Source organism: Chenopodium album, chromosome 8, assembly GCF_948465745.1.
Source record: "Chenopodium album chromosome 8, dcCheAlbu1.1, whole genome shotgun sequence".
Classification (NCBI taxonomy): Eukaryota; Viridiplantae; Streptophyta; class Magnoliopsida; order Caryophyllales; family Amaranthaceae; genus Chenopodium; species Chenopodium album.
This window is the reverse complement of record NC_137841.1, coordinates 3,339,006-3,410,111: the sequence shown is the minus strand read 5'-3', so window position 1 is coordinate 3,410,111 and position 71,106 is coordinate 3,339,006. Positions and strand designations below refer to the sequence as shown.

The following is a 71,106-nucleotide window of genomic DNA, read 5'->3' as shown; positions in this document are numbered from 1 at the left end:
AAAGAGGGCAAAGTATTGTCATTGTATGAGACAGTTTTACAATAATTCAGGATAAATTATTTGTTAAATTGACATTTTGAAAACTAATTTCAAGGTGTGACATGAGACTTTCTCCAAACATTTTGGAAACAACACAAAAGGTATGCATGCATAATAATATACAGTATTTAATTGATTTTTCTTGCCATCAAAAGAACTACTTGTGTAACACTACATTTATTCATGTATTATATAGAATCATTTATTCAAACTGCATAGAAATCTTCAATCCTTATTCACATACTACCATAAAAAAACTTACTGTATTTAAAATGAACTTCTAGTAAATTTGTGATCCAAAATTGGATTTTATTTCTTTGACAGTGCTTGAATCAACTTGAAAAGTTTGTGTCAAAACATGATCAGGAGTTGAAGGTTGTGAGGCAATAAAGTTGTGGGTAAAACCACTGTCCCTGGATTTTGGCTATTGAAAGATGTTATAATCACTGCCTTCTTTTCCCCCACATTCTTCTGAAAATGGACTAACCCTCTAGGGATCAGATACATCTCCCCGGGAAGCATCACCTTGGAGTAGAAACACGTTCCCTGTAGTCACAAACCCGACTAGAACTTTTCCTTTGATCACTACCCCACCTTCAGTTGCTCGTGGGTGAGAGTGAGGCGGGTTTAATCCATTAGGAGCAAGATCAACCCGATTCATTGACAATCAAAGAAGAAATCTTCGGAGGTGACCTTTTTGGTAGGCTTGCAAGGGAAGCTAGCAAATTAAACAAGGGAGAGGTGTTTAGTTCTGCCACGCAGAAGTCTAATAAAAGATCAGGATCAGCTGCCTGGGAGAGAAAAGGAGCAATCAAGAAAACTGCAATGCAAAGTAGAGCAGTCATGATTATGTATAATTATCCGAAGGGAGAGTTTGTTTTGTACTATATTTGATATCCGAAGACTGTGTTTAAATAGCTCAATAAAATGTGAATTTGTCAAAGGAAGGTAAAATATATAATTATGCAGTTAGATAGCTGAGAATGATGTTTATACATAGAAAATATAACATTGCTGAGAGGAGAAAAACAAAAAAAAAAAAAAAGTAAATTTTTAGCAGTAGCTGTTGTAGAATTGGTCATTAATTAGCTAGACTAATTCACTTGCTGAACATGGAATAAGGTCATATCTTGCTTATAATTAATATGGCAATCGCGCATCAACCTAGAGCAGGTTCCGGGAATGATGTTGATTAAGTTAGTAAATAAATCTTCGATGTCAGAGATGTTAAGCAACTGTGTACAAATGACTGTTATTATTACGGAGTAGTTTGTTCTTATATTGAGCAACAACATTTATCCTAGTGATAGGACAGATTTAGATTGATGTTAAAACTTTAGTGAATTTCAGCTTGAAGTTCACTAAAAGGAGAAAATTCACTTTTACTCAAAAAATAATAAATAAAGAAAAAAAAAACTCACTTTTATTTATTTATTTTTTTGACGTCTTGTAGTGCCCCATGATAATTTAATTTACTCCGCACTAATATACTACTTCCATTTAAACATCTAATCGATGCAAATATTTTAAAGGAAAATTTGTCAAAAAAAACCTTATAAAAGCTTGGTTTTGTCAAAAAAAAAAAAAACCTTATAAAACAATTTTTGCAAAAAAAAAAAAACCATTTTGTGCTAATTTTTGTAAAAAGAAACCAAAATTTCTTAATTATTACAAATATATCCAATTAGTCTTTAATCCTCCTAAATTATCCTCTAAACTAAACACTTAGCCATTTAATAATGAAATTAATTTTAAAAAAAAAACAAAAACAAAAACCCTACCCCCACCACCGGCCCAACAACCCCTCCCCAATCGCCACCCCTTTCGGCCTCCCCCCTCCCCCTCGCCAGCGGCGGCCGGCGACCCCACCCCCCTCCATTTCCCCCTCTCACGTATCCCCACCCCCACCCATTTTCCCTTTTTCGTTTTTCCCCAACCACCACGCTTAAATTGAAACCACCCCTTCCACCCTATTCCCACGGCCGGAAAACGGTCGCCCTCCCCATCCCCCACCTTCAATTGAGCCCCTACCCCGAAACCGACACCTCTTAACCCAAAACCACCACCCTAAATTTACAAGATGAAAACTCTGCCAGATTATACACTCCTAAACCTAAATTTACAAACTACAATCCATGTCAAAAAAAGGTTTTGCTACCAAAAATGAGTCACAAATCAATAACAAGAATAGCAGTCAAATCTTGCAAAACTATCAGAAGCAACAAACAGAGCAAGAATATCAAGAATCAAACCCAGAATCAACACAGCGAGCAGCCCCAACAAAAGCCAAATAGACCACACAACAGCCGGAACAAGGATGAAAAGCCATAGAGCAACCTGGAGTAAAAAAAAATAAAAAATAAATAAAAAATAAATAAAAACCATGAGACAGGTGCCAAGGTTTCTTAGTGAATGACTTAAAAAATACAAATACACAGTGTAAGAATAAATACCGACCAAGCTACTCATATATGAACCTTATTGGTTTTAAGATCCTTCAACTTAATTCATTGTACAAAATCAAGGTTTCTTTGTATTTTTCAGCATATTTGAGCTTACAGCCAGCAGGTTCCCTGACCCAATCCATTCGTTGACTAACAAAATTGTAACAGACCATCCTCTTAACACGATCTCGCATATTAAACTCCGCCCAAGTCAGTATATAGAGTTTCTCATTGTATGCTTCATCAAAGATGACTTTCACACGTGCTGGGTTCCTAACATTATCGTGTAACTCTGTAGTTGTTAGAAAACTGCTAAAAAATTCCCAATAGTAGCCTCTCACTTTAGATTTCCTAACCCACATGACTGTCCTCAATGGGGAAAACCCCAACAGACCTAATTTCCCCCCAAAAGTGAACAAGTGAGGCTGCATTTCATGCACCGGAAGCTCCATTTTATGAAACATTTCATTCACATATTGAAAACATACCACAAAATTCATCCCATTCATCTCCATCAACCAATTCGAGGTTGATTCCTTTTTAAAATAAAGTGGAAAATCTGATTTTAAATTGTCTATAATCACATTCATCTCCAACAAGTGAGGCTTTGGTATAAGGTTCCATACTCTATTTTGTTTGAAAAAATTTCAGCTCTATAATCTGTCCTGTTAGAATTGGTAAGTACTGCCACGACTTTGCATTCATTTGTGGAAGGAACGAATCCAATCGCGAACCTAGATCTTAAGTGCACTAAAGGGCGGACATTATAATCCGAAATTGATGGCAACCTAAGACACATGTTTGTTACCAAGTTGCATATGTGCAGCTGACCTATCCCAAAATTACGAAAAGCCCTGATATCCTCAAAGAGGTGTAATCCACATGCATAATCCTTCATCTTCATACCACCAGTGGTTTCCTGATGACTTGCCTCATTTAAGACCTTATGCCAGCTTAACGAGTAGTTAAGGCATCTGTACTGTACAGGTCCTCCAATATTGTAACTCTCAACGGTAAAAATTTTATGCGCTTTATACACATTGTAATGTAGCTTTGCAAAATCCTCTGCATCTACAATCTTCTTCAGATACGGGCACACTTCTCGACAGATTAAAAGTTCCTCCACACTAAGCCTACAGAGAATTCCTTCCTTTAGTATCATAATTGGAAGAGATAAAAACCTCTTTTCCAGACAGAGCAGACAAAGAGAGAAAGTTACAGAGAGAAAGTGTGAGAGAGAACAGTTGAGAGAATGAGATTGATGATGAAAGAGCAACAGGCAGATAGAGAGACTGAGATAGTAGTAGATGAAAGAATCAGATATAGAGAAGTGAGACAGAACCCAAACCCCACAACCCAATACAACAGCCCGTTTGCCCCACACTCACAACCCAAACCCAAAACCCACACCCACAAACCCACAAACCAAACCCAAAACCCACACCCACAAACCCACAACCCAAACCCAAAACCCACACTCACAACCCAAACCCAAAACCCACACCCACAAACCCACACTCAAAACCCAAACCCAAAACCCACACCCACAAACCCACAACCCAAACCCATAGCCCACAACCCAGACCCACACCTCACAACCCAGAACAACAGCCCGTTTGCCCCACAACCTACAACCCAAACCCAAACACACACTCACAACCCAAACCCAAAACCCACAAACACACAAACCACACTCACAACCCACAAACCACAAATTCAATTCAATTCGCATAATTCAATCAAATTTGCATAAAAATAGAGCATGTAGAAATCAACAAGTTAGAACCCACAAACCCATAAATCCAAACAGTTAAAATATAACTGAATAAAAAAAAAAGAATTTGAAAAAATTGAGCATACTGAGTGGTTGGTGCTGATGTCGGAAATGGTGGTGGAAGACATGAATGTCCACGTATGAATGGAGAGAACCACAAAAAGATAGAGGAGAGAAAGAGAGGAAAAATGGTGGTGATCAGAGAAGGGAGAAAAGAGAGAAAATAACGCCGGAAAATTAAGGTCGGTGTTTGAGTTGAGTTGTGGAGGGAGGAGAAAATACAAGTTTTTGAAGCTGAGATACTTGCATTCCATCTCATGGGGGTACGCTCGTCATTTTGCAACTAATAGTATGGGTAAATAATAAGACATTGTACTCGTTCAGGTTTTACGCCAAATCAAATATCAGCGTTAACAAGGCCGTTAGTTGTTGTTAACTGGTGGAATTTGGCGTTAGTTTGCAAACGGACCCCCGTTTTATCCTTTTTTTTTTACGGACCCCCGTTTTATCCTTTCCTTTCAGAAGAAAAATTCATAAGGGACGAGTGAATTGGGGGAAATTGAACCCTAATTCATAAGGGACGACTGAATTGGGAGAAATTGAACCCTAACTTTCGGCTGGGACGACTGAATTGGGGGAAATTGTAAAGCGAAGACTGAATTGGGGAGAACGGTCTGCTGGGGCAGCTACGAAAGGGAGAAAGTTGTGGTTGTTTGCGACTACGAAAGGAAGGTCTGGTCTGGTCGTTGTTACCGTCTTTTGCTTGTTGTTGTAGTCGCCATAGTACTACTCGTCGACCTTCTGTGTATAAGGTAAATACTATGCTGTTATGCTGGAGTTTTAATTGTAGAATTTGTATTTCAATTCACGAATGTTTCTCTTTGCTTGGGGGATATGAATTAATTAATGGAATTACTTAGTGGAATTGTAACAAATTGCTAGGTAGGGTTTTAGTTGCGTACTCTGTAATTCTGGATTTGTGGAATGTTTATTTCAATTTCATGAATGTTTGTCTTTGTTGGGGGAAGGGGAAGGGGAAGGTCAATTAATGGATTTACTTATTGGAAATGTTATAACATTTTTACAATAATAGTTTTGGAATTGCAACCTAGGGTTCTTAAGCGTATTCTTTAATTATGGAATATGGATACCTGGATTTTGATTTTTTGTAACAGTAATTAAAGACTTAGTACTGGAGTTTGATTTACAGTGAAAAGTAACTGATGATGTAAAAGTTGTGGAATTGTTATATGGGAGGGTATGTTGCAATCAGTCTATGGTTTTAATTTGCAATGTAGGAATAACAATTAAAAAGTTGTGGAATTGTTATCATGCGAGGGGGAAAGGGAGGGGGTGGGGTCGCCAGCTAACGGCGCGCCGGCCGCCGCCGGCGGGGGGAGGAGGGAGGCCGGAAGGGGTGGCGGTTGGGAGGGGGTAGTTGGGCCGGTGGTGAGGGTGGTGGGGATGGGGTTTTTGTTTTTTTTTTTTTTTTGTAATTAATTTGATTATTAAATGGCTAAGTGTTCAATTTAGAGGATAATTTAGGAAGATTAGAGACTAATTGGATATATTTGTAATAATTAAGAAATTTTGGTTTCTTTTTACAAAAATTAGCACAAAAGGGTTTTTTTTTTTTTGCAAAAATTGTTTCATAAGGTTTTTTTTTTTTTTACAAAACCGAGCTTTTTTAAGGTTTTTTTGACAAATTTTCCTATTTTAAAATTGAGGTAGTAAATTTAATACTTGTAAAAGTACTCTGTAATAATTAAAAACACATCTTGTAACAAAAACTTAAATAAATTATAAAACTAACATCAAACAAGATACAATCACATAATTCTGGAATAAAATCAAGACAGCCATTACGATGAGGTAAAAACTTTAAAAATTCCTAATTTACAACTAAAATGCTTTCCATACGATAACTTGTGAATTGTGAACAATGCTCATCAGTTAACCTATCTAGACCCTAATAAGTTGTATTCCTGATACATAGATACCACAATCATTGTTCATCAGTAATTCGGCCTAGACCACAGTAAACTGCTTTCCTGAAAAGAGGGTGCACATTTCCTCTCAGAATCTCTTCGTCTATCTTCTCAACGTGCGGCCAGATCTCAGAGGCATACTGTCTGGTGATTGCCTTGATATATCCTAGTGTAGATAAACCCCATTGGTCCGTTTCACTTAGATTGTAGGCAACACTTCCTTTATCCCCGTTGGACACACCTTTCTCTTGGTCTACATCCATTCCTGCTGGCTCATCGGAATCTAGAGTCAACATGTCAGTCTGACTAGAGAGCAGGCGAGATGTTCCGATTGGAGAGTCCTCAGGGAGGCGATCAAGCAGGACAACAGAGAAGTTCTTATACAAGGAGAGGAACAAGGCCTCATTTTCACTGAGGGCACGAAAGAGAAGTGCTTCTTTTGCTTCCAAGGAGTCACGTAAAGACACCTCTTCCTCTTCTGCCTTCTCAGAAGAAGAAATTAAATATTGTATATTGCCATTGAGCATGATTAAACCTGTCAAATGACCAAACTTAACGTTTGTTTAACGTCATGATTATTGTAGCAATTAATGTAAAATTATAGGGGTACCGCTGATAATGAAAGTTTAATGAAGGATATCATTGATAAAAGTCAAAACGACGAGGGTATCATTGATAATTTCCCATAATTTTATTGTACATCGAACATTTTTGCGAAAAGTGACCCTTTTTCTTTACAAAAGTTACCCTTTTTATTACAAAAGTGACCCATACTTTCACAAAAGTGGCCCTTTTTTCATATAAGTGACCCTTTCTTTTCACAAAAGTGACCTCTTTTTTTTTTTTTTTTTTACCAAACAAAACAGAGAAGTAACATAGGAATTTTCATCAATAACCACTATCATTCGCTTTAAATTCGAGAAGCAAAAAATCCCAAATTCATCGGAACAATCAGCATAAATGTTTGTGGGAAACACCATAATGAAGACTAACACCGTAGCGAAAAGAAACGAAGATTAATTTGCCATACCAAATAGCCATTTTTGTGCCACTTCGATAATGATTTGAGATGAAGCTAATCATCTATTTTTGTGTCTGAAGGTTCATAAATGTTGATAGAAACAATTGATTGAATTTCAATTATATAAATCAAAAACTCAATTTAAACAAAATATTGAGAAAAAATCGTCATTTGAGAAATTGGTTTTACGGTCGAAATTTTTTTATCAACAAAAGATTAATTGTAGGTTGAAAATTTCAGAATAGAGGAAGTGATTTCTTAGGCATGGAAGATTAAGAGAAAATGAAAGATTAAAGTAGGAGAGAGAGGAAAGTAAGAGTAGAGAGAGAAACTGAAAGAAGAGAAAAGATCTAGAAAATGAAAAATAAGGAAGAAGTTGTAAACAGACAGATGATAACTTACTTTATTTGAGCCGATTTACAATAATGCTATTGACACCGGGTGTTTTATAATATTTGTGTTTTCGTAATTCTTTATTACGTATGCATGAGGAGAAACAGTCAATGATTCATGTGATGTTTTGTTGATATATACTTTTCAAATATTAATTTTTATATTTAGTTCTAAAGTAAAATTGGAAATGTTAATGGTAAATAGTGAATCGGCATAAAAATAAGGAAGTGCATCTTTTTTTTTTTTTTTTTTTGAAGAAGTATATTATATTTTAATTGTTCATTTTAAATGGTTTACTACTCGAAACATCAAAATAATTAAGCTTATAAGTAAAATTTAATTTACTATTCATATAAAAATGCATGTCAAAGTCACGCGTAAAATATTGTAATGAAATTTTTTTTCCATTCTTAGCTATCTATGTTATATCATTTTTCTTAATAAAACTATACAATTAGTTTATTGTATATTATGTTAGTTTATTTTTTTAAAATATAAATTTATTCATCAAACAATTACTTACGTGAGGGACGGATTCAATTTCATACGAGAAATTATTTTCCTATTTACGTTAAGTAAATATTTGTAGAGAAGTCAATGAGGGGAGTTTTAGTGGAGATCTACCATGCATTGCCCCATTTAGATGGAAATGAGTGAAGGTTTTGTGGGCGATGAACTAGGATGGAGTAAGCTTTGTACCAGCCATAGGTGGTGGGACAAGTGTGGATTTAATGGTGTGCTTGCCTCATACCTACGGATTTAATTTACAGTAGAAATTATTATAAGGTATTTATAGGGATGTCAATGAGGCGAGTTTTAGTGGAGACCTGCCTCACATTTGTCCCATTTAGATGGAAATGGATGAAGGTTTAATAGGTAGTGAGCTTGGATGGAGTAAAAGGTGTATCCGCCATTGGTGTTGGGACTAGAGCTGTCAAAAACTTACCCGACCTAAGAACTCGACCTAAACTGGCAATGATCTGAACCCAACCTGTTCCCGGACAATGGGGTGAAACTAGTGTCCTGTAACCCGACCTAAACCTGACCATATGTTAACCAACAACCGATTTGATCCAATACTTTTTGACCTGAATCCGAACCTGCTTCCGACCTGAGAGTAACCGCCAACCGATTTAATCCGACCCAACAACAATCTGAACCCGAACTAGTACCCGACCCAATTAGAACATGTACCCGAGTCATGGAAGGTTTAACACTTTTTAAGAAAATTATTGGAATTGAACTTGAACCAAATCCCAACTCAACACTAGCTCGAACCCGAATGTCCCATCTATTAACCCACTCAAACCTGAATCACACACAACTTGAAATTGAATACGATCTGAATTTGGCTTGAATTGAACTCGACATATATCCGAAAAGGTGAACGACCTAGAATAAACTCAACTGAAATTGATCCGACCCGATCTTGAACCTGACGTGAGGCTAAATTGACCCGATATATAACCATATCCTAATTATACCCGAGACACGATTTGACCTAACCCAAATCCGACTTGAATACCCGAATCGATAACTCTACTATAATACACGAAATCGAAGCGATTTAGGAGGTGTCGGGAGATGGTGTTGGAATTTCACATAACACTACGGACGAATCCCCCCATATAATATTGTGTGGACCCATATATCACCATTATCCGGCGACGTAAAGACCCCGGCCCCCAAAACCTCAAAATTTCCTTAAAAAGCGTGGATTATAGCCTTCAATTTTGTAATTTTTTTACCTTTATCGCTTGAAAATAAAAATTGCCGAGATTCTTACCATGGTCCCTAATACCCTCCAAGAGTTCAATTGGGTCGGTGGAACCATCTAATATGCCCTTAAACGGTCATTTTACCTATTCACAACTTGAATTGATTTCGTAAACTGAAGCCTACCACGGACGTTTATGACAACATATAATGATCAAAGGTGGTTTCAAACGGAATTAAATGACCCCGAGATAAATCCCTTAGGGTCTCAAGGCTTTTCGCCACCGAGCCCCGAAACCTCAAAATTTCCTCTAAAACGTGGATTATAGCCTTCAATTTTGTAATTTTTTGACCTTTTTCGCCCGGAACTAAAAATTGCCAAGATGTTTACCATGATCCCTAATACCCACCGGAAGTACAATTGGGTCGGTGGAACCAACCAATATCCCCTTAAACAGTCATTTTACCCGTTCACAACTTGTAGTGATTTCGTAAAATCAAGCCTACCACGGACGTTTATGACAACAGATAATGATCATATATGGTTTCAAACGACATTATATGACCCCGAGATGTATTCCTTAGGGTTTCAAAGCTTTTCGCAACCGGACCCTGAAACCTCAAATTCCTCAAAAAGCGAGGATTATAGCCTTCAATTTTGTAATTTTTTAACTTTTTATCGCCTGAAAATTAAAATTTTTGAGATGTTTACTATGTCCCTAATATCCTCCGGGAGTCAAATTGGGTCGGTGGAACCATTCAATATGCCCTTAAACGGTCATTTTACCCGTTCACAACTTGCACTGGTTTTGTAAACTCAAGCCAACCACGGACGTTTATGACAACATATGATGATTATATATGGTTTCAAACGGCATTATATGACCCCGAGATATATCCGTTTGGGTTTGAAGGCTTTTCGCCACCGGGCCCCGAAACCTCAAAATTTCCTAAAAAAGCATGGATTATATAGCCTTCAATTTTGTAATTTTTTGACCTGTTTTCGCTCGATAATAAAAATTGCCGAGATATTTACCATGGTCCCTTGTATCCTCCTGGAGTCAAATGGGTCAGTGGAAACGTCCAATATGCCCTTAAAAGGTCATTTTACCCGTTCACAACTTGAAGTGATTTCGTAAACTCAATCCTATGACGTAATTTTATGACAACATATAATGATCATATATGGTTTCAAACAACATTACATGACACCGAGATATATTCCCTAGGGTACCAACACTTTTCGCCACCGGACCCCAAAACCTCAAAATTTCCTAAAAAAGCGTGGATAGCCTTCAATATTGTAATTTTTTTGACCTTTTTCACTCGTAAATAAAAATTGCTGAGATCTTTACCAATGGTCCCTAATACCCTCAAAGAGTGCAAATGGGTCGGTGGAACCAACCAATATGCTCTTAAACGGTCATTTTACTCATTCACAACTTGCACCAATTTTGTAAACTCAAGCCTACCACGGACGTTTAAAATGGTATTATATGAGCCCGAGATGTATCCCTCAGGATCTCAATGTTTTTTGCCACAGGCTCTAAAACCTCAAAATTTCCTAAAAAAGCGTGGATTATAGCCTTAATTTTTGTAATTTTTTGACTTTTTTTCGCCCGAAAATAAAACTTACCAAGATGTTTACCATTGTCCCTAATACCTTTGGGAGTCCAATTAGATCGGTGGAACCATCCAATATGCCCTAACACGGCCATTTTAACTATTCACAACTTGCAATGATTTCGTAAACTCAAGCGTACCACAGACGTTTATGACAACATATAATGATCATATGTGGTTTCAAACGACATTATATGATCTCTACAGGTATCCCTTAGGGTTTAAAAGCTTTTTGCCACCGGTCCCCGAAACTACAAAATTCCTCAAAAAGCGTGGATTATAGCCTTCAATTTTTTATTTTTTTGACTTTTTTTCGCCCGGAAATAAAAATTGGCAAGATGTTTACCATGGTCCTCAATACCCTCCGGCAGTCAAATTGGGTCGGTGGAACCGTCCAATATGCCCTTAAACGTTCATTTTATCCGTTCACAACTTGTAGTGATTTCGTAAACTCAAGCCTACCACGGACGTTTATGACAACATATAATGATCATATATGGTTTAAAACGGCATTATATGACACCGAGATGTATCCCCTAGGGTCTCAACACTTTTCGCCACAGGACACCAAAACCTCAAAATTTCCTCAAAAAGCGTGGATAATAGCCTTCGATTTTGTAATTTTTTGACCTTTTTTCGCCCGAAAATAAAATTTCCGAAATGTTTACCATGGTCCCTAATACCCTCCATGAGTCCAATTGGGTCGATGGAACCATCCAATATGTCCTGAAACGGTCATTTACCCTGTTCGCAATTTGTACCGATTTCGTAAACTCAAACCTACCAAGAACATTTGTGACAACACGTAATGATCATATATGGTTTTAAACAACATTATATGACCCCCGAGATGTATCCTTTAGGGTTTCAAAGCTTTTTGCAACCAGTCCCTGAAACCTCAAAATTCCTCTAAAAGTGTGGATTATAGCCTTCAATTTTGTATTTTTTTTTACCTTTTTTCGCCCGGAAATAAAAATTTCCAAGATATTACCATGGTTCTTAATACCCTGCGGGAGTCTAATTGGGTCGGTGGAACCGTCCAATATGTCCTTAAACGGTAATTTTACCCATTTGCAATTTGCACCGATTTCGTACACTCAAACCTACCACACGGACGTTTATCACAACATATAATGATCATATATGGTTTTAAACGGCATTATATGACCCCGAGATGTATCTTTTAGGGTTTCAAAGCTTTTTGCCACCGGGCCCGGAAACCTCAAAATTCCTCAAAAAGCGTGGATTATAGCCTTCAATTTTGTATTTTTTTTTACCTTTTTTCGCCCGGAAATAAAAAATGCCGAGATGTTTACCATGGTCCTTAATTAATATCCTCCGGGAGTCAAATTGGGTCGGTGAAACCGTCCAATATGCCCTTAAACGATCATTTAACCCGTTCACAACTTGTAGTGATTTCGTAAACTCAACCCTACCACAGACGTTTATGACAATATATAATGATCATATATGGTTTCAAACGGCATTATATGACACCGAGATATATCCCCTAGGGTCTCAACACTTTTCGCCACCGGGCCCCGAAACCTCAAAATTTCCTAAAAAAGCGTGGATAATAGCATTCGGTTTTGTAATTTTTTGACCTTTTTTCGCCTGAAAATAAAAATTGTCGAGATGTTTACCATGGTCCCTTATACCCTCCAGGAGTCCAATTGGGTCGGTGGAACCATTCAATATGTCCTGAAACGGTCATTTAACCCGTTCGCAATTTGCACTGATTTCGTAAACTCAAACCTACCACGGACGTTTATGACAACATATAATGATCATATATGGTTTTAAACGACATTATATGACCCCGGAATTTATCCCTTAGGGTTTCAAATCTTTTTGTCACCATCCCCGAAACCTCAAATTACTCAAAAAGCGTGGATTATAGCCTTCATTTTTTTTTTTATTTTTTTTTACCTTTTTTCACCTGGAAATAAAAATTGCTGAGATGTTTACCATGGTTTTTAATAACCTCCGAGAGTCAAATTGGGTCGTTGGAACCGTCCAATATGCCATTAAACGGTCTTTTTACCCGTTCACAACTTATAGTGATTTCGTAAACTCAAGCATACCACGGACGTCTATGACAACATACAATGATCATACATGGTTTCAAACGGCATTATATGACACTGAGATATACCCCCTAGGGGCTCAACATTTTTCGCCACCGGGCCCCGAAACCTCAAAATTTTCTCAGAAAGCATGGATAATAGCCTTCGATTTTGTAATTTTTTGACCTTTTTTTCGTCCAGGAATAAAAATTGCCATGATGTTTACCATGGTCCCTAATACCCTCCAAAAGTCCAATTGGGTCGGTGAAAACATCCAATATGTCTTGAAACGGTCATTTTACCCGTTCACAATTTGCACCGATTTTATAAAATCAAACCTACCACGGACGTTTAAGACACCATATAATGACCACATATGATTTTAAACGGCATTATATGACCCCGAGATGTATCCCTTACGGTTTCAAAGCTTTTTGCCACGGTCCCTGAAACCTCAAAATTCCTCAAAAGCGTGGATTACAGCCTTCGATTTTGTAATTTTTTGACCTTTTTTCACCCGAAAATAAAATTTAATGTTTACCATGGGTGATCGCTATTGTGATGATGTGCATTTACAAAGGAGTATGTAGGAGGAAGGAAGATTGAAGGAATCATGTGCCTCATGTTTAATTGAAATATATACTGGTTGGCTTCTTTACACCTTTCCAGTTGTTGGTATTTTCATTCTTATTACTGTTTGTAAGTTGAGGGTATAATCGATGTGTTGTTACTTATATTGCCATTAAACATGGACTTACTGTCTTTGTATAGCAGGGTTCTCTTTGTATAGACTTGTTTTTTGCCCTTTGATTGATTACAGTTTATGTTAGTTATTGTATATAGGGCTTAGTGCTTTCTTTGCGAGAGAAAGAGTGTGTCCTGTTCTACATAATTTGTCCTGAAAATAAATTTTGCCATTACAGGTTATGGCTAGAGGATCAAATAGAGTCTTTGTTCCTTTCCAGCCTCTTTTGGAAAAGGTGGTTGCTTGGCTGCAGTTTCCATCTCCGGTTTATGGCTTTATAGATGCTGCTAAGAACAATGTTTTTGTACGGGTTAGTAAGCCTAGCTGCCGTACGAATTTCGTTTTCTACGGTGGAGATGCTGCTTCTGTCGAAGAATCTCGTGAGAGAGCAGCTCATAAGGCTGTGAAGAGATTAGTCAGCCGTTTTAATGTTCGCGTGTCTGATTTACCTATGAACGGATTAAGATGTACCGCCTGTGTGTAAAATTATATAAAAAAAATAGATGTGCTGAGTTAGTACAGCACAGAGAAGATTTGAATTCCATACGTGCAGAGTGCAGTACAAGAGAGGATGTATCGTTTCATGATGTTCATGTTGCAATGGATTTTGCACAGTTTTTGGGAGTCTTAGTGAGAAAGACTGGTGTCACTGTGATTGGTATTGAGACCACTAGGTTAGATGGCCATGTCTATATGTCTTGGCTGATGGTTACCTGTGCTCACAATAGTATTGCCATGGAATGCATTTTTAGTGACCCTTGTACTGAACCAGCAATTGCTGAGCAAAGGGTTGCAAAGAAAGCATGCTTCTTTATAGCTTCTGTGTTCAATCTAGAGATAGTTGATGCTATCTATGGTGCTGCAGCAAAGATGAGTGGAGAATGTTCTCTGATAAGGGAGAGGTATTTGGTGCTGAAAGGGCATATTGAATGTTTGGAAAGGAATGTTGTTCAGCCTCAACCTGCTACCTGTTTGGCTAGCGATTCATGTGTGATGCCAACTGACGAGGCAAACCAGATTCCAGTTCTGGCACTTCCGCCAAGTCTACCGGTGAAGCGTAGGATCGAGAGAAATGAGCTGAATGCAAGTGGCGTAGGAGTCCATATTTCTGATCAGATGGTTACTGGTCTAGCTGAGTTATCTGCTGTTTACAAATGTGCTAGGACTGAATAGCTCTGTGTATAAGGTCTAGCTTCTTTTGGAATTTATATAGTTAGGGGTATGTGACCAGTTGTTAGGATTTTACTGCTGTTGTGGTCAGCTTTACTTTGTATTTAACTTTTGCTTAGCACTTATGCTTGTCTGAACTAGCGGTGCTAGCTGGTATGATGTAGCTGAAATTTTGGGCCTGTAATGAAGCCCGTTCATGTATTTCCTATTATGGCTACCTTTTAATGAATGAAATTATTATTTATTTAGTGTTTATCATGTCAGGTTCTGAGTTTTGCCTTATTTAAAGAGTTTTCCTTGTTAGATTTTCCTATGGCTTTGTTTCAGCAGGGGATATTTTTGCTTATTATTGTTTTGATCTGATGCCAGAAGATGTTCTGATGTACTTTCATAGGTCTATATTTTTGCCTGATGCTTTAATTTGCTTTGCACGATTGTTCTTGTGAGTAGGACTCTTCATGCTCTGAAACCCTTTTCTTCACTACTTTGGCAGATCCAAGACTCAAAGTGTGCCATCAACTACGGATTTGATTTGCAGAAGGTTACACGAATTCCTGTTACTTGGCAAAGTATACAACCACTTTTGTGGTCGTACTTATGGGTATTGTTTTAGCTTGATGCATTACCAGTTAAATAAGTTAAAGTGCTGTCCTTGATTTGATTTACTGCTTTGTGTAATTATAATCTGGTTTTTGGTAGATTGTCACTATGGCATACCTCAATTATCTCGAAAGCGATGCAGTAGATTAAATAAGGCTTCCCAAAGGACATCACAGTCAGCATTTGCTAGGTACATACATTTGGCAATGTTGTATTACTTAGGAATGCTAGCAAGGGTTTTCGGGAAAGAAAAAAAATAATCTATAGCTTTAAACGCAGCCCACCTTTACCAGACACCCAGCTTGGTGTTAAAGGTCGTCCACGGACATGTATATCAAAGCGACAGAAATGTATACAAGAACTTTCTATGCCTCAGTATGATAGGTATACCATATTAACTGAATAGCCCCTTTTATTGTCATCTTTTCTGCTGTTTAAATAAAGCCTCCTTTTTCTGTACATAAATGCTAGCATGTTGTTTTTTTCCATGGTAGTGGCTATACTGTGTTACATTGTCTTGGAAAGTTTGTCTTTAGCTGTGATATACCGTGCATGATGAAGCCTCTGATTCATGTAGAGTAGAAGAACCGAAAAAAAATGCTTGTAAAAAAACACAGAAACAAGCTAACCTAGAAGGTAAATGATTCTGTGGTTATATATATTGCTTTCTTTGCTTTGCATACTTATGAGATTTCTCATGTGTTTTTTTTTTTTTTTTCTGCTCTTGATTCTTTGGGTAGATGTTCTTGCTGCTTCTATGGATAGACAGTTACCGGCAGAACCTTTCAGACTTGTTATGCCTTTCTTCTGTGACAAATGCGGTGCAAAAAAATTTATGTTTGAGTCCTTAGATTTTTGCTGTGGGAATGGAGACATTACAATAGCTGAGAATGTCTATCCTCATGAACTTGTGTACTTATTTACTTCTAAAGATGAAGGTGTTGTGCATTTTAGAAAATATGCTAGACTATATAATAACCTGTTTGCATTTAGTTCGCTTGGGGGTCATTACTATGCAAGCACTTACAAAGGGATTTATGTATTCAAATTGCATGGGCAAATGTATCATTTTGTTCCAGATTTATTGCCTGATGAGGGTAATCCAAAATACCTGCAGTTGTACTTTTATGACGGCCAGCATGAGGCAGAACATAGGCTGGGTTGTTTTCCTGAGTTAAGAGAAGATGTGATCAGTATTCTAATGCAGGTATCTCAACAAAATCCTTATGCTGTGTTCTTTCGGACTTTAAGAGATAAAACTATTCATGCAGATACAAGAATTGTGCTAAATCAAGCCCCGGTTCTTGATCAACGCATCTATAATGCTCCTGCTGCTGATGATGTTGATGTCATCTGGCCAGAGAGTGCTTCATCTAGCCAAAGCTTGGGCCCTCATATATTAGTGACTGCAACATCTAATGAGTCTCACCGAATCTACCATAATTATGGTTGCTATGATCCGCTCCAATATCCTTTGTTATTTCCTCGGGGAGAATGTGGCTGGACTCAGGGTCTTAAAAAGAATTCTCATCCAAGTCGGACAGCAACAGATACAATTCCAGATCCTATTATGTCTTGTGCTGTCCATACGGCAGCTGAATTATTAAATCAGGAAGAAACCCGTAAGCATTTCTTAGCCTAAGCTATCTAATTGCATTTTTTTTGTTCTTATATTTTTGGATTTGAAACATTTAGGCTGCCCTTCTCACTGTAGGTTCAAAGAGGAAGAATACTAAAGCAGACAAGTTTATCTCTGCTAGGGAGTATTATGCGTACAGATTGCAGATCAGGCCTAATAATATGCTGCTGCGAGCAGGAAGGTGTTTCCAACAGTACATTGTCGATATGTATGTGAAGATTGAAAATACAAGGCTTGATTACTTTAGAAACAATCAGGACACAATAAGAGCCGATTTGTATAAAGGTATTTTGGATTCACTGGATATCGGGGAGACTCTTGGGGAAAATCTTGGTCGTAGAGTTATTTTGCCTCCTACTTATATTGGTGGTCCTCGTGATATGAAGAAGCGTTATTTAAATGCTATGGCTTTGGTCCAGAGATTTGGCAAGCCAGATCTTTTTTTAACAATTACATGTAATGCTAATTGGCCTGAAATAAAGGCTGAGCTTGGTGCTGGTGAAAATGCACAGGATAGACCCGATTTGGTTGCAAGGATTTTTAGAGCAAAGCTACTTGCACTGAAAAAAGAGATTATGGAGAAAAAAGTATTTGGGGAAGTTGCTGCCATGATCTATGTAATCGAGTTTCAGAAAAGAGGGCTCCCACATGCTCATTTCCTGATTATTCTGAAACCCGAATACAAATCTCCTGCTGACTATGATAGATTTGTCTGTGCTGAAATTCCTGCTGAGACTAATCTCCGGTTGAGAAGAATTGTATTGGCGCATATGATGCATGGCCCTTGTGGTATACCGAATCCAGAGTGTCCTTGCATGCGCAAAAATGGACTTAGGCGTACCTGTAAAAACAAGTATCCTAAGCAGTTCTGCAGCAAAACAACAAATAATAAGGATGGTTATCCTATGTATCGCAGAAGAGAAACTGGAGAAAAGGTTAGTATAAGAAATGCAGAGCTAGACAATCAGTGGGTTATTCCCTACAATCCTTATCTTTCTATGCTGTTTGATTGCCATTTGAATGTCGAGGTATGTTCGACTATTAAAGCAGTCAAGTATTTATACAAGTATGTATACAAAGGTCATGATAGAATTTCATACAATGTTGTGGATTCTAATAGCACTCCTGTTGATGAAATTCACCAGTATCAATCAGGAAGATGGGTATCTCCTTGTGAAGCTGCATAGAGGATATTCAGTTTTGATCTGTTTGACATGTATCCTTCCGTTTTGCCTTTACAAGTGCATTTACCTAACATGCAGACTGTTCGAGTTCATCCTCATGAAAGGTTACAGTCTGTTGTTTCAGATGGTAAACGATCAAGAACTCAGCTAACTGAATTTTTTGCCATGAATGCTGCTTCTAAACATGGCTTAGGATATCTGCATGGTGAATTTTGCGAGCACTACATGTGGCATCATAGTGATAAGATTTGGAAACAAAGAGTTCACAACAGGATTTCAGTTGGGCGGTTAGCGTTTGTCTTTCCTGCAGAAGGTGAAAGGTTCTTCCTTAGATTGCTATTGTTGAATGTAAGGAGCCCTACGTCATTTGAAGATTTACGCACTGTGAATGGTTGTGTGTATCCAACTTTTCAAGAAGCTGCTCTAAAGCGGGGTCTTATTGAAGCTGATGATACAGCTAATTCGACAATGGCTGAAGCATGCGATACTCATATGCCTGTTGCTTTACGTCGCCTTTTTGCAACGGTTCTGATGTTCTGTCAGCCAAGAGATCCTGCTATTCTTTGGAATACCTATTATTCCTTCCTTGCTGAAGATTTCTCTCATAGGTTTCCAAATCAGACAGTGAAGATACAGCAACTCACTGTTAGAGCTGTTGAGCAGCACCTTGAAGGCATGGGAAGATCTCTTGCTTTTTTTGGACTGGAACACTTAACATTAGAAGTTAGTGATGAATTTAGCCGTACAAAAGATATCATAGATGCTCTTGATGCACCGATCCCAGAGGAATGCTTAGGTTGTCGATCAAAGCTAAATGCTGCACAGAATGTAGCCTTTGAATGCATAATGGAACATGTGCTGCAGCAGAAAGGTGGCGCTTTCTTTATTGATGGTCCTGGAGGGACAGGCAAGACTTTCTTGTACAATGCTCTATATGCAGAAATACGGCAGATGAACAAAATTGTATTGCCTACAGCTACATCAGGAATTGCTGCAACAAACATTCCTTCGGGTAGAACTGCACATTCCCGATTTAAGATTCCAGTTGACCATAAGGGGTCATTAGTGTGTGATGTTCTAAAACAGGGTAGTTTACAGCATTGTTGAAGGAAACTACATTGATAATATGGGATGAAGCTTCTATGGCTAGAAAAGAAAATCTAGAGTCTTTAGATCTTTTATTACAGGATATATGTGGGAATAAGGTGGTCTTTGGAGGGAAGGTTGTTGTATTCGGCGGAGATTTCAGGCAGGTTCTGCCAGTCGTTCCTTGGAAGACTATGAAAGAAGCAGTTCAAGCAAGTATCGTTACTTCTTATCTGTGGCCTAAGTTCAGGAAATTTAGACTAACAGAAAACATTAGAGCGAGGGAAGATCCAGTGTATGCTGATTTTTTGCTTCGGTTAGGTAATGGTGAAATACAACAAACAGAAAATGCTTTGGTCAATTTTCCAGAACAGATTGTACAGTGCACTGAAAGCATTCCAGACTTAGTGCCTACTGTTACTGTAACAACATTTCCAGAAATTGGTAATGTCTCCTTTGACAGTGAGGTTTTCACTAAAAAGGCAATCTTGACACCCCTGAATGATGACGAGGATTGTATAAATACATTCATGATTGAGAAGTTTCCTGGACAAGCTGTTACGTACAAGAGTTTTGATGCAATCCTGAACGATACATGCAACATATACCCTACTGAATTTATTAACAAGCTTTGCCCTGGTGGAATGAGTCCACATGAGCTTGTGTTAAAAGAGAACTGCCCTGTTATACTGTTGAGGAACTTGCTGCCCTCATCAGGGTTATGCAATGGTACCAGGTTAATCTGTAAAAAGTTTTATCCGAATGTAATCCAGTGTACGATAGCAGTTGGTCATTACAAGGGCGAAGAAGTATTCATACACAGGATAAATTTAAGACCTTCTAAATCTGTGAACTACCGGTTTATGTTTGAACGGAAACAATTTCCTGTAAAATTAAGCTTTGCAATGACTATTAACAAGTCTCAAGGGCAAACTCTCAACCAAGTATCTATCTATCTTCCACGTTCATGCTTTTCTCATGGGCAGCTTTATGTTGCATTATCAAGAGCCAAGAAATCAAAAGATATTTCTGTTTTTACCACACGTGATACAGATCAGCACTCTGCTAATAGTGTTAAGAATGTCGTGTCATTTGAGCTTCTACTTCTAGCAGGCATTATTCCAGCAGATACAGTATAGTGTGTTTTTTGTATTGTCTTGCCCTGGTGTAAAAGAAGATATCCTTCGGCAGTTACATACAGTGTCCAGCACTATTGACAAGTATAGTCTGCTCAGTGCAGAATTTGACTGTAGAGCCACTGTTAAGGAGGATGGTGTGATCCTAATAAGGTTTGAAGGTGTTAGTGGAAGTCTGATAGTTACCGGAATTTGCATTCACAAAACACCAAAATTGGCAGGTAGATTGCACCAACAACTTATGGGTTATTCCAAATCTGACTTCACAAGGATGCAACTGATCCTGATTTTAGCATATTTACTTCTACTTTGAAATACATTCTCAGGTGAAACATGAAGTATTTAGATGTCAAAATTGTGCAGCTGAAATAGAAGTTCTAGCTCAGGTAATGAATGGGTACACTGCAGTTCTCAATTTCTAATGTTAAGATTTTATTGCTGCTTCTGAATCATATAATGACACTTTACATCAGGAAAAGGACTTGCGACCTAAATCGACAGCTACGTATGAGTAAAAGATAGAAGAATTAAGTAAGCAGTGTCAGCGAAAAACAGATGAATGCTATCGAGCTTGAATGTCATTGACAGCAGCAAACGAGCAGGTGGAAAAGGTTAGAATGGAGCTTGACAACAGAGTGTTCAAGTCTTATTTTCTAGGTAAAAACTTCATAGAACCCTTGTTTATGGAATTATGTTAAGTACAACAGGACACTATAAATTTGTACCTTAATAGATTTTTTCTGCCATCTGATGTCCAATATATGGAAAAGTACTTTGACATCTTCATGTATCTGATTCGTAATTCTTCCGGTGCTATTTTCTTGAATGAAACAAATTGGGAGATTGCTTCTTAGTTTTAAGTCTTTATTTTATGTCAATTCATTGAAAATTTTGATAAATGAGAGTTTTATGTATGAGCCTTCTGCTGATAATTTTCTGTGTGAATTATGAATTGATATTGTGATTATTCAGTCAAGTATATTCTCCAAATATTTTAAATTTAGATACAAAACCATGCTTAAATATTGTATATTACCTCCCTGATATTTTTTCCTTTTTTGTCTATAGACCAGATTGTGGAGAAACAGGCTGAAAATTTAAAGGTCATATCTAGCATCTGTGAGCAGGATAAGAAGTTCTGGATGACAGCAATATCTGGTTTAAAAGAAAAAATGAAGGTATACTATACAAGTGCTTTGCACTCACATTTCTTAGTAATTGAGCTTTATCTGCAATGCCTTTATCAAGCAAATGATGAATTGCAAACTTACACAGAATATAAAGGAAGAACATTCTCAGCTTGCCCATGATGCACATGAAACTGCTGATTCAATTCCCGAGTTATCCAATATGGTTTCAGCAGTTCAGATGCTAGGTAGGAAGACACAGAATTATTCTGCTATCTGTAGATGTTAAGAGATTGCATTCAATTTTTCTGCAGTTTCTCAGTGTGAGGAATTCAAACAGAAGTATATTGAAGAACAGAAGAAGATAAAGAAGCTTTTTAATGAAGTTCAGGAGGCCAAAAGCATGTGTTTTTTATATTGCAGTTTGAAGCTTATTCAGTAATGGAGAAACCCTGATATAACCACCATACAGATTTCCCAAGATAAAAATTTAAAGTGAAGATTCTGATTATCACTCTTATTTTCAGGGAATATCAGGGTCTTCTGTCGTTGCACAGGTTTATATATTGCCAGATATTAAAATTTAAAATGTTTCTGTAACTTGCTGTTTCTCTTTGCACCTAAAAGACTGCTTATTGTTCTGTGCTTTTCTCTCCTGGTGTTCAGGTTAGAGATAAAGCACCTTCTGAAGGCTCGCACCACGTTCCTGGACTTGTTGCACAAAAAGTGGAGAATACAAAACAAATGTGAGAAGTACTGCGGGTTAGGAGTAATGCAAGGGCTGTTGGGTCTAATAATGTGAATGAGCATAGCAGCCATCCTCACTGGTTAGTCAAATTCTGTAAATTGTTTATCCCTTTTGTCTTCGGGTGTTTTGCCTTCAGTTAGGTTTCCTCGTCACAGTGAGCAATGTAGGTTAGTTATTTCACTTACATTGCACAGGTAATTCAGTATAGCTATAACGACCCTTCTGTTATGATTATGCAATGTTTAGTCACCAGAATATACTTGGTTTCGTTTTAAGACTAGAATAGTCCATTATAGCTTAGTAGTACTGCCTTTGCAGTTGCACTACAGATTTTCCTCGGCTTAAATATGCTATACTTGTGATACACTCTTTATAGTAGCTTAGAAGTATCTGTTCGAATACTATACTCGCATATAAGATTTCATTTTTTTTCCATTTAGTATGCATAGAGTAAAATAATTTGTTGCCTAGAATAGATTAAGCAAGTCACAAAAAATGGTAGCAACCGCAAGTAACGTAGCCCGTAGGTTCGGGAGAACTTATGTTACTTAGAGTAGTAATTCTTGTGCCTTTTAAATTTTTAATAAAGTTTGTACTGTATTTTAAACTGAATATGTTTTGGGCTTTATTATTGTAGCCCATACAATTAGAATTACAAACTTTGCATACTAAGTTACTCTTTATAAATGAAATATGAGTACAGCTCATTTGCATAGATACAAGAGAAGAAGTACAAGTCAAAGGCACTATTCATAGTAAACAAGGCTATAAAATATCAGTCTTGTACTTCCTCTTTATTTTAGCCACAAAAAAAAAAAATTCTGACTGCCCATTTAAGTCCCTAGGTGTTTTGTTAGCCATAATAATTACTTAATTTAAACTTATTGTAGAAGGAAAAAAGTACAACTCAGATTATTATGCTTGCTAGCTGTAATTATACTTGAGGAAAAAGAAAGTTAACTGTGACCAAACGGTTACTGTTAAGAAAAGGGTTTTTTTAACTTGCTTACCTACTTTTTCACCCTATAAATACCAAATTAGTTCAGCCCTTTTGAAGCATCAAATTATTCTCTAGGCTTTCTTCCTTAGCTGTGGTATATTCTCCTTTTTCCCTTGGTTTTTTTTTAAGGGTTTTCACTTGAACGAATGAATCCTTACACTGTAGTTCCTGTTCATACAAATACAGCAGAATCTCTATAGATACATATTGCCTTACTAAAGTTGTAGCTAAGATTCTTGTTTATTTAATTTCTATATATAAGCTTTCATTTTAATGTATTATGTTTGTCATGCTTATTGCTGCTTTTTACATAGACCCTTTAAAATTTATCCCTACAAGTCTATGATTTTATGTTCATTTGTACATCCTTTATTTCCCTTTTATTGTTATGATGTTTTGCCATTGAATTGTTTAAAGTAAATCCTAGGTAGAAAAATGAATCAATAAAAATGGTTGATTATCATAGTGCACCTCACACGATTATGCATGTATACATACAGTACACTCTGTACATGCAAATATATACTGCTTTAGGGCTACATTTTTCTTATTAAGATCGAAATTTTACAACCACTTTAGATGTATGCTTCATGCTATAGCTTGCTAATGTATACATGCTTACTATTTTACGTTCCACAAATCACAGACTATGAATACACCACCAAAGATGAAGCTGGAACCTGTATACTTAGATGAGCTAACATCTCAAAGTAAGGACTACAAAGTGAAAGTGACTGTAACTGAAAAGGGAAGAGCTCAGCCTTCACCTAAAAAACCTGGTGTGATCTTTCAAACAATAATTCTACAAGATGAAAAGGTAACTATGGTTTGTGTGATTTAGTTTTACCAGTATATGTTAAACTTATTATGTGCTTTTTATGCATGACCTCTTTTCCCATGGTGGCTTTCTGTTATAAGTGCAGTAGGGGGAAGGAAGAGAAATAAAGGACAGTATAGATAACCATAATTCTGTTATGATTGCCATTTTAAGTTTTTTAAAACACATTTGTATGTACAACAGTATAGATAACCTGTTAAACAACAGAAATAAAGGACAGAATGTTTACCTAAGGGTTTCTTCTTAGTTAGAAATAATCTGCTTATGTGAGTGTTCTTTTGCTTTCTGTATAGAGTAGTAGATTTCTGCAATGTAAGTGTCTAATTACTTCATATGCTGGCTATTTAACCAGAAAAACAGGATGTGATGTGCTCTTTTTGGAGACCAGATCGAAGCATATGAAGATGTTCTCAAACCATCTGGTCAATACGAGATTTCAAAGGCTCCTATATCACCTGTGGATGATCAGTACAAATTCAACCTTGAAGAACTTCCATACCAAATGACAGTTGGCCAACAAACTATTATTCAGCGGTTAAATCCAGAAAGTGGACCAATTGAGCCGAAATATCAACCTCTATCAACTATTCCTAGATCACTTGATCCGAATGCCAGATTTGGTTCGCTTCTTATAAATCTGCTATCATATTTTTCTGCCATAAATTATTTATTCAGGGTCTATATTGCACAAGCACTTTCCATATTATGTAATAGTATCCTGTTTATTGACACAGATATAGTTGGAGTGATTTTGTTTGTTGAAGAAGCACCAAGGCTGATCCCTAACACACGTGGTCATGACAGTCCAGTGCGAGAGATATCTATTACAGACACAAGGTGACAATGCACTGTCAGTGTTTCTTTATTATAGCTCATACATACATTAGTAGTTAGCTAACTTTTTGCCAATGCTTGAATGTAAATCAGCCAAGACCATGCCATGACAATTTCAGCATGGAATGATCTCACTGGAAAACCTTGCGATGCTATGATGAATTGGGCTGAAAAGTTCAATGTTGTCGGATTTACAGCACTGAAAACCCGCCATACAAGAGGTATCATCTACATCTTTGCAACTATAATTGACTGTCAAATAGCTACTGATTTTGCGTTTTCTTTCTAGGATTTCCTCTTAATACTACTATGTCGACAAGAATCATCCTAAATCCTAAAGGAGCACGGGCAGACATGCTTCATGAGTGGTGAGTCATGTATTGCATATATAGTGAATGTACAGTTAGGCCTTCTCAAAATACCAATATAGTTATGTCTACCTCTCTGTTTTAGGGTTCAATTGTATCAGCATGTATTGCTAGATCGCCAGGAGAGGATTTTAAATGTCAGATACCCAGGAACTGAAAAGAAAGTTGTCACAATAGCTGAACTCCGAAACAAGAAGGTCCTCTACACACTATTCTAATTAAGTTTAGAAAACTAACTAGGAAAAAAAAAGGCCATAAATAATGATTCACAGCATTTCCTACAGACATAATTTTCACCTGATATCTGATATATGATTAATGCTACTAATGCACGCAGGCAGCTAATGCAACTCCTGATGAGATAGCTTGGATTAGAGTGACTATACCAGAAGCTGACTTGCAAAGGGTGAATGCCTACATAGGTTGTCTTGGCTGTGGAAAGCGAACACATCTTGCTCTAGGGACTCGTTTTCCTTGCATTTCATGCAAAAAATCCGATGCTACTGTTGTCCACAAGTATAGTCCTGTTATTCAATTTTATTTATGCTTTACAATAAAGTAATTATTACACGTGCCTTGACTAACTTGTATGTTTTTTTCAGAGTAACATTCAAGTTTGAAGCTATTGATGCCAGTGGAACTATGTCATTCACAACCTTTAATGATGACACAGAAAAACTTTTCCGAAAGACAGCAGTTGAAATTTGGGAGATGAAAACCACTGTAAGAATACACACCTTTCTAAATTTGTAAAGACTTTTTTCGAGCATACTTGTTATATATAGATACTTATCTGCACTATAAAAATACATTCAATGGCCATGGTTGACTTGATAGACTACTCATTATTTAAATGACCTTATATTCCAAATTAGAACCTATTTGCTGCAACTTTGCATTTTACATACCTTTTACTGCTGGTGAGTGACATTCGAGTATGTATGCAATGCCTATCATCTACTACCTATTTATGTGCTACTCTAAATATTACAGGGCAATTTTGATGCTTTCAAGGTTGTACAAGAAGTTCTGTCGACCAAGCCTTTTTTCATTCAAGTGACACCAACTTTGGAACTTGCAAGGAACAGTGTTCTCCTTTGGACTCTGAAAACCATTGAAGTGGAGGATGCAGAACCAAGTGCCCAGGTTCTAGGTTCATCATCTTCAAGTCTTAACAAAGAAGAGATTGTTTCTGCAGTTAATCAAGGACAGAAAATACAGAAAATTTCCATGAATGAGGATGCAGTTTCTGAGAGAGCTAAAATGCATGGCAAACAACCATCTTTCTGTAACTCAGAGAGAAATGCTACTGACAGTGAAGACAATACAGAAATGAGTGATGAGCTCCTTGCTGAGATAGCTCAACTCCATGAATTTAGGCTAGCTTCTCAGGCCTTCGACACAGACTGCTTTGATGCACCGTTTCAACCACCAAGTAAAGGAATCACAATCACAGAAGCACAAGCACCAACCACTGAATTGCCTACATGGAGCAGGCTTACTCGTTCCCGCAGCAATGCTAAAAAAAAGAACCAATGCCTTCTGAAAAGATGCAGGAATCAGATGATGAGGAGCATGGCCCTAGAAAGAAGCTCCGGACAGCTCTTTTCAAAAACAATTCTGAGAAAGAAAGTTCTGACACTGAAGACGCGTCTTGAAGCCTCCTTTGTGACTTTTGTTAGAATCCAGGCTAAAATATATATATGTGTGCCACCTTTTGCTGTTAGAATGTGGGTTTAAATCAATTGCCTTTATATGGTAATTTGCTAAATCTGGGATGTCTTTTGCTTGTTTAGAAGGAACATTTTGGACATCTTGTGTTCCCTATAAACATCAAGAATGTATATAGTACTAAACCTCTGTAACAAACGCTGTTCTACAGTTCTCTGTAGGACACTCAACTTAGTATGCCTAAAATCTTATATTATGTATATAGTAATGCAAGGGTAACTATGATGTACTAGCTTGTATCCTTAAATCAGGGTACTTATCTATAATATAAGCTAAGTTATTATACGTTTTTCTGTTCAGTTTTTAATCACAGTTCATTGGCACCCTTTTAAGCACTATAGGCTGTAGCTAATAGTGCAGTTTTCTATTAATCTGATGAAAGGGCAAGACAAATTTCTATCTAATTTATATCTATAAATGTCATTTTCTCTATTAATATCAGTGTGGCTATATTCCTGTCTATGTATACATTCCCTTACTATTTTTCCTTTAAGATAATCAGAATGATCAAACTTACACTTCAGTTTAATCTTGCAGGGTATACAATTCATGGTGCTTTTTGTAACATAGAAAGTCTCGGCCTTCACATAAAAATCAATACAAAAAAGAAATATATATCGAATTATGGAACATAGCTGCTAATGCTTCTACACAGGCTATGGACTCTGGTAACAACTTCTCACTTGCTATTAGTCAGCTTTAGTATACAAATCCATTTTGTAAGAGCAGCCATCTGCCTAGATGTAATTTCAACAACAGTTTGATATTTTTCGGATCCATTTTCCCCTCTGTAGCAAAAAACTAAACTTTTATTGCATGTGTGACTAATGAGGTTGTGCATTTACCTTGTTCGCATATATAGCTATAGGTTCGCTAATGGAATAAACTTTTGATTCGTTTTGTGCAATTTGAATATGTCACTATACAACCATATATTAGCTACTGAAATTGAACTGGTTAGTTGGTTCGAACAATACTGCTGCATAGCAAGTTAATAAGCAAATGAAAGATTTCAGTACTATCTTCGAATTAGATCTGCTATCATATCATAAAATACGTAACCAAGGAACTTACATAGTTCCTGCGCTTATTCTATCTTAGAACAGGAAAAACCTCTACCTATTATACTTAGTCTATTACTCTCAAAACACAACCTCAGAGAAAAAAAGAAAACCACCCAAAAAAAACCAAAAAAAAAAAACAAAAGAAGAAAAAAGAACAAACATTCCTAATCACGTTTAATTTTAGATTGACAAGTGGATCCAAACAGTTACACTAGGACTAGATTGACATCAAAGATTATTAGGTTCCCTTTTCTGAGCTTGATCAAAGCACCTTCCTCTACCTGAACACCGAAGTAATCAATGAATTTGTTAACCCCGTTCTTAATAGAGCAGGTACTAATTATCTTCCCAATCTTAGTAACCTTCAGCTGAGCGCTGAACTTTGTGTTGCCATTCTGGAGAATTACATCTGTAGTGTCAAGGAAATCCTTAAAATGCACCCTAGCAATATCCAATGGAACGTTCTGCAACCAACACAGTAACAAAAAAGCACTGTATTAGTCCATGCACACAGACATAATAGGCATACCAAGCAGTGAATAACATCTTAGAAAACATACTATAACTCCTTGCTGAATATATGCTGCTGAAAATGAAAATAGGAAATATTCTTCCTGACAAGCAGCTGCAAGTTGAGTAAGACAAGCATTGGTCTTAATCATTTTAGATGAAAGTCCTTCAATGGCTGGTTTCCGCCCACGCTTTTTATGAGAACTTCTTGAGGTATCATCATGTCTTTTTTCTATTTTCTTTGCTTCCCTATCAGTCTGAATTTGGACTCTAAATGAGTTGTCCCCTAAATAGGTAAACAGTAGGACATCACCTACATCTAAACCATTATCTCCAACAAAATCACTCCACCCTGCATCAAGATATATTCCCCAATCAGTACCGCATTCTTCGTGCACCAGAGTTACTAACCAAGATCCATGCCCATCACACATAAATAGTTCGATATTTAAAAAACCATCCTCTAGCACGTCTTTGAAACCATCAGGGATACGCTGCACATAAAGCAGTAGTTATACATAAGCAAGACTATGCAAGATAATACATAGACTCAGCAATTGTTAGGACAATGACAAAAATGAAGGCATACATAGACAAACAACAAAATACAGTTTAGATGCAATTGCAACAACAATAAAGCCACTAATAATATACTTGTATACCAGCTTCTTATCATGATCATCATCGCTCCCATATCGTACTGTAAATACTATTGGAAATTCTGCCATTGAATTCCTAAGCTAGACCCCTATTTTCTAATGAACATACACTCCAAGTTATGAAATGAAGAAACAACACCCCAAAAAAAGGCAAATACAGATCGTGGTGTGCTTACTAACCTATAAAAAGTGTTTCTATTTATACATAGAATTAAGAGTTTGTAACTGTTACACTATTTAACATATTAATACAGGGAATTTAAGGCAGTACTACTGTAATTTATTTTGGCAAAAAAAACTGAAGTATAAGATTCCATATCTCTATGTTTTTTACAACTTCTTAGATTCCTTTCTATTTTTCAACAGGCTAATAATTGGACATCAGAAAACTCCCAAATTGTTATTATAAGTTGATAGCCTTATGCAATATATAACCTTGTGCAATATATCGAATATGTTAGGTAGTATGCTATAAAATATGCTAATTAACAGTTTACTACAATAAATATACAACCACGCAAAACACAAATTACATAATCAAATTCAACGATTCTTTATGAGAAAAGCAAGAGCTTAATTTCAGATAATTACAACCTACTAACATCCTTTACTAATTAAACTGATTCTGGACTTCCCAAAAGCTAACTACGTATCTACATCTAACAATTCAACAAGGATACCTAAACAATGAAAATCATGAAAATACATCAGCATAATCTGATATCAAAAACTAACATCCCAAAAAAATTCCTACCAAGCCTTCACTTCATACCCTAGCAGTAGCGCAATTAAACCCCAAAAACACACTTAACCATGAACAGTATAAAATCAATCAACAATCTTCATACGAAACATTGAAGAATCTTCACTTGTCTCTGGATTTCCTTCTTCATTGTTCCCAAAAGAAGAGTCTCCACCACTGCTGTCATCATCATCCTCTTTATAGCTATCACTACTTGATTCCATTTCTTCATCTAAATCAGCAACACCTTCTTTCTGAGATTCAGTTCTTGAATTAGAATTCAGATCACTTTCAGTACTTTCATCAGTCTCTTCGTCTTCCTCACTATCATCTTCTTCTTCAACGTCCTCTTTTTTCCCCTCTGCACCAACACCCTCCTTGTCTTTTTTGTCCGCTTCATTATTGTCTGAATCAATAATAATAACAGGCCATTCCCCACAGCCATTTTTCTCAACGCCTCGTCTTTTCTTATTACTTGTTTCCCCTCTTTCTTTCTTGTTCTTGTCCTTTTCCTTGTTCAAGCAGTTCTATATGACGGTCCATCTTTATCTTCATTTCAATGGTGTACAAGCGAAAGCTTGCAACATTTTCTTTTTTAGATTTCCGATCATTAGGCCTCCAAATTGGTGGTGAGAAAACCTTGCCGGAAGTTGCAGTGCTGTCAGTGCTACCCATCACCACGAAATTAGAATTGTGATTTCACAGAGAAGGGGAAAAAAAGGAGAAGAAAGACAGAGTGCAGGAAGCAAAACGCCACAGACCACGCAATATAAGGACATGAATTGACCAATCAATGTAACCATGACAGATTCTTCTAATATATGACTGTATGACTTCAGCACTAAAGTCGTTCAAATTCTTACACAATCTATTGTTGTACTTGCATTTTATAACAACACAAAAATAGAAAGTTCCTTTTCGTACATATGATTATATGCACAATGTTCATACACACGTGCGTCAACCGCTTCTACTATCTTTAAATTTACATTCCAATTGGTCACGACACATAGCGGTTTTTTGACCAATTTCCTATACATACTCGATTTTATTACTACTATTAACAAACAATATATTTATTAACTCATATTTTAACAACACCACGAATATCACAGCAAGCAAAACACTCAACGAATATTGCTTATCTTGCCGTCGGGGGGCACGCGCAACGCCCCAACGACTAGTATTTGTAAATATAGTGATTTCTATTCCCACCTAGAAGGTGTGGTTTTAGTTTTACATAGATGTATTCATGTATATGTAAATTTCTTTTAGGTCAAAGTATACATTTGGTGATTTTTTAGTACACCGTGAATAATGGGAGAAGTGGAAATAATTGAGAAGCATGATTTTACTTTTTTGGGTTGTTAATTTTATTTTATTAGAACTAAATTAAATAACTTTTTTTTTTGAAAAAAAAAAAACAAGAATTCAAGACTGTGCTCAGTGGATTACATATTCAATAGGATATGGTGATAAACAAATATCGGCTAGCTTAGTTGATAAAATAAGGGGTGTGTTAACTCATAATCACCTTTTTTTTTTTTTTCTTCTTTTAGAAAACTCACCTTATATCAGCTTCAATTTGTGGGATCTATATCTATATACAACTACAAAAATTCTGTACAATAAGGATTCAATTTACTGAGGAATTGGTAGAACAAATCGTCTAAAAAACAAACGTTATTTATTTCCAAGAAACAAAAGTAGCAAGAAATGTCCAGGTACAAATTTACAACATGCTTTAAATCTGAGTATACACTTTGCACTTTGTAATCCACATTTCACTAACATTTACATCAAAAACAAAATCCAAATGAAACCACTCATCATCCGGAAATGACTCAAGTTCTCTTATTCCTTGTAAAAATGGAAGTTGCTCCAAGTTTGCAACAGAAATGATGTTAAATTTACATGGCAGAGTACGACTCCGACATCTTGGGGGTGAAAATGTACATTGCACAATCATGAGACTCTACAGAAGCACCAAATGACGATACTGCATCACTGGCAACTAAGTTGTGCTGCTACCAACAAATTCATTATATTAGTCTAAGATATCTGCTATCAAAACATTATATTAACAACAATGCACACTAATATCATTATATTAACATGCTCTGTTATGTTTTACTTGCTACTCATGCTTTTTTCCTATTGAATGGATTATAGTGTGGAAAATTTGGACACAATGAATGTTTGAATGTAAGCCGACAAAAGCAAGACACTAGATACCAAAAATTTCATCTTAGAATTGTTGCATATTGGCAAATAGAGTAAAAAGAAAGAAGATGTTCAATTACCTTCCACAAGTCTCTAATGGAGACGCTGATTGACGATTGAAGTCCTAGTACATTCCATTCAGCAGTAATCAAAGCAGCACTTGAACATCTATTCCAAAGAGCAACAGCTAGCCTATTTCCAGACAGAGGACCTGCCCAAACCTGGAATGCCAATATACTGCATATTAAACAACAGTCCAACCCCCCCCCCCCCCCCCCCAGAGACAGTCAAACAAGGCGACTGTGATACGTCACTAGCAAAAACAAAGGTCTATCAAAGACAGGAAATAGGGTTCATATGATAAAGGATTACCTGTTGACAACCATCTTTTCCAGAGGCATGAACCTTTCTTCCCTGGACACCAAGAGGATCTACGAAGACAAAAGATTTATATTCTTAGCATATCAAACAAATGATGGCATCAGGAATTTCAAGTAAAAATAAGCTGAAGTAACTAGTAATTTGTCTCCATCTCCCTTCAGGCCTACAATGTATCTCCTCTAATGCAATTAGAAGATCTAGATTGTATATTTATGGAATACCTTGGTTTACGCCAATCACTTCTGTGTTGCTAAGTATTTTTAGTGTCTCAGCAGTCATGTTTCTTATATCACAGCCAATCAATAGAGGAGCCTGAGAATGCAAGTTAATGAATTCAATATGCATATACATATAAGAAGCAACTTAACATTAATAGTACCTCCAGCTGTGGCAAAAAATAATTTGGAAACCAGATAAATTTATAATTTGATCAAACATTAAATCGGAGAGGTAAACATCTGCTGTTGTTGAGTAGATCAATTCACAAGAAATTGAAAGTGCTAATCATACACATTAGAACACTGTCAAATCACTCAATTGTCAGAAAAAAAAATAACATGGAGAATTAATCAATCATAGAGCTAGAGGTGTAAGAAGTCTGAACTTATCAAGAATGATCAATCAATTCCCACAAAATTTTCAGGACTGTCAAATTTGGTAAGAGTTTCAATCAGGACACTTTCATTTACCTGCCCTAGTCGTGCCTATAACGAGTCTAGTGGAGGTCACTGGTGCACCATGGAAAATCAATACAGTGAATAACAATGGAGTGCCAAAAAAAAAGAATGATTTAAAAATAACCTCCTCTTGATTGTTGTGTATTAGTAGACAGTCATTTCATTATAAGGCCAAGAGTATTACCAGTATTTAATTAGGTGTACCAGTATTCCAGTAAATCAACTGTACAAGTGACTGGGGATGATTTAAAAATTAAAAATATGGTGCGTCTAATAGCTAAAAGATTCATGATCATGCTATGGAAATGACCCATTAAACTGCTTATGCTTCTTGATTGTTGTGTAGTCGTAGAAAGTCATTTCATTTCAGGTCAAGGGTCATTAAGAAAATGTCTTTCTCATCACAGAGGCAAGGCTGCATGATGGGAGTCTCTTAAGAGGTATTGGATAATGTTCACGATGAAGTTTATGTAAAAAAAAATTAAGGAAGATAAGCAAGAATGGTTAAGTTACACATCACCTTCATCAAAGCCCAGATGCTAAAATGTGCACGATATTCATTGTAAGTCATCCCACCATTGCCCACCTCCAACATATCTGGATCTGGTCAGAATGAAAATAAAAAGTAAGTGGCTATTCTACCTGAATAAGAATTTCAGTCTGCAATCTTAACCCTTACCATTCCATCCACCAGGGCCAGCATAGGATGCCCACTTGTCATTCAGATCGGCAATAGTAGTCATGCTTCACAATTTAGGAGAAAAGGCTTGTCAGGTTAAGGGACACTTCTAAAGATTGAAACAAGGAACTCGAGTTCTTCCCAAAGCATACTTATTTAGAGATATTGTATATTTGTATGTGCAACTTTCTTTATGAAAGTCAAGATTTTATACAAATATGGTTCTGAGGATTGAAATAACTGGTTTGTCACTTCATTTGTTTCAGGCCAATCATGTCAAGTTTAAATCATTGAGATGATAGAATAATGGTCAGTGCTGTAATCTGGTATATAAGAATGAAAAGTGCACAATCTGACATGACCACGATTAATGGTTATTATGAAGAGAATGTGGTACGGAGTGCTAACCTTGCCCATGAATCATTTATGTCATCAGTTGTTCTCCAGCTATTCCCTACCTCCCCAGCCCACAAAGCAGGGTCATCAACACCCCTGTGTAAAATCAAAATGAGACCGTGGGATTTTCCTAAGATGTAAATTCTACCATTTACCTTATATTCAACATAAGTCTGTGAAGAAACTTAAATTACCATTCACAAAGTGAATAGAAAATTGGACGCTCGGTTGCATTAAGTGCATCACGCATGGGAGGATATCTGCAATCCACAAAATCACATGTTTTGATTAAGGTGCTTAATAGAAATTTAGGGGAAAAAAAAAAAACTCATAATTTGATTTGATTATTATTGACCTCTTTTTTGGCGGGATACCCAAATTGAAGCAGTTGTCATATTTCAAATAATCAACACCCTGTATGTAGCATCCAAACAAGGAGATACACACAATAAGACTAATTGAACATAAGTATTCTCACAAAGTCACAAACACACACATCAAATCAAAGATAAATTAAATAGTTACAAATACTATATTGTACATTCAAGGAGCACTTATATTTAGATTCACTAAGCTTATACGAACTATTACAATAAGGAAAAATAACCAAATTTGATGTGGTATTACAGTACAGTCAGAGCAGGTAGAAGGATGTAGCAGAGATTAGTTCACTTTCGAAATTCCACCCTTTTTCTTAATAGCCAATGCTACGGCAAGTGACCAAAAGTTGTGCAAAAATGCCAAATAACATGGTTGGAGCTTATAAATTTAGTTTTTCACTTGTTCAACAATGTTAAGGTTTACAAGCTACTTAAAAGCTGTAAGACATCAATTCTTGTTAATACGTAGCACTATTCTGTTGGTTACAATTACAGGACTTCACCAAAATAGGAATTTGGTAGTTATTGTTTTCTTATGTTAGGGACTTCAAGAGGGTGTTGGTGAGAGTAGTTCTTTATTCAAAAAGTGATTTTAGTAAAAAAGACATATATTACTTGGAAACTTTTTCCTCAAGTTTTTATTGCCAGGTCTCCACTGTTTCTATCCTATTTTGCTCCTCAGGGATTGGATCAATCCAAACGAAAAAGTATAACAATATAAACTACTCTTGAAAAATCTGTGAAAGTGCACTAGCCAATAGGAAATGGTTGTCAAAGTGTATATTGAGTTTAGGCATGACTAGATAGTAGATACTGACCCAAGAAGCAAAAATCTGGGCATCATCCTTTTCGTGGAAGATTGATCCTGGACGGACTTGACATGTAAAAGCCCTATAAAATATGAAGAAAAAACATGGATGAACCCATAATGATAAAGCATTGGATTAAGTGACTCTTTAACACATACTCAAGGTTACATATAAATAAATCATAGTATCATACCCAGCATCAGAATAGATACCAAGCTTGAGGCCTTTGTCGTGAACATAATCTGCAAGAGCTTTAATTGCAGAGGGGAAAGTCTTTGGGTCAGGTACTAACTGATCCTGCAGATATCAATAATAAGTTAATAACAAATAAGAGAACAATGACATATTTAAGACATTTCAAAGATCTATAGTTGTACAAGAAATTCAAAGTCAAGAAAATAAAGAGCTGTGAATTGTGAACCTCTAAATTTCGTGTTAATCTGGACCAGCAATCATCTGCCACCAAAGAGTTAAATTAGTAACTGAAAAAGAAATGAATTGAAGACAAAGATAATGCGGCTATGTGAAATCAGAGTGAAATAAATCAAATCATAGTTGCATAGTCATTACATATAATCTATAGTGACAGAAAGGAGTGTATGCTCACCTATATTTACAAAAACATAACCTAAATCAGCCAATCCAGTTGAAACTAGTGCATCAGCTGTCAAAGGGAAAAGGCAAATACCATGTTAGTATGCAGTTAAGCCTCAATAAATTTATAATTATATATACATGATGTAACTATGTAAGGTAAGGCTGACCATCATCAACCAGGAAATCAAGAAATAGTATCGAGTACTTCAAAAGAAAGTTCACAAGACATAATGAACTAGGTATTCTAAGTACGTAGTATATAAAAATCAAAAATTAAGTCTTCTAATTAAGAAAGAGATGCAGTTCAGAGTTCAAACTCAACATACCATCACAGCACCAACCCCTAAATGCTTAAACAACTAGTTTCTCATGTCTCAGTAATTCGAGCTAGTCACACTTAGTAAGGATCGAAAAAGTAGAGATTGCAGGCTAGAATACAGTCCTTTTCTTACTGAATAAAGTTGTACCTCTACTTTGTACTAGGGGAGCTACTCTTCGCATCAAAAATTTCAGAAATAAAGCCAAGGCACCCAAAACATCTAAATACTTTCACAGTTATATGACTCCATTTGATCAGAGAGTAACAAGTTCCATTTTTTTTCCTTCAATTGTGCTATGCATAGGGAGCAACTCAGCAACCAAGGGCACTGACGTTGACATGATTAAATCCCGCCTTGAGTACCACCCCCAAGACTTCAATCACCTAAGCTAGTTGGAAGATTATTAATTCTAATCAAGGGGTTCCAAAATCATATTGAAAATATTATGATCAGTTTGAAGATTATTGGTCAACTGCCAAAAATCAGCATATAATAAGGACCTAAGAATTCCAATATACCCATAAATTAAAGGGAGAACAGTTTAATAAACAGCATTTGACAAACACAGAAACAAATTACAAGTTCAAACAATTTATACCTGTTTCCTTGATGACTGTCTCATTTATATTACAAGCAAAATAGTTCCAACTATTCCACCTGTCCATAATCACATAAAATCATATAATTAATCCTAAATAAATCAACTTAGAATATAAATTATCAATATCAAGCTTGCATTTTAATCATCCAAACCCCAAAATTAGCACTTTGACCAAAATGATTCACACCCAGATAACTTTCAGAACTCCTGATTGCATACAATCATAATGAACCACGCAAACTTAACAACACAAATTAAAAAAGTCTTTAATTTTCAAAAATAAAACACGGGTTATTAGATCATACACTCGAGAACATGACGTGTATCATGCTCTCAATAGAACATATAACCAACCATTCAACAATTGGGTAGTTGGGTACTTAGAATATCAAATTAATAACAGAATAACAAAATAAAATCAAGAAAAGGGGTTTAAAAAAATACCCCATTTGAGGAGTTCGAGCCAAGCCATTAAAGAGCTGAAATTGGCCATACTTAGAAGTATCATACAAACTATAAAATCTTGAATTAAAATACAATTTATTGGAATTGAAATTATCGAGAAGAGGGTGAGGTTTAATAGCTTTTGTGAAAGAAATTGATGAACAAAATAGAAATAAAAACAAGATGATTAATTTAGAAGGAGGTCTACTGGTGAAGATTTTGTGTTCCATTTTAATTTTCTCTCTCTTCCCACGTCTTCTGTTTGTGAATTTTGGATAAACCATAAACGTGAAGGATTTGAAGTACTAATAATACTTAGTATAATCTAGAAATGGATAATTATTGTTTATCTAAGCTTTTAGCTTAATTATGCCCCGCATCTTATCTGTCCTAAGCTTAAGTCTTAACGACCTAACATAACAGACCATGATTTGATTTGAGTTTTTTTGTATTGGGTTGGGTCGATTCACCGGTCTGGCTCGATTTTGATTGGGTCGTTTTCGGGTTACGGCCTAATTGCATATAAGGGCAACTTTGAGTATGTCACTATGTCTTACTTGAGTAAACAAACACCAATATGGCAATATCGTACCAAGTATAATATAAACAACTCATGTAATTACAGTAATACAAACAACATAATGGCTTAATAGGGTAAGTAACATGGATGAGATTTGATTTGATTATCCAAAGATGAATTCTCGACACTATTTATAAAAGGATCCCGAGATGTTAAATTGGTGATTGAAACAATCTCGTACAATTCTTCACTAATTTCAAAATAGTCAAATAATTGAGCTAAACTCATTCTCAGGAGATTAATCACCTATTGATAGGCTTGAGATCACCCCATGGGACGATACACACATTCACTTCAATTTTGGGAAAATTCCCCGAAATTGGTCCGAAAGCATGGATTATAGCCTTTAATTTTTGATAACTTTCGACGTTTTCAAACCCATGAAAGAAAGAGGTCATGGTGCTTCATATAGACTTCATGTCTCCTCAAGAGGTCATTTAATTTGGTGGTTGAAACACTAAGCATATATATCATCATCCCATGAGTTTACAACACCTATCTCGAAATCTTCAAAAACACCTCATTTTGTGTATTATAGACTTTAAATTTGGCATCCATAAAACATATATTTGAGTTGAAAAGATTTTGCATTGAGATGCTTCCCGAACTTTCCAAAGAGCTTAAGTAGGCGTATTTAGTGTGCGAAACCATCTCAATCATGCATTTGGGCATCTCATTTTTGCCTTGGGCCACTCTTTGTTAATATGTCTTAAGATGTCTTCCCTAGCCTTATCTTGCCAATATTGCTTTATCTTGACTTATGTTGTCTTGCCTTTCTTGCTTGGGCCACGAGGCAAGCTAAGACGCTATCTTTAATTGCCAAAAATAGGTGTTTTTTTTAGGATGAAATATTTTTATATATTTTTTATCCTTACGTCTGTGTCTTCTGACATGCGTTGAGAGTTTTATTATACGAGTAGATAAATTTAGTATTAGTATGTGGCACCATACTTAATAATATAGTAACATACATAAAAAAAATCTCTTTACAACAACTTAAAAATAAAAGTTGGCCATTCTTTGATAACGATAGTATTCATGCGAGCAACTTTCTACTAGATCTAGATCTCACCCCAAACAAATCAACGATAAACCCTAAAATCAGCACAAAACTATAAAAATAGAAATCTCTCCATTAATGGAATAGACAAACCTTAATGTCTAATGTCTATATATTATTCTTTCCCTCTCGAAATTGAAGAAACTTAACCACCGACTATTCCTACTCTACTCTTCTTCACCCTTCTTTCCCTTTCATTTTCTTTCTCCTTTCTCTCTTTCCTACCTGTCCTTCTATCAATTTGACACCCACCTCTTTCACCTCTTAAATCCCCATTCAACTTTTTCCCATTTTTTTTTTTCTATCTCACTTCACTCAATAATTATAGAAATCTCAAAAACCCCAAATACCCACCTTCTAAATCCCTCAAAAATCTAAAAAAAGTTCCTAAATTCATAATATTTCCATTTATTTCTTCCTCATTTCACTCCAAAATCATACATTTCACAAAACCCACCTTCTAAATCCCTCTAAAAATCTTAAGTAGTTCCAAAGTTTTCTCATTTCACTCATATAAATCTCAAAAAACCCACCTCATAAATCCCTCCAAAAATCTCATTTAGTTCCTAAATTTTCTTAATTCACTCATATAAATCTCAAAAAACCCACAAAAACCCATCTTCTAAAATCCCTCAAAAATTAGTACAAAAAAACAATGAGTTCTAAAATGGTAGCTTCAACACCTTCATTAAGTGAAGGAATCATCAAGAAAATCATCTTAACTTACACATACATATCAATATGGTTGTTTTTTTCATTTAGTGTAATAATCTACAACAAATACATCTTAGACAAAAAGCTCTACAATTGGCCATACCCAATTACACTAACAATGATTCACATGTCATTCTCTTCAATCTTATCATTCCTTCTTGTTCGTGTGTTTCATGTTGTTGAATCTCCACTTCAAATGACGAAATCAATGTATATTTCATCAATTGTACCAATTGGAGTACTCTTTGCTCTGTCTCTTTGGCTATCAAATTCAGCCTACATTTACCTCTCAGTTTCATTTATCCAAATGCTGAAGGCTTTGATGCCTGTAATCGTGTACTCGATTGGAGTTATCTTGAAGAAAGATAGCTTCAAGACGAACACAATGGCTAACATGATATCAATTTCAATTGGGGTTGGGATTGCCGCCTATGGTGAGGCGAAATTCGATGTTTATGGAGTGATTCTGCAATTGGGTGCGTTGATCTTTGAGGCAACAAGATTGGTTTTGATCCAAATCTTGTTAACTTCAAAGGGTATTCAACTAAACCCAATTACTAGTTTATACTATATTGCACCTTGTTGCTTGATTTTCCTGACTATTCCTTGGCTATTCGTCGAATACCCGGTTTTAAGGGCGCAAACTAAAGGATTTGAGTTCGATTTCGTGATCTTCGGCTCAAATTCTTTGATTGCATTTGGGTTGAACTTGGCTGTTTTTCTTCTAGTTGGGAAGACTTCGGCATTGACTATGAATGTTGCTGGTGTTGTTAAGGATTGGTTGTTGATTGCGTTTTCGTGGTCTGTGATTAAAGATACAGTTACTCCGATTAATTTGTTGGGTTATTTGTTGGCGTTTTTGGGTGTTGTTTATTATAATCGAGTTAAATTTCAGAGTTTGAAGGCTTCTGAGGGTCAAGCTCATCAAAAGAAAGATAATGTTGTGGATTATGCTAAGATTAATGATGATGAAGAGAGTGTTAAGAAGTTGTTGGATGATAGAGATAGTAATGGTGCTAAGAAAGATGATTCTTAGCACTAAATGAATGATTATAACTCGATTTTGGATCGATTTATGGGTGTTTGGGTCGTGTTTATGTTTGGTTTTAGCTCGAGTTTGGATTGTTATATTGTATGCGAGTACAATGCAGGATGATTGCATAACATGACTAGAGGATCAAATTAGCTTGTACTTGTACAGGTTGATCGATTTGTGTTGGTGCCAAATTCAAAGTTCGTTGTGTTGTCATGTCGGGTTAGAGATTTAAAACTCTAAAGCTTGGTGTTTTACGGTTAAATCTATCTACATGTACAATGGAGTATATTGGTTATTTGGTATTAGTCTATTAGATGGTTCAAATCTTAAAGCACATTGCAATGTCATTGCAAAATATTTCCATTAATGCTGAGCTCTTTTTTCTTTCATTTAATGTATTAGTTAAACTTTTCAATGAATTGATGGTATAATAGTAAAATAAAAACGAACTCTTCAATGATTTATTGATTTTTGTTTTTCTTTCCAAGTTATTACCAATATTTGCTAGTTTGCTACTCTATTGTTAATGACTTATAGTCAATTACTAATGTACTACAATGGAATAGATAACATTATTCAAGAATTTAGTAATTTTTTTATATAATTATATGACCCTTTTTTTTTCTTTGAAACCTAATTATACGACCTTAAGTAAACTAAAATGATTGTTTATTTTAAAATTAGTGTAATTTTCTATGTCAAAAACAAAGTATTACTCCGTGCTATTTGAAGAAGAATTGTTGAAATGGTAGGACCAAATAATTTAGGCAAATAATTGCATATCAATCTCCCCAACTGTACAAATTTGTTAATTGACACTGATTTTGGTGTTTTACTTGCTCCTTGAAAAGTGTGAACTCATGTCTGACTGTTACACATGCAAGATCTACACAGTTAAAACTTAAAGTTAAATTTAGAATTTTCTTTTTTAAGGAAACAAATTATCCCAACTTTTTTTTTTTTTTTTTTTTTGACATAAATCCCAACTTTTGTATGCTAAACCAAAATATTTTCAACTACACTATACTGAGTACTATTTTTTTTGTTATGTCCAATATGGAACAAATAAAAATGATTATGAAACATATCATTTACTAGTACTACCATTGAGCCTACGAGATTAAGCCAAAATTGAAACGCACCATCTTATACAAGATCATGACTTTATCGAAAATGTTCTCCTAAAACAAATAATGGATGATATTTATGAGCTGAATAGAAAGTTTGATCTATAACTTAAAAGCCTATCAAACTCTATAATTTTTTTGGTATAAAGAGAATTAAAAGAGCACTGGTGTAGACGAAATATGATCTCAAGTATTGAATACCACCTTAAATTTTGAACCAACTAAACTAGTTAACAATTTAACATTCACATTTAAGCTCTTAAAATACAATGTTACATGTCTAAGGGCCTGCTCACATTTACTTATTTTCAGTTCAGTTCAGTTCAGTTCAGCTCCAATTAGTTCAGTTCAATTCAGTTCAGCTCCAATCAATTCAATTCAGTTCAGTTCAGTTCAGTTCCAATCAGTTCAGTTTAGTTCAGTTCAGCTCCTAATTTCCCTCTCTAATAAAATATTCATTTCAGCTCAATTCAGTTCAGTTTAGTTCAATTCAGTTCCAATCAGTTCAGTTCAGTTCAGCTCCAATCAGTTCAGTTCAGTTCAGCTCCAATCAGTTTAGTTCAGTTCAGTTCAGCTCAGTTCAGTAAATGTGAACAGGCCCTAAGACATTCTTGCAACTAAGGAATACTTGTATTATTTTTTCTAATACTTTGAATTTTTTTATACTACTACTATACGTTAAGTTTCTAGTTGCAAAGCATATAATTGCTTTTCATAAAGAGTTGCTAAAATTTGCATGGAAGCATGTGATTTTCTAACTAATTAAATAATTCCCTTTATAGAAAGTTAAAAGTAGGTTGATTGGATCTCTCTTTTTACTCTTAATCCTGACTGGGAGTATGTATTATTGTAGATTATTGCACATTTAGTCCGTATTTGGTGCATATTTTTTCTTGGTTAGGTGAAACTATTTGTCTTTTTTTGCATTGTCTCAGATATTTTATCATGTGACGTTCAAGTAAATTATAAAAAGTACAATATTCCAGCACACTCAAACTACTACAAATCCAGAGTTTTATAGTTTCCTTTTATAGTCAATTATCAAATTAATTATAGAATTCCCTCAATTATTTTATAGAAACTATTTACTAGTGGGCTGGCCTTATCCATGTGTGCATAGAAATTGCTTTGGAGACTAGGCATGCATTGGACTTTAGCATTTCTAGAGATGGCATAGTGGTCTTAAAGTAGCCCATTAAGAGGCCTAATACATACTCAGAATCGTGCATTTCTAGAGATGACTTAGGACCTGTTCTGAAGAACTGAACTGAGCTAAAATGAACTGAATTGAACAAAATTTATTGGAGCTGAACTGAACTGAATATTTTATGAGAGAAGGATTTAAGAACTGAACATAACTGAAATTAACCTGAACATAACAGGCCCTTAGTGGTCTTAAATTAGTGGTATCCAAACAATGTGTATTGAGCCATTGATAGATGTACATACTCATCATTAGACATGGAGTGTAAAAAAGAAATGGTCGAAGTAGTAGATTATAGAAAAAGCACAACATGATACATCAAATCTAACCTGACTAAATTTGCCCTAATTAAAAAATTGATCTGATCTAAATTTTGACTTTGCATGCTACAATGATTTAACGTGGCTCAAACCCGAACTACACTCGACCCAACCATACATGACCAATGACCCGAATTGACACTTCTTCCATCTAGTAGTTTTTTCTTCTAGATAAATCAATGAATTATTGCTTCAAAATGATTAAATAACTTTGATGATATAATTATGTAAATGCCAATGTAAATTCAAAGAGTAGTGCTCCACTAAACATATATAGATTGTATCATTGGACATCATGATTTTGTTTCTCCAGTAAAGTTTGAGAAAGTTACGGGCAGAAGAATTGAATAAACAAGTTTTGCAATAAATTTAAAATATGTGGTTCAATATTGCTAAAAAAGAATACTTCCTGTTTGGGTCCAATTTACTCCAATTGGGCCAGTCCATAAATGATTTAAATATGAGCCCAAGCTCAAGGTTCAACTCAATGATACAAGGAACGAAATTCGATACGAAACGCGGGACGGAAACGGAAACGGGAAACACTACATTGAGTGAATCGGGAACGTTGGGTGTAGTTTAATATATATATATATATATATATATATATATATATATATATATAATAATAATAATAATAATAATAATAATAATAATAATAATAATAATAATCTGAAAAAAAAAACTAAAAATTAATTTGAAATTAAAACATTGATTTTCATTTCATCCAAAAAACATTCATATTTCCCGTAAAAAAATAGTTAAAACATTAATCACTTGCAAGTTGTCCTTTTCAGTTTTCAAGACTTCAAGTTCCCAATAAGCTAGTGTAATGAGTAGGAGACTTAGAGACTAATGACATTAGTAAGTTTAGCATAAAAAAATGACATAGTAAAAACTCAGTAAACTAAAAAAAGGTGTAAATAATAACTTTATATGAATATATATTCCTATTTCCTATATTGAGGGCCCAATATAGTAAGAAGTTCAAAAAGAAGTTTTGTCTCATGCATAATGCCCTCTCAACTTTTTCTTTTTCACTTTATCATCTTCAACAGCTGTATCATCTTCAACCTCGCGAACTCGCCATTATCAAACACTGTAAACCTTCAATTTTTGCCACTATTGACTCAGAAATTCGACCTTGCTAAAGAAGAATTAAAAAGGGAACGCTTCGACTACGAACTGAGTCGCGAACCCTAGCGATTTGGGTCGCGTTCGTTCCGCGATTCGGTACGAACGACTCAGATCGCGATTCGCCTCAACGTCTCGCGTTCCCTGTATCACTGGTTCAACTCTCCAATCCATGCCAAGTCAAGTCAAATAGTCCAGTCAACGTGGCAAGCCCACTTGGCTCGTGGCCCATCTCTCCTATTGTTTTTTGGTGTTTAGAGAGCCACAAGGGCGGGGGTGAGAATCGATCTGATCTCCTGGAATCAGGAGGGAAGCTCTAACTACTTGAGCTATCCCTCACTCTCTCTATTGTGCAAAGGTATAAAAGCCATTAATCTCCTCTCTCTACATTCATTCACTAAGAACCTCAAGCAATTAATACTATTGCATAGCTTTCTCTCTCTAAACACTATACTAACTTTGGCATCGGAGGGGCCTTCCTCGGCACAACCCCCGAGACCAGTTTACGTGTGTTTGCTATGCAGGAAGCCCTCGGCCCAGTCATAACTTGGACCGAGTTCAGTCTTCAGCCCACCAGAAAGGACCAATCCGAAGGTCCCATTGTATTCCGAAACACTCTCCGTTCTTTTTTTATTGCACCATGAGTGATTTCACTTATGTCAATGGATTACTTTGCCTAATAATATCTTTAATTATATTTTAGTAATAATTATAAATTTTGATATTTGAAAGGTAGATTTTAAGATGAATCCAACTAGATCCCAAATAACTATGTTTTTCCTTATGGATAAATCACAAATGAAAAAGTTTTTATGGTGCAATAAAAGAAAAATGGAGGAAATAAAAAAATTTAATCATTCCTTAGCTTGTCTTGCATCATTTTCCACTTGATAGTTTTGTTTAGTTATACCATTCCAAAAAAATAGGATGCCTTAAAGGACAGTACAATTCCTAAGAATCAAGGGAAGGATAGAGAAATTCCCAAACCCGAGATCAGTTTGGAGACTAGGGATGCATTGGACTTTAGGCATTTCTAGAGATGGCTTTGTGGACTTAAATTAGCCCATTAAGAGGGCTAAAATGGGGTCCATTTTGGTACCCAAACAATGTGTATTGAGTCATTGCTAGACAATACATAGTCAGAATCATATGCGAGTGTAAAAAAAAATGGTCGAGGTAGTAGTAGTATAGATTATAGACAAAGCACAACATGATAAATCAATGAATTATTGCTTCTAATTGATTAGATACTTTTGATGATGTAATTATGTAAATGTCAATGCAAATTCAAAGATAGTGCTCCACTAAAATATATAAATTGTATCATTGGACCTCATGCTTTTGTTTCTCCAATAAATTGTATTGCAAGTGTGCACACAGTCTTAGGAAAATTATATGTACTATTATAGTTTGAGAAAGTTTTCGTAATACCCCTAATATTTTAGTATTATATCTATATATTTTACAAAGAAAACTCTGGCTTAATTTTTACTTTCTCTCAAATTTACAAGTAAGTTTTTTTTTTTTATAATTTTAGGGACGAAGCTTGTTTTAAACAAGGTAGATTGTAATACCTGAATATTTTATGATTAATATTATATAGATTCATATAATAAAATAAGTAATTTGTAATTATTATTAACTTTCCTAGTCTACATAGTTTGACTTTTATACTTTGGAAAATATAAAACCTTTATATATATATCTTATAGGACTCTTGTTGTTTACGAAACTATAAATACTCCAATTCCCTAATTAATTTCAGCTTTGCCTCCACTCCAATTGATCTATTGGAAGTGGTTTAATACATGCTGTTATTTGGGCACAATAGATTGGAGCTGGCATATTCACTTCACCTTAAAAAAAATGTTCAATAAAAATAATTTCAATTAAGTAAAATAAGTTTATAAATAAAATAATTTCATTTCAGTAAAAATCAATAACTTTAAAGAAGAAATATATATAACTTAAATCAGTAAAATTAAGAATGGGATTGATTTCACGAACAAATAGAGAATATCGCAGTGCATTATCTTCATTATTTTAGAGAGTAAAAGATAGGTATTTATAGAAATCTTTAAACTTGAAAGTTAGAATACTAAAAAAAAAAAAAAAAAAAAAAAGAAACAGTAAGTGCAAGTATTCAATGTATAAAAATACTTTCCATTATAAACTTATCAGGGAAAATCTTAACAATATTGATCCCAACCCGTTGACCCTGTGTAATACCTTTTTTATAATATTTTTTTATATATAGATTATATATTCTATTTATAAATTAAAACGATTCATTTTATTTAAATGAATTAATTATTTAATTATAAAACAAGTGCTCATAAATTGATATGAGCAATTAATTGACGCAATAAAGTACTTCAAATAGAGTTGACTTGATTTAAAACATTGGACTAACCTGTTGGGAATAAAGAGGATTTTAAAGGCCCAACAAACTAACCCCAAGTTCTTGAAAGGGATTAGGATTAGTATTAACAACTTTGTAGATATTGATTATAAGCATAGCAAAACATGATATATCCGTCCTAACTCGGCTAAATTCGGCCTAATTTAAAAAATGATCTAGATTTTGACTTGCATGTGGACAATGATTTAACGACTCGACCCAATCAAACCCGATCATACCTAACCAATGGCTCGAATTAACACTTCTTCCATCTGGTAGATTTTTCTTCTAGGTAAATCAATGAACTATTGTTTCAAAATGATTAGTTAACTATGATGATGTAATTATACAAATGCCAATGTAAATTTAAAGAGTAATGCTTCACTAAACATATATAAAATGTATCAGTGGACATCATGCTTTTGTTTGTCCAATAAAGTTTGAGAAAGCTACTGCTAGAGATATGATGCAAAAAAAAAAAAAAAAAAAAAAAAAAAAAAAAAAAAAAAAAAATAAATCTAATCATTGCTTGCATCATCAGAAACAAGGATAAAGAAATCCCCAACTCCCAAGATCAGTTAGTTCCTACTGACTACACCAAATAGTAATTGATGACTAATTGATTATGATTCTAAGGTGTTTGGGCCTAGTCCATTGTCCTAAGCCCAGTGACCTGGAATTACGAAAATTCTTCTCCATGATCCAGCCCATTATTAGTCAGAGCAAAGTACGGATTTACCCCTAATCTGTCCAATTAAGTACAACTTCTGCCACTTGAAAGTACATCTATGAATAGCTCTCCAATCATTGATGATGGTAACTTTTTTCTAATTCTCTAACCTTCTCTCTCTACTTTCTCTCTAAAGTAATCTTTCTCTCTCTACTTTCTCTCACTAGAAAGTACGTACGCTGACTTAAGCATCGGAGGGGCTTTCCCGGGTCACACCCCCGGGGCAGTTAACCTTCTTTCTCTTTTGCAGGCCTAGCTCTCGGACAGCAAGACATAGCTGAGGGAAATTCGGACATTCATTGGACATAGTTCTAGGACATCTTGATTACCCTTACTACCCTAAGACTCCCAGGAGCATTCTGTTTCCGGAAACAGGTGGAGCCGTCTGTGGGGACAACAAGCAAAAAGTCATGGTGAACACTAGGCGTCCCTGCAACTCTCATCAAGATGCCATTAGGCAAGCTCCAATTCTCTCGGCTAGGAACCCTCACATAGTCGAGGAGATTTTACCTAGGACTCATAGTGAGCCTGAGAGAGAAGTGAACAGCCCCCAGGTGGTCACTCGCCGAGACTTGGACCAGCTGGCAGCCCAAATCAACAGAAACTTGGAGGAAAGCCTCAGGGCACTTATAAACCAAGGGGTGGGGCAAGGCAGGCAGAGGAGCGCTCCGCAGCCTAATCCTCCGCCTCACGTGTCCCATCTCCATCAAGCCTCCTCTCGGCCTCAGCATCAGACACCTCGCCGCTCTCAGCCCAATCAGTCCCATGACCCCCAGCGGGAGACAAGGCAGCTAAGCAGGCCAAGAGATGTTAGATAGATCATCAATGAACGAAGGCTGAAGGATGGCACTCTAGATGCCCGAGAGATAATCAACTCCAAGAGAGAGAACTCTAGGGAAGATGACAACTCCCCCCAGAGAGGTCGAACTAGAGTTCACTCTCGGCATGGGTCAACAAGGTACCGAGATAGCATGATTCACTCAGCTACCTCCAGACCAAGAAGAGGAACCGATCAGCCCGCTCGTTCAGTAAGTAAAATCCCCGAGCGTTCTTCCTCCCCCAGGCCACGGAGGCTTGGGATTGTCAAGAACATCACCCCCTTCAGCCAGGAGATAATGAATACCCCTACTCCTCCCAAGGTCAAGATCCCTACATTGGACCCTTATGATGGAAAGACAGACCCGACGGACCATCTGAACGCTTACAAAGCACAAATGGGAGTCCAAACCAGGTGTGAGGCCTCATGGTGTAGGTTCTTCCCTACTACTCTCAAGGGCATAGCTCAAACATGGTTCAACAACCTTACCCCCGGGAGCATAAGAACGTTTGACATGTTAGCCACTCAGTTCAAAAAGCACTTCATCGCTGGGAGTAGACAAACAAAGACTAGCGTTCATTTGATGACAGTGAAGCAAGGGGAGAATGAAAGTCTTAAGGACTACATCAAGAGGTTTAACACCGAGTCTCAGCTCATCCCTGACCTCCAAGACAATGTCGCTTTCACAGCCCTTCTCTTCGGGCTCAAGTCTAACAAGCTGAAGTTTGAACTTGTCCATGACAAGGTGAGCACCTTCTCTGAAGCCATGGAGAGAGATGAAAGGATCATTGAAGCTAGTGAGGTGTGCAAGGCACCCGTAGCAAACAACAAGGGGAAGAGGAAGCAAGAAGATAATTACCATGACAACAGGAATAGAAGGCCGAGGAGGGCTGAGAGTGATGATGAAGGACTCAAGTACAATGCTGACAGGCGTGAGATCTACTTGGACATAAAGCAAAAGGCTATTCTTCCTAAGCCTAACCCCATGAACACGCCGATAGAACAGAGGAACAAGAAGCTTTGGTGTGAATACCACAAGGAGTGCGGTCATACCACCCGGAACTGCAGAGAGCTTAAAAGAGCCCTTGACAAGCTAGCTGAAGAGGGAAATCTTAACAGATATCTCAAGTCCCCCCCGAAGGATAAGCAAAGCAAGGCCGCCAAGGAAGTGCAAGAATCCCATAGCCCAGCTGACACTAACCTGAGCATCAATGTCATAGCCGGAGGGTTTGCCTCCGGGGGTTTGTCTAACAGGGCACGCAAAAGCCACTTGCGGTCGCTCGAAGAGCCCATCTATGATATCGGCACTCCCTCATCTGCCCCGAAGGACCCCCTCATGGTATTCGGGGATGACAAAGGAAAAAAGATCCAAAGGCCTCATGATGACCCCTTAGTGATTCATATGAAGGTGGCCAACGCTAAGGTGAAGAAGATCTTAGTAGATAGTGGAAGTTCAGCAGATATCATCACATGGAAATGCATCGAGCAAATGCGTTTTGGAAGAGGTGATCTTACACCCCTGGAGAAACCCTTAGTGGGATTTGGGGGGCATCATGTATACCCCTTAGGAACGATCAAGCTTCCTATTCGTTTGGGGGAAAAGAACAAAGGGAGAAGCTTGGTTCACACGTTCTTGGTTGTGGATACCCCTCTGCCATACAACATGATCCTTGGCCGACCACTTCTCAATAGGGTTAAGGCTGCCATCTCAACCTATCACTTACTCCTCCAATTCGAGACTGATGATGGATCAGTGGGCAAGATATTTGGAGATCAGTTTGAGGGAAGAAAATGCTATGTAGATAGCTTGAAGTCACCTGATAGCTCCGTCAATCAGGAGGACAAGGGGGCCAAGAGGAAAGCCATGGAAATTGATGAACCTCAGCACCCGGTCATGAGCATTTACATGGCTGAGAATCCAAAGCAATACGGTAGGCCTAGGCCTATTGAAGAAGATGAAAGCATACCCTTAGGGAATGATCCCGCTCGGACCGTAAGGGTGGGAAAGAACTTGGACCCCCAGCTCAAGGAAGAAATCATTCAAGTACTTAGAGAGTACAAAGACATCTTCGCTTTTACAGCAGATGAAATTCCGGGCATAGACCCCGAAGTAATGACTCATGAGCTGAACATCAAGGAGGGATACAAGCCCGTCAAGCAAAAACTCCGACATGCTGGGCCGGAGAGAAACAAAGCTGCAGCCGCTGAGGTTAAAAAGCTCTCGAAGCGGGTTTCATTCGAGAATGCCAATACACCGAGTGGTTATCCAATGTAGTGCTGGTTAGGAAGCCCAACGGTTCTTGGCGCATGTGTGTGGATTTTACAGATTTAAACAAGGCATGCTCGAAAGATGATCACCCTCTCCCTAAGATTGATAGGTTGGTGGATTCGACCGCTGGTCACGCCCTCCTAAGCTTCATGGATGCCAATGCTGGGTATCATCAGATCCCCATGTCTGAGAAGGATCAAGCCCACACAGCCTTTATCACTAGCCAAGGGGTGTATTGCTATAATGTGATGCCCTTCGGCCTGAAAAATGCCGGGGCTACCTACCAGCGTCTGATGAACAAAATATTTGAAGGGCAACTAGGTCGGAATGTTGAGGCCTATGTTGATGACATGATAGTAAAAAGCAAGGAAAGTCCGGACCACATAGCTGATCTAAGGGAAACCTTCACGACCCTTAGAAAATATAAAATGAAGCTCAACCCCAGCAAGTGTGTCTTCGGGGTGCAAGGTGGAAAGTATCTGGGCTTCATGGTTGATCAGCGGGGTATTGATGCCAACCCCGATAAGATTCAAGCTATTCTTGACATTGAATCCCCCCGAAATGAGAAGGAAGTGCAACGCCTTACAGGCTGCCTAGCCGCATTGGGGAGATTCCTATCCCGATCAGCGGACAAGAGTCTATCTTTCTTCAAGGCCCTCAAGAGGCCTAAGTTCTTATGGGATGAGGAAGCTGAGAAAGCCTTCCAACAACTGAAGGAACATCTAATGAACACTCCAAAGCTTGTCAGTCCCCTCCCCGGGGAAACATTGTTCGTGTACTTGGCCATATCAGATTATGCCCTGAGTCCGGTTCTTGTTGCGGAAAGAGATGAAGGCCAAGTACCTGTCTATTTTGTTAGCCATGCCCTAAGGGGGGCTGAGACCCGATACACTCTCATAGAGAAGGTGGAGTATGCTTTAGTGATGGCAAGTAGGAAGTTGAAGCCATACTTTCAAGCACACCCGATCAAAGTTCTCACCAGCCAACCAATCAAGAAAGTGTTAGAGAGCAAAAATCATTCATCCCGAATAACGGATTGGTCGGATCAATTAGCTGATTTTGGAATTGAGTTCGAACCCCGGAAGGCCATCAAGGCCCAAGCCTTAGCCGACTTCATAACTGAATGCGCTCATAGGCCTACTCCAACAGACACCTCCGCCCCTTGGGCTCTTTATGTGGATGGGTCGTCTAATAAGGCCGGGAGTGGAGCTAGGCTAGTCATCTTCTCCCCGGAGGGAGATAAGTTTGAATATGCAGTCAAGTTTGCCTTCCATGCATCAAATAATGAAGCCGAGTATGAGGCTCTTATCTTGGGGCTGAACTTATGCAAATTCATGAAGACAAAATCCATTCAAGTATGCTCAGACTCACAACTCATAGTGGGGCAAATGACGAAAGAATTTGAAGTAAAGGAAGAGAACATGAAAGCCTATTTTGAAAAGGCTGAAGGCTTGACAAGATCATTTGACAAATTTGAGATCAGGCACATCCCCCGCTCAGAGAACCAGCAAGCTGATGCTCTTGCCCGATTAGCAAGCTCAGCTGAGGGGATAGCCCCCCGAAACATCATGTGGGAAGTGCTAGAAAAGCCAATTACCCAAAAGCCTACTATCATGGACATTGATAGAGGGGAAACTTGGATGGACCAAATTATTCAATGCTTAAAGGGGGAGCTACCCAAAGACACCCCCGACTTCAAAGTGATCAAAAAGCGGAGTGAGTGGTTCTTACTTCATGATGGGATCCTCTACAAAAAATCCTTTACTCACCCGTCGCTGAAGGGCATAACCCCGGAGGAGGGAAATTATGTACTTAGAGAAATTCATGAGGGGGCATGCGGTAGCCATCAGGGTGGAAGGACTATAGCTGGAAAAGCGCTAAGGGCCGGATTCTATTGGCCAACCCTGAGGGATGATGCTGCCAGAATTGTCAAGAAGTGTGAAAAATGCCAAAGGTTCGCTGACATGCCCCATGTTCCGGCCAATGCACTCACAAGTATTCAATCAGTCCTACCCTTTGATCGTTGGGGCATGGACATCTTAGGGCCATTCCCCGTAGCCTCGGGGCAAAGAAAATTTCTGATAGTAGCGGTGGATTACTTCACCAAATGGGTGAAAGCTGAGCCGGTGGCAACTATAACTGATAAACAAGTCCAGAAGTTCATCTGGAGGAATATCATCACCCGCTTCGGGGTACCCCGCATCTTAATCTCGGACAATGGTCGGCAATTCAACAGTGGGCCAACCATAGAGTATTGTGGGCGTTTTGGAATCAAGACAAGGTTTTCAGTTGTGTGCCGACCCCAGACAAATGGCCAAGCATAGGCGGCAAACAAAACAATATTGAAAGGGTTGAAGACAATGCTGGAAGGCACGAAGGGGTCTTGGGTGGATGACTTGCCCGGGATCTTATGGTCCATTCGTACCACAATAAAAAAAGCTACGGGGCAAACTCCTTTTGCCTTAGTATATGGGAGTGATGCAGTACTCCCTGTGGAAGTTGGGATCCCATCCCCCAGGGTTACCTTCTATGACCCCGAGCGGAATGATCAGCTGAAGCCCTTGACCTTGGACTTACTCCCAGAGATAAGGGGAGATGCTTTGCTTTGCTCTATAGCATACAAGCAAAGGATAACTCGTTATTTCAACAAAAAAAGTCAAGGCAAGGCCCCTGGTTGAAGGTGATTGGGTGCTCCGAAAGTGTGAAGCTGCGGGCAGGCCCCCGGCATTGGGCAAGCTAAGCCCCAATTGGGAAGGCCCCTACAATAAGATTACAGAGGTAGTCCGCCCGGGACCTATCGCTTACAAACCCCTGATGGCAAGGTCCTCCCTCGGCCATGGAATGCAGACAACCTCCGGAGGTTTTATGTTTAATGCATCTTCATCACAATGATGCCCTAGGGGCAATAAGAGCTGATGCTAGGAGATCAACTTCAATATAGCGCATCATTGTAATGACTTTCATATTTTTGTTAATATAATGAAAAACCCTCGGTTGGGATGTTTGCCCCATTTATTTTGCATTTGTTATTTACTTAGTTTATTTTTGAAACTTTTATATCGCTCATTAGCATAGCTAACATTCATTTAATAGCACCACATGCCGGGCATAAGGCATTTTGGTTCGCTAACACTAAAGTTTGTTCCAATGTTTGGGGCAAGATGCTAGCCTATACTCAAGCATTTGAGATAGTGTCCTGGCCGAAAGATCACTCATAACTTGGGGCTCGTTTAGCCCCCATCCTAATTTAAAAGGTTGGAAAAGCATAACTCTTATAACTTGGGGCTTATGTTAGCCCCAAAATCGTTTTCACTTTGTTATAACAAACAGGGATAGCTTAGATCACTCATAACTTGGGGCTCGTTTAGCCCCTGGATGTTCACCCAAATCACGTCCTTACAAAAATAACATAAGGCTCGTTTAGCCCTCGTTTATGCCTAGGTTACTTGAAAAGCCTAGGGGCTTCTTTTTGGCCCCTAGGGGTGAGTGAGCAAGCAAAAAAACAAGTATTAAACAAAGCAAGCTGGAGTAAGAGCACATGAAATCTACTTCAAATAAGAAAAACAAAGGCAAAGGCTAAAGGTGCAAATATACAAACCGAGTTAGAAATTCGAAGAGTTCTAACAAAAATATCACAAGTCTCACAAAAGAAAATACATCCTAGGATAAACCAGTCAAAGTAAGGCAAGGGGCTACTCCTCGGTCATGCCCTCCTCGGCAAGCACCTTCCTCTGCTCCTCCTCATCGGCCTCGCGAACAAGATCCTTAATCTTGCCTTGTACCTTGGGGTACGAATCCTGGAGACCGAAAGAGGTAAAGGCAACCTGCACATGAGTCAGGGCATCCTCAATCCCCGCCTCAAAGGCCATGTATCCAATCTCGGACTGGAAATCAGCACAAGCCAGAGACTTCTTCCATTCAGCAATTACCTCCTCCTGACTTTGCTCCACTTTCCTCTGAGCCTCGGCAAGGTCACTCTTCATCTGGGCCAGCTCGTCCTTCCTCTCCTTCAGCTCTTTGGCGATCAGCTCCTTCCCTTCCTTAGCCTCCTTGAGTTGAGTCTCAAGGGCCTTAATGCGGGATGTCCCGGCCTCCCGGGCATCAGCAAGCTCCTTCTTGGCCGTTTTCACCGACTTCCGAGCCGAGTTAAGCTCCTCCTTGAGGCCATGGATCTCGGTCCTAGCCTTTGAAAGCTCAGCTCGGAGACCCTCAACATCTTGCATGGCCCCCCTCCGGTACTTCTCGGCGAGCACACTCAAAGTCATACCGGCCTACATTTTCAAAAAGACAAGAAGATGATGGTTAGATGCAACCAAAATAAATATAGAGAAATTTGAGGTTGTATAGCAAAGTATACCTTCAAGACGCCAGCAAAGGCCGAGGAGATGGCCTTGTTGGGATCCTTCTCCACCACCTCGATATCCTTAGTCGAAGGGAATCGGACCATGGCTTGCCTTATGGTCTTCTTCCGACCCCTCTTCGTGATGCCGAGGAGAGAATCAGGAAAGTAAGGGGTCATATCCTCGTAACTTTCCCCCCCTCCTCCTCGCTCTCCTCCTCCCGAGGCTGCTTTCCTCGATCCCCAAAGCCCTCGGCCTCCAAAAGCTCGATGTGAGTGGAGCCGGTCGGGGAGACAAGCTGAGACCCCAGATCATCTATCTCCATGTTAGAGGTGGCTTGGGAGGATCCTTCTCCCTTCTCAGCCGTTTTCCTCCTCAGCTTTGAATTCTTCGGGTTCTGAAAGAACAAATCACAAGTGAAGTCAGTAAAAAAGCAACATTTCATAAAACCAACTTCAAAGAAGGGGGCATACCTGGGGAGGGGGAGGAATGCTCATGTTCCCCTTCCTCATGGAGGACTTGACCTTGGCAGCTCGAAAGTTCACCTCCGACATCTTCTTCTGAAATCTCTTTGTCAACTGCTTGAAGGCAACACCTGAAATCATCATTTGCACAAATATGTTAGTGAACAACAAGGCCCAGGAGAAAGCATAGAAGTGGAAAAAACATAAGTAAACAAGAATAAATCCTACCACTATCATAGGTGTGGCTCAAGCCCACGACACTAAAAAATCGCTCTTTCTGAAAGTGTTTATCCTTCAAAATCCACATGGTTGGAAGCTTCACTTTGGACCCTCTTTCCTTATAGGATTGCAACCAAACAGCCGTCACGGCCTCATCAACCTCCATGGCAGGAACATTGTAGTTCAAGCCAACCCTAGGCACTCCGCTATGATCTCGGGGAACCCTCCAACCCCCAGCATGGTAAATGAAGAGAAAGGTATGGCGAAAGCCCTTTTGACTCGTGGGTTTAGTGTTTATAGTGAGATAAAACTCCCTATCATGAAAAGCATACCACCCATGGCTATCCACATTACCCGGGACCTCCTGAAGCCTATGTGTGTTCCTAAAGGCGGTTATGGTGCAAGGCTCCAAGTAAACTAAAAGTGGCTATGTACGCGTTGATCGTCAACCAGGAGTTAGGAACAAGCTGAGTTATACTAAGGTTATACTCGATCAACAACTCCTCAACAAAAGGGTGTAGCGGAAATCTCAACCCGTTGTCCAAGCATTGCCTATATACAGCTATACACCCTGGGGGAGGGTTATCTACAGTGCTATCACCCCCAGGAGGGGAAATGAGAAAAGGCTCCCTAATGTGGTACTTAGTCTGCAAATGTCTAGTACCCTCAGACAAAGACCTAAGCCAAGTAGTGGAGGGATAACACATAGAGGGGCTAACTCTCCTAACAGGGGGTTTAAAAGCCACCGGCGCCCTAAGAGAAGCAGAAGTATCATCCTCACTTGACATTGTCACCACTCCGTCAATAAGCAATATGTTCAAAGAATCTCTAGAAGTCGGTTCACATGCAAGAGAAACTTCCCAAGGGGAAGGAGGCAAAAAATAATCAAAGCCTAAATCATGCTCGGGGGGTGGGGATGGCACACATGGATAAGGCACACCCAAAGGAACAGAAGAATCAATACTACTACCAATTACATTTGTTACAAGCATTCCTCCCGCCCAGATTTCCTTATACAAATCATAAGATGAAGGGCCGGGGAGAGGGTCAAGGTAATCTTGAGTCGCTTGGTCGTTCATGATACATGCATAGCTCAACTCAAGACTACCCCGAGGAATTCTCAATGTACATACAAAAATACAACAAACGTACCTCTAAGCCTAACATCATCACAAGCGCAGCCGAGGAACAAGCAAGCATACAAGGAAAAAGTAGCAAATAAATTACTAAGCATGGAGATATGATACTTAAAGAATAAAAACTAAGTATAGAAGACTCACCAAGTACTCAAAGAGGCCGAAAGAATTATCTTGAAGCTAATCAATCACCCCGGGGAGAAATACTCCTGCAATGTCAACAAAGATTCCAAGTGTTAGAAAAATCTCAAGGAAAAAGCCTAGCTGAGAAACGAATTCGAGTAAGGGGTCAAGATGAAAAAATGAGCAAGTGCCCTCGGCTATGCCTCACACCCCCTCGGCTAGAGGTATGCCCTTTCAGCTCACCCTTCGAGCACTCAAGACCACCCCTTCGGCGCGCCATGCACCCCCTCGGCCGCACCAGCTCAGAGCACTCTCCCTTCATGCTAACCTCACAAAAAACCCGAGAAACCTCTCTTACCTCACTCAAATTTAAAAAAAAAAAAAAAAAAACCCCGAGTTAAACCCCTCAAAAATTCCCAAATTGAAATTCTACTAAGGGCCGAAACCTGGGTATGTTACCCCCATCTTCACTCTTTCCTCAGCCTACTCTCGACTCTCTCGCATCTCACACCTCTCGGCACACCCGCGACCCCCTCGGCTCTCTTGCATCTCACACCTCTCGGCACACCCGCGCCCCCCTCGACATTCTCTATCTCTCCTACTCTCTCAGCATAGAGCGCCTCTCTCAAATATCACTCTTCCCTCGGCCTCCGCACAGCTACCCTCAAGGCAACCCTTCTCTCCTCCCTCGACATTCGGCTTGCACAGCCCCCCCCCCCCCTCGGGCAGCGCGGAGACCCCCTCGGCCTGCACACCAACCCCCTCGGCTTGGCACCCCCTCAGCCAAGACGAGCTTAGCTCTCACTCACACCTTCTCCTATCCCCTCACCCGCATCACCCTCCGCATCAAAGCCGAGAGCTGGGCATGAGACCCCCTCGGAAATCACCTACTCCCTCGGCACATCACAATCAACCTCCCAAAAAAACTGATCCCTCTCCTCGGCCTACCTCAGAAACGTTCATCTCGAAAATAAATAAATAATAAAAATAAAAATAAAAGTTGTGCCAGATACAAAATCCGATTCAAGCATATCCCTAGCAGAAATTCGTTTCCAAGTTCAAACATCCTCAGGGTTCGATTCCTAGGACTTTATTTCTATAGCTTGATTTACAACCAAGCCCACCAAAATTCAAAATTCATAAAAATTTCAAACACAAACCCGAAAATCAATCACATCACACTCAAAAATGCCAAGCATACCCTAGCCGAAAATCAAACTCAAAATTCGAAAATTATTAAAATCCCAGATTCAATTCGTATTACCCTTAAAAATTCAGAAAAATCCTCAAGCGTTTATGATTAATTTCGGCTGGGCATAGCCATTCTACCTCGGGATTCAGTCAATTCATAGTTCAAATATGTACACCTCTAGGTGAAATCAAAATTTCAGAAATTGCAAGTACATAAACGCCCAAACAAATCTACAAATTCGAATCAAAAGTGAAGAATTTTCACATACCTCTTGAAAATCTTGATGAACTTGGATGAACTTGTTGATATAAAATTGGGTGATGTGACTTGAACACTCAAAAGAACTTGGGAGAAAATTGGGAGAATTTTTTGAGAATTTCTCTAAGGCAAATGAGAAGAGTGAGAAGCAAATGAAAGTACAGTGGGAATTCATATGTTCAAGCTAAGGAGATGGCAACTCCTCAAAACCCTGGTTCAAATGGGCCTAAGTAATGCTTGAGCCCAGAAAGTCACCATTGAAGGATTAAGCTTAATTACCAGCTTAATTAGCAAGGATTCATCATCAGATTATCTCTATAATTCCCAAGCTTAGTTAAAATCAGAGCAAAGATATGCCTTCAGCAAATACATGAGGCTCGGCCTGAAGAAAATATTCTGAAAATGGAAATTTCATCAGTTATCCCTAAGCCATTATCAGGCTTAATTCTCAAAACTGCTCAATCATCTGAATTAAAGTACCTTCTATGCATTGCTTGGGGCTGGTTTTCACCCTTGCAAGTCGCTTGGGGCTCTTTTTATCCCTCAGATACCCTCGGGGCTCATTTTAGCCCTCAAGTACACCTCGGGATTTACTTCAACATATGTGACAACTTCTTTCATCTCTATTCCGCGTGATATCCGAACTTCATGCGATCTCGTTCCCACATCACGCGTGGGGCTAAATGTTTGGGCCTAGTCCATTGTCCTAAGCCCATTGACCTGGAATTACGAAAATACCCCTCCATGATCCAGCCCATTATTAGTCAGAGCAAAGTACGGATTTACCCCTAATCTGTCCAATTAAGTACAACTTCTGCCACCTGAAAGTACATCTATAAATAGCTCTCCAATCATTGATATGATGGTAACTTTTTTCTAATTCTCTAACCTTCTCTCTCTACTTTCTCTCTCTAAAGTACTCTTTCTCTCTCTACTTTCTCTCACTAGAAAGTACGTACGCTGACTTAAGCATCGGAGGGGCTTTCCCGGGTCACACCCCCGGGGCAGTTAACCTTCTTTCTCTTTTGCAGGCCTAGCTCTCGGACAGCAAGGCATAGCTGAGGGAAATTCGGACATTCATTGGACATAGTTCTAGGACATCTTGATTACCCTTACTACCCTAAGACTCCCAGGAGCATTCTGTTTCCGGAAACATAAGGCCCGTTCATTTCATCTTATTTTTGCTGAACTTAAATTATTTTTATTAAACTGAAATTAATTTTACTAAACTGAAATTATTTTTACTGATTTTCTATTATATTTCTTTTTTAAGTTTACAAATTTTTACTGAATTGAAATTATTTTTGCTCAATTATTTATACTAAATATTATTTTTTTTTTTTTTTTAAGGTGAAGTGAACAGGGCTTAAATAACTACTTGATACTATTTTTAGCATTAGTGTTATTTTTACTCCCTCCGTTTCATTATAGTCACAACACTAGGCGTTGCACATGACATAACACATAACTTTAGGAAAATCATACTACCTCCGTTTTTTTATTAGTTGACACGTTTTGACTTTAGCACTATTCACACACTCCCCTTTGACCATGTTTTGTGATTTATACGTAATGAAAAATATAGTCATGTGGAGTCTTGTTAGATTCGTCGTCACGGTATATATTTTTAAAATATCAGCTTTTTATAATTTTTACCTATCGGTAACTAAAGATATTAACGTCTTGATTTGTGCATTGACAAACGTGATTAAAGAAACATGCCAACTAAAAAGAAACGGAGGAAGTATTATGTTTTGGGAAAGTTTTACTCCGCATGATTATAGTTGTCTAATTAACAAATGTTTAACTTATTCCTGAAATTTAGGGAGTATACTTGTCTAGTTTATAGTATATACTTCGTACATGTTATCACTCCAAATTTGTATGTGATTTGAAGTATAAGTTAGGAGGTAGCACTTTTGCAAAGTTAATGAAGCGACTAAACTTGTTATATTTACAGGTGAGAGAGTTCATATTTTACTTAATTGGTTCCATGGAAACTAAAGCTTAATCTTAGTACACATTCTTTTTCCAAGTACATTTCATACAAAAACTTACTTTATTAACTCTAGTACAAAAGGGAAGAAGGGAGAGAAATGAAAGAACAGTCAATCTCACTCCAAAAAAGCTATGTACATTTACAAGGACAAAAAACAACATAGATTTTCTCATGTTGTAGTCTTTAGCACTCTTCTTCTGGTGAACTTTTCCCTGAAGTTAACTGCAGAATTGGCTTAGGCAACTGAGCCTTATACCACTTAGCCGAAAGAAGGTACAATCCGAAATTTATCAAGCTTAAAAATGACAGGAGCCCGTAAAAGCAGTCAAGTCTTCCCTTGTTAATGTTATCTCCTATCCATCCTTCACCTGAACCAAAGCTTGAGGTAACTTTCTGCACGACAATAACCAAAAAGCTGCTTACGAAGAAACCTAGTGAGATTGTAACAAAGAAAAGGCCCGTGCTCAGTCCTTTCATCCCTTTTGGGGACTCGGTTATGAAAAAATCCAATTGGCCGGTGTATGTGAAAGCTTCTCCAGCACCCATTAACAAGAACTGTGGGATCAGAAGGAAAACACTGACTGGAAGAACTGATGTTTCAGAGGTAGATTTGGCCACTGATCGTCGCTTCATTTCAGATATTGCTGCAACAGCCATTCCTACAGCAGAAAGGAGTAGACCCAGAGATATTCTTTGCAGGTTGGTGAGACCTGTTCAGAAGTAGAAATGTATAAAAGGTTAAGTAACAATCAACTTGGACATGTTTTAATTTCGGATGTCCTAAGATTAACATCTTTCATAGGTTTGAATTGTGTCGGAACATAAGTACAAATGAGTCCATGTCATGCTACTAGTAACTCATTACCCAATGTTCAAGTTAGTTTAAGAAATAGTGTGATACACAAATAAATCATTATTGAGTTAAAAGGTTCTTAAAGAGATTGCTTACCAGCTTTTCCTTTCCATTTCTTCCACAGAGGTATGACTACGCGATCATAAACTCCCAGTGTGATCAACACAGCTAAAACAAAGAATACAGTTAGCGAGGCAGCAGGTATTTGAAAACCGCCAATGGATCTCTCCATAGTGGATGCTTGTTCGACTGAGAAGGTGAGTATCTGTGCATATGTAGTCCAAAATAAGATTGTTGTTGCCCAAATAGGCAGTAGTCGGATCACTGCCTTCACCTCCTCCACTCTTGTAATCGAACATAGTTTCCAGGGATTGCAGTCCAAGACACCATTTTTCACATGATCTCCTTCAGAGATGACTGCAGCTTTATCCAAGAAACTACAGAAAAATGCAAGTAAATTAAACAGTGGGACCATGATTAAATTGGCATATTAAGACCATTGTACCTTACAACAAAGCATCAACTTTTAATAATTCTTTCTTTTAAGCTAATATTTTATGATTGTCCTTCACAAACATGGAATTGAAATGTGATATATGAACAATACATGAAAAGTAAAGTTGTTTTTCCTTTTCGAGAAAAATAAAAGGATCAGAGACACTTATACTGTAATGAGTTGGGTAATGCAAAGCTCCTAACCTGAATTGAGTGGTGTGATGAATTCTTGATGCATCAGGAAAATTTTCAAACAGCATGTCTGTATTATAAGGAAGTTTCATTCTCCTTTTCGAGGTGGCAGCTACAATTACTTGCAGAATATGAGAAATGGGGCTTCCATGACTTTTTTGGTATCTGTATCTTTTGGTTCCCATGAATAATGCAAAGATGGCAATAAACATTGATGCTGAGCAAATTCCGTAGGCCAAGGCTCGACTAACTTCCTCTTGAACATAGACAAGCACTGTAACCGCCACTAAAGTTCCTGTGCTAATAAAGAAGAAGAATCTGTTGAAGAAATAGGCCAAGTTAGCCTTTTCCTTCTCATCACTCTCATCAAACTGATCAGCTCCAAAACCTGAAGCACTTGACTTCAAGCCACCTGTCCCGAGTGCAATGAGGTAAAGCGAGAGATACAGAACTCCCATTTGGAAGTTACTAGCAGGCTCGCACTTGTCTGAATTGGCGGTGTCACAAGGTGGTGGATGCAAGTTTGGCAGTCTAGTTGACAGAGCTAACAGGCCAGTTCCCTGGTCAATCAGTGTTAATTAGTATTCTGACATGCAACCAGGGATGAATAAACAACCAGACAAATTTGTAACAAGAAAAAAATCAATCAGCTTACAATGGTCTGAATAACAGCAGAGATAGCAACGGTTCTGAATCTGCCAAGGAAGGAATCTGCAAGAAATCCTCCCAGAAAACACAAGAGAAATGACGTTCCCATAAAATCAGTGACAATATTGGCTGAAGCTGAAGTAGTCATGTGCATGGTTCCAGCCAAGTAAGTGACAAGGTTCACTGCTATACCCATCGTCGAAAGCCTCTCACATAATTCAATTCCTGTGGACAGACAAAAAAGAAGACCGATATGTAACTATGTAAGGTGAGACAAATGTGGATGCTAGATAAATTAGGGACTTAGGGTGTTGCAAGTGCACCCCTTTCATTCTCTACAAGGTTAGTTTGTAACTCGCGTATTTTCACTTAAGACTTGGACATTTAAGAGTTAAAACTTGAATCCAAACCTCATTATAGATATATGACAAAAACACGGGTATCTCTAGGCTCCATTTATCTGAACTATTACAAGGACAATATAGAGCAGAGTTCAGAAACAAGCATAAGTTCCAAGGCATCACTTACCTAAAATAAATCCTGCAGGTATCCAACCACCAGTTTTAGACTTGTCAGCAGGCAATCCGTTATAGTCAAAAGCTTGTGCATGGACGGAACTCATCTTCTTTCCCGGCTTGCAATGTTTAAAATAATTTGATGATCAAAGCCTAACACAAAAACAATTCAATCATGTGAACAACCAGGAAAATGGAGGAAATATAAAAGTATCGACCATGAGTACCAATGTTAGTAAATTTAGTAGAATATGATAAGAGAATAAGTTAGATATTTGAGCAAGAGAATTTTGGTTATTACCTTCTTCTAGCTCAACTTTACTTAGAATTATACAATCAAAGGATAGGGTGTCTCCTTTTATAAGCGAGGATACTAGTAGCGACAATGACTACATTTTGTGCTGAAAACAGCTGTTTCAGCAAAAAGTGCTTGCATAATGAAACTGAAGATATTAAGTAGATTGCTATTCCTGACCAGTGCTTCAGCTAAAATTAGAATGAGACCGAAACTATTGGATCAAAGATACGACAAAGTTGCAATCTTTAAGTAGTGCATATTAAAAGTTGTATTATAGATTAACAATTTAACATTAACATTAACTCAGTGATCAATGCTATTGCTACCCCACTGGTATATGGCTCTTAGCTCAAGCATTAAGATATCTTCCCTCCAACAAAAAGATAACTTAACAAGTAATGAGATTATTACTGCATTAAGAAATTGAACAAATTTTTGCAGCTATGAAGCTGAGCGTTATCCACTGAAATAGTGAATCATGTCTGAGGAGGAACTGTTGTCCATGAAAATTGACTGCAACATTACAATTATTTATGTTAAAAGCCTTAAAACCAAATAACTTACCCTCTTTATATGAAATTATCAAAAGAAAATGTGAATTTATTTTGTGAAAAATTTGGACCTATGCTCAATATAACTCCAGAGCCTTTAGCTGCTTAAGGAAATGTTATGGAAACTAAGACAAATCAGAGTAGTACTATGTAAGAAAGACTAAAATTTCTGAGACAACGCCCAAACAGGTAATATCATACTAAGCATCACGGTTCATTGTCAACAAAGCCATCACTGTAAGAATATGTTTCTTCATCATGATTACTGATTAGCTTGAGGCATGTAAAGGACTAGATTGCAAAAAATACAGTAGACAAAATGAATGTGACTGTCTGTCCGGTGAGTGGTCTACCTTCAGGCACAAGCTATAGTTGGATAGCTCACAATGTCACAAGCATGTAGCCACAAGATAATTCCAAACATACTAACAGCACTTCATGGTGCAAACCTTGAGTGACGGAGACAAGAAAGGCGTGTCCAGGAGTACCATAGTAGAAAATGAATAGGGTTGCAGGGTCATGTCAGAGTAAATTCAGAATCTTCGAGGAGCATAGCATGAATGCTAAATATCATAATTGAATTGTCTGTGTCAAGAATCTTAATCCGATTCTATGATCTGATAATGCAGACCGGTACTGTCAAGCGGTCAAGCCTACGCCAATCCAAAGAAAGATTAATCTTTACATTCTTATATACCTTCAATCCAATTGGCTATACACGCCCAAAAACCAAAAAAAAAAAAATTCCAATTGGTATTCTCGGGTTAAAAATTCAAACTTTATCAGTATGTTTATCTATACAGATATGTAACGCAAAAAATATTATTGTTCAAAAAGATCACACACAGGCACACTTCATAGATGTTAGAATCAATAGGTAGGTAAAGTACTAAAGTATGCATAAAAAATTTAGGCAATGCAAATGGACAAGTGGCAATTATTTATTTAATCTACACTGCACTTTTTGTAAACATGGAGGAGGCATTTAGCCAATCAGTACAGTGTGTGACTTGATTATAATTTCCATCAGCTCAGTGGAGTAATTTTTCATGGAAGGCTTCAGCCAAATCAGTACATGCAAGTGGTTTGTATGTGGCTAAAACAAATAAGCCTATAGGCTGTAGCACCTTAATGATTGTACTCATAAATTAATCGGTTAATTAAAGATACTGATTAAACTGATACAGAAAAAACACTAAAGCTATCAATCATGCAAATCTTCTGCTCCAAAATAGAAAAATTCAGCATATAACATAAACCAATCAATTGGAGAAAAGGTAGATTAAAATAACTTGAGATCACCAGTAAGATCGAAGCAACTCAAAAGCTACATCGTGTGCATGATGTTAAAAGCACAAAAAGTGCACTTAAACAAAGAGTTTTGAACAGTGAACAATCAACATACATAATCTTTTATGTTTCTTGATTACTAGGCATAATCTGCACAGAATGTAAACCTAACTATGAAGATTTTGTACTACTACATCAGATGGCTACTCTTCTGCAAAGGACATGTAAATATCTTGTAGCAATATTAGTTAAGTAAAATATCAGTATCAGTTTGATTGTGCAGCAGCAGTGAAAATATCGGTATCCTCAGTTTGCTACTATGTTAGATAACCTATCTTTAAGTGCTATTTTTAGTGGACAGCAGGAAATAGCACAAGAAGGTTTAATAGTTCCTTAGTTTAATGCTAGTTTTTTTTTTTTTGGCGAGGACTAAACAAAGACGAAAGGAGTGCAAGGCTTCCTTTCTGGCTTCGACAACCAAGTAGTGCTAAGCTTCTATCGTTAGTGTAATCCTAGTTATGTCGCTGCCAAGTAGTGCCAACTATGTTTAGCACCTTACCATATCATAGTATTTAACAAATCTCATGTACTGAGATATGCTGCTTTTAGTAGGATTCTTTGGAACAAATATCTACCAAAAATCACCTAGTTTGGTGAGCAAACTAATATAGAAAGATGAATATTAACATATTCTATATCCAGAGCTTTGTTTCCAGTGTTCCACCTTCCTTCCCCACACCACAAAATAAAATACTATAGTACTCCGTACTTACTTTCTTTATCCCAAGTACATGTTTAGAGATGAAGTTCCATTGCCATGGTAATGAGCATGGGCTTTCCTTACAAATTCATTGTCAATTCCATAAGTAATAATCACCTGCCAAACGGGCTTTAAGAGTTCAAGTCATTCATATAGAATTATGAAAATGTTAAATACGGGTTTGGGCCGCACCCGTCACGGGAGAGTGCAAGTCCACCACTTTTACAAGATCAAGGAGGTTCCACCTCAAAACCATATGGCAATGAGGGGAGTAGCCCCTTAGCCTTATATAGTGGTGGTAACTCTTGAATTCTTTCAATGTGGGATTTCATTACCACTACACTCCTCTTTTAGTGTTTAGGGGCCGTTTGGTTCGTATAGGGTAATCGGAATGGAATGAACAAAGGGAAAGACAAGGAATGGAATGAAATTACCTAAAATTGTGTATGTTGTTTGTTTTACAACAAAGAGAATGAGCCCCACCACCACACAGCCACCTACACTTTCACTCTCCACCGTTTCCAGCCACCAAACCCCTCGCCGCTGCTCCCTCACCGTGCGCCTCCCTTCCCTGGCCGTCCCCGCCCTCGCAAATCCTCCCTCAGCCCCGTAAAACTTACCTCAGCCACGAATGAACCCTAGAAACCATTCTCCCTCACCATAAAAATCGTCGACAACCCTTCCCCCACGGGTTTCGAGGGTGGTGGGAGAGGCGGCTGACGATTTTAAGGGGAGGGAGAAGAGTTTTTAGGGTTTTGCGGGTGGTTATGGGACGTTTTATGGGGGAGGGGCAGATTTGCCGGGAGAGGGGAAGGGCAGCGACGGGAAGGGGCGGGGCGGGGCTTTGGGAGGGCTAGGCGGCGGTTTAACGGCGATAGGGAGGGCTGGGTGGGTGGTGGTGGTTATTTTTGTGGGGGCTGTGGTTGTTTTTGCGGGGGTTGTGGTTGTTTTTGCGGGGGAGGGGAGGGCGGCGAGGATCGGGGTAGGGTGCGGTGGTCAGGTATGTAGGTGGGCTGGTTTCCGGTGGTGTTGGTAGGTGTAAAGGTGGTGATGTGGTGGTGTTGGGGTGGCTAGGGAATGGAATGGAAATACCTAGGGGGGGTGGGGAATGGACTTAGAAGGAATTTGGGGAATGGAGGGGGTATAGGGAATGAAAGAAAGTGCTAAACAAACATCAACAAGGGAATCAGGCCAGTTGATTCCCATTCCCTTTCCCGAATACCTCCAACCAAACGGCCCCTTAGTGTTTTAGTGTGGGACAAGAGAATGCTCACATGTGGGTTGTTCATGGGCTCAACAGAAAAGCTACCTTCACAGTATTTGCATCTAATCCATATGATTGATGAACTAAAAAAAGATTAACAGCATTCTTTATGACATGGAGAAAAGTGAACACTATGCTTGCAAACTTTCCACAGGAAAACAGTACTTATTCTTTGTGCCGCTGAATAGTATAGAGATCCAACTCTAGTCTGGCTAAAGGGCTCTGGTTTCGGCAGAGTTACCATTCTTACCAACAAACAGAACACAAATAAAGCACTTACTTAAAATATAAGATGAATTTAGGAGCAAATAATCCTACTGTAGAAACTTACACAAAGTGTGACACTTGCAGAGTTGCAGCTTTGCAAGTGTTCCATCAGTAAGCTATAACAAGATAGTAATCGTCATAACTTCCAGGATATTTTGCTGAGTTGTTTCGATTTCCATAATGGTATGACCCTAAACCATTAAAAAAAAAATAGAGTAACTAAGGATATCCTGCCTGCAAATTCTCTAAAACTCTTCCCAGCTAACTATCTAAGCATAGTTTCTATCACTGTTTAGCAGAATAATCTTGGCTATAGATAGCTTATGCACACAAAGGTTATGTATACATAGGTGTTTTGTCAAATAATTGAAAATACAAGTTAGGCTAATCAAGAAGATGAGAAATAATAGCTCAGAAGACAAATTGAAAAAAAAAGGTCCATTATAATTCCTTGACTTCGGATCCATACTTAAACCAAATGCACTCAAGTATGTTTATTCTTACATTTTTTATAAGATTTCATTGACATTGTAAACTTATAGAAGATTACACTTATAGAAGATTACTTTACACTAAAGCAGTATGCAAACTTTTCCATCTCGTCTCCCTTGCTACATTGTAAAACTCTTACACTTGCACACTTACACCACATACTAGACAATTGGAGACTTTGATCATAAACGCAAATATTAAAATATATATATATATATATATATATATATATATATATATATATATATATATATATATATATATATATATTTAAAAAAAAAATTCTTGACCCATCAATCATGATGTTTGACACCGAGTCGAAGGAGCAGAGCTCCTACAATTTATGAACAGTATAATTGCAATTTGCAAAATGGGCATAAAATTTCCACTTGTTGAAGTAGAGTTTATATCATTGAAATCTGACCTTCATTTTGGCTTCTGAAAAGGAATTTAGATTGCAATGGTGTGCCAGGAATGTCTACATAATCTAACATTCAATAGACACAAATCCTGTTAATTCACAAGCTACTTTACAGAACGAATCCCAATAAAATCATCATGCCTGTATTATGTGAAGTAGCTCTTATACATAGCTTGTCATCAGAAGATTCTGCTTTTTGGAATGATGAAAGAAGCCCCTGTTTACAAATAATCGGAGTAAAAGCATTATTAACCAGCTTTTCACTAAACCAGGCATGTCCCAAACTGCGATCCTCGCCATATCACATGAAAGCTTTGCAACAAGTTCAAACTGCATACAGCTTTTCATCATTCTCTACGTTTTTCTTACATCTTATGCATATCCACATTCATTCATTGCGCAATTTATAGATATCTAGTTAAACCATTGTGCATCCAGGAGTCTTATTTATCCCCTTCCGGTCCATCAATTCTCTGATGGTGTATTTGTTCTCCCAAATAGACAGTTTTGCATAGATATTGGAAAGAATAACGTAATCTGCCTCATGCATCAGATCATTCCCAATCAACCTCTCTGTGAGAACTTCATTAAGCTTTACCTCACCTTGACCATTATAAGAGTTGATCAAGGTTCGCAATATTATTGAGTTAGGTTCGATGGGCATACTTTCAACAAACTTCAGTGCCTCTTTAACAAGACCAGCCCTACACAACAAGTCCACTATACATCCATAATGTTTCATTTTAGGTGTTAGACCATAGTTCGTCATTGACTTAAAATAATATCGACCTTGATCAACTAAACCCGAATGACTACAAGCATTCAACACGCTGACAAATGCTGTATCATCAGGATTGACTCCATCTTTTATCATTTCCTCAAAAAAGGAAACAGCTTCCATTCCATGTCCATGCATTCCCAACCCCGAAAGCACAGAAGTCCAAGATACAATGTCCTTTTCCTTCATGTCTCTAAAAATACTCATCGCCTTCTCAACATCACCACACTTCATAAACATATTGATCAACGAATTAAAAAGCTCGACACTTTTACGAATTTGTTTGCTCTCTATAATAGACGCAGCCCAATTCCCAAGCTCAAGATCACTCAAATCACCACAAGCCGATACAACAATTACCATTGTAAACTCATCGGGGCAAACCTTAGCAACCTGCATTTGTCTAAACAACTCAACAGCATCAACCGACAACCCGGACCTCATATAAACACCAATCACAGCACTCCAACTCACAGAATTTCTCTCAGGCATTTCATCAAACACCTTCCGTGCACCCTCAATTCCTCCCTCACAACACCCATACATATGAATCATCGTATTCCCCACATGTAAATCTCCATCAAACCCTAATTTCAACACCGACCCATGAACCTGTTTCCCCAATTTCAAATCCCCTACTCCACCACAAGCCTTAAGAACAAAAGGGTATGTAAAATTATTGGGCAAAACCCCATTTTTTACCATAAAACAGTAAACATTCAGCGCACAATGCTTCAAATCAGATGTTTTTGCAAAACCCCTGATCACAGTATTATAGAGAAAGGTATCGTAACAGCGAGTATCAGCTTCAGGGGAGAAAAGAAAGGAAGAAGCGTAATCAATGGAGTCGAGATCAGAAGATTTAGAGGTGAACTTTGTGAGGATTAAAGGGTTGCAATGGAGGCCAAGCTTAAGAATTTGAGCTTGAATTTGGAGGAGATGAATGAGAGAATTGCAAGATTGGAGGAGAGAAAAAGAGTTGAGTTGGGAAGCTCGAAGTGGTGGTTGTTGGCGTTTGGAGGAGAGAGATTGAATGGTGATGGCATGGAAGAGCCTCCTCATTTGGGTGGCGTAGACTCGCATTTACCGTTATTTTTGGGAGGGAAATTGAAGTTTTGGACTTTTGGAGCCATCAATGTTATGTACTATAATTTTGAATAATTTTTTTTAAAAAAATTTAAAATATTTTAATAACTTAACTTATCATTAATTTCCGTTTCCTTCCATCTTCTTCAACCTCCTTGCATCCGTTCTCGTCATCAAACACTATCCCTATAATAAGATACGGTATAAATTACTGTAAGTGCATAGGTTAACCACAAATAGTAGGTGTTTGCCTTTCTCCATTGCTTTAGTCGATTTCTATTGAAGAATTCAAACTCCATTATCGAGGAGAAATGTAATGCT

At 37.8% G+C, this 71,106-nt stretch overlaps 7 protein-coding genes, 1 long non-coding RNA gene and 2 pseudogenes across 9 annotated transcripts; 6 read left to right on the top strand and 4 right to left on the bottom strand.

The window, feature by feature from the left end:
- Window positions 1–319: 319 nt before the first annotated feature.
- Window positions 320–884, bottom strand: LOC145642613 (germin-like protein subfamily T member 2 pseudogene; annotated as a pseudogene).
- Window positions 885–16,336: 15,452 nt separating this feature from the next.
- Window positions 16,337–18,405, top strand: LOC145642612 (uncharacterized). The gene is made up of 2 exons (XM_081693804.1): window positions 16,337–17,201; window positions 17,294–18,405. Exons 1-2 carry the CDS (start codon window positions 16,337–16,339, stop codon window positions 18,403–18,405), a joined length of 1,977 nt encoding a protein of 658 aa, XP_081549930.1.
- A 69-nt stretch (window positions 18,406–18,474) lies between these two features.
- On the top strand, window positions 18,475–19,509 carry LOC145642611 (uncharacterized). The gene has a single exon (XM_081693803.1). It carries the CDS (start codon window positions 18,475–18,477, stop codon window positions 19,507–19,509), a length of 1,035 nt encoding a protein of 344 aa, XP_081549929.1.
- Window positions 19,510–24,879: 5,370 nt separating this feature from the next.
- Window positions 24,880–25,380, top strand: LOC145555655 (uncharacterized). The gene is made up of 3 exons (XR_014091527.1): window positions 24,880–24,957; window positions 25,072–25,174; window positions 25,265–25,380. It is a non-coding gene; the product is annotated as an uncharacterized LOC145555655 (long non-coding RNA).
- Window positions 25,381–25,480: 100 nt separating this feature from the next.
- Window positions 25,481–27,561, top strand: LOC145642609 (uncharacterized). The gene is made up of 5 exons (XM_081693802.1): window positions 25,481–25,539; window positions 25,625–25,736; window positions 25,877–26,055; window positions 26,142–26,262; window positions 26,533–27,561. The coding sequence occupies exons 1-5, from the start codon at window positions 25,481–25,483 to the stop codon at window positions 27,277–27,279; spliced, it is 1,218 nt and encodes a 405-aa protein (XP_081549928.1). The 3' UTR covers window positions 27,280–27,561.
- A 2,496-nt stretch (window positions 27,562–30,057) lies between these two features.
- On the bottom strand, window positions 30,058–38,042 carry LOC145641594 (alpha-galactosidase 3-like). 2 transcript variants are annotated; one of them, XM_081692447.1, is made up of 15 exons: window positions 37,753–38,042; window positions 37,306–37,364; window positions 36,398–36,454; window positions 36,212–36,246; window positions 35,984–36,087; window positions 35,800–35,872; window positions 34,957–35,015; window positions 34,796–34,861; window positions 34,614–34,697; window positions 34,206–34,270; window positions 34,047–34,129; window positions 33,071–33,161; window positions 32,841–32,899; window positions 32,549–32,689; window positions 30,058–30,912 (listed from the first exon to the last, which is right to left on the bottom strand). In XM_081692447.1, exons 1-15 carry the CDS (start codon window positions 38,034–38,036, stop codon window positions 30,907–30,909), a joined length of 1,266 nt encoding a protein of 421 aa, XP_081548573.1. In that variant the 5' UTR covers window positions 38,037–38,042; the 3' UTR covers window positions 30,058–30,906. The 2 variants fall into 2 exon arrangements, with proteins under 2 accessions (XP_081548573.1, XP_081548571.1); XM_081692445.1 differs by lacking the exon at window positions 30,058–30,912 and adding an exon at window positions 31,916–32,269 and having other exon boundaries at window positions 37,753–38,036.
- A 1,482-nt stretch (window positions 38,043–39,524) lies between these two features.
- LOC145555654 (putative sugar phosphate/phosphate translocator At4g32390 pseudogene) lies at window positions 39,525–41,624 on the top strand (annotated as a pseudogene).
- A 7,549-nt stretch (window positions 41,625–49,173) lies between these two features.
- LOC145642608 (uncharacterized) lies at window positions 49,174–51,150 on the top strand. Its single transcript, XM_081693801.1, has one exon. The coding sequence runs from the start codon at window positions 49,174–49,176 to the stop codon at window positions 51,148–51,150; it is 1,977 nt and encodes a 658-aa protein (XP_081549927.1).
- Window positions 51,151–61,058: 9,908 nt separating this feature from the next.
- Window positions 61,059–63,738, bottom strand: LOC145555653 (protein NRT1/ PTR FAMILY 6.2-like). Its single transcript, XM_081617394.1, has 5 exons — window positions 63,592–63,738; window positions 63,071–63,288; window positions 62,428–62,975; window positions 61,825–62,165; window positions 61,059–61,585 (listed from the first exon to the last, which is right to left on the bottom strand). Exons 1-5 carry the CDS (start codon window positions 63,683–63,685, stop codon window positions 61,059–61,061), a joined length of 1,728 nt encoding a protein of 575 aa, XP_081473520.1. The 5' UTR covers window positions 63,686–63,738.
- Window positions 63,739–69,015: 5,277 nt separating this feature from the next.
- On the bottom strand, window positions 69,016–70,806 carry LOC145555652 (putative pentatricopeptide repeat-containing protein At5g59200, chloroplastic). The gene has a single exon (XM_081617393.1). It carries the CDS (start codon window positions 70,780–70,782, stop codon window positions 69,340–69,342), a length of 1,443 nt encoding a protein of 480 aa, XP_081473519.1. The 5' UTR covers window positions 70,783–70,806; the 3' UTR covers window positions 69,016–69,339.
- Window positions 70,807–71,106: the final 300 nt, after the last annotated feature.

What these genes read in the sequence shown, in the direction of transcription:
- LOC145642608 (XM_081693801.1), top strand. Translation starts at nt 49,174, where the DNA reads ATGAATACCCCTACTCCTCCCAAGGTCAAGATCCCTACATTGGACCCT.
- LOC145642609 (XM_081693802.1), top strand. Translation starts at nt 25,481, where the DNA reads ATGTCGACAAGAATCATCCTAAATCCTAAAGGAGCACGGGCAGACATG. An exon ending in GCAGACATGCTTCATGAGTG is followed by an intron (nt 25,540 to 25,624) that starts GTGAGTCATGTA and finishes TCTCTGTTTTAG; the next exon opens with GGTTCAATTGTATCAGCATG. An exon ending in GATGCTACTGTTGTCCACAA is followed by an intron (nt 26,056 to 26,141) that starts GTATAGTCCTGT and finishes TGTTTTTTTCAG; the next exon opens with AGTAACATTCAAGTTTGAAG.
- LOC145642611 (XM_081693803.1), top strand. Translation starts at nt 18,475, where the DNA reads ATGCAGACTGTTCGAGTTCATCCTCATGAAAGGTTACAGTCTGTTGTT.
- LOC145555653 (XM_081617394.1), bottom strand. Translation starts at nt 63,685, where the DNA reads ATGAGTTCCGTCCATGCACAAGCTTTTGACTATAACGGATTGCCTGCT. An exon ending in ACCTGCAGGATTTATTTTAG is followed by an intron (nt 63,289 to 63,591) that starts GTAAGTGATGCC and finishes GTCTGTCCACAG; the next exon opens with GAATTGAATTATGTGAGAGG. An exon ending in CATCACACCACTCAATTCAG is followed by an intron (nt 62,166 to 62,427) that starts GTTAGGAGCTTT and finishes ATTTTTCTGTAG; the next exon opens with TTTCTTGGATAAAGCTGCAG.
- LOC145555652 (XM_081617393.1), bottom strand. Translation starts at nt 70,782, where the DNA reads ATGCGAGTCTACGCCACCCAAATGAGGAGGCTCTTCCATGCCATCACC.
- LOC145642612 (XM_081693804.1), top strand. Translation starts at nt 16,337, where the DNA reads ATGGATAGACAGTTACCGGCAGAACCTTTCAGACTTGTTATGCCTTTC. An exon ending in ATTAAATCAGGAAGAAACCC is followed by an intron (nt 17,202 to 17,293) that starts GTAAGCATTTCT and finishes TTCTCACTGTAG; the next exon opens with GTTCAAAGAGGAAGAATACT.
- LOC145641594 (XM_081692445.1), bottom strand. Translation starts at nt 38,036, where the DNA reads ATGGTTTATCCAAAATTCACAAACAGAAGACGTGGGAAGAGAGAGAAA. An exon ending in TTCTATTCACTTTGTGAATG is followed by an intron (nt 34,698 to 34,795) that starts GTAATTTAAGTT and finishes GATTTTACACAG; the next exon opens with GGGTGTTGATGACCCTGCTT. An exon ending in CCATTAGAGACTTGTGGAAG is followed by an intron (nt 32,270 to 32,548) that starts GTAATTGAACAT and finishes TGTTGGTAGCAG; the next exon opens with CACAACTTAGTTGCCAGTGA.